The 72,089-nt window shown below is 34.9% G+C and overlaps 1 protein-coding gene across 4 annotated transcripts; it reads right to left on the reverse strand.

The window, feature by feature from the left end:
* Window positions 1-5,304: 5,304 nt before the first annotated feature.
* On the reverse strand, window positions 5,305-42,695 carry LOC106881080 (condensin-2 complex subunit H2). 4 transcript variants are annotated; one of them, XM_089353860.1, is made up of 19 exons: window positions 42,619-42,695; window positions 38,613-38,728; window positions 32,800-32,898; window positions 31,292-31,347; window positions 28,042-28,120; window positions 23,035-23,094; window positions 22,537-22,616; window positions 20,006-20,145; window positions 18,990-19,117; window positions 18,780-18,875; window positions 17,497-17,566; window positions 15,462-15,593; window positions 12,466-12,590; window positions 11,271-11,337; window positions 10,259-10,372; window positions 9,242-9,297; window positions 7,921-8,022; window positions 7,403-7,549; window positions 5,305-5,940 (listed from the first exon to the last, which is right to left on the reverse strand). In XM_089353860.1, exons 2-19 carry the CDS (start codon window positions 38,721-38,723, stop codon window positions 5,794-5,796), a joined length of 1,809 nt encoding a protein of 602 aa, XP_089209986.1. In that variant the 5' UTR covers window positions 38,724-38,728; window positions 42,619-42,695; the 3' UTR covers window positions 5,305-5,793. The 4 variants fall into 4 exon arrangements, with proteins under 4 accessions (XP_089209986.1, XP_014786785.1, XP_014786784.1 ...); XM_014931299.3 differs by having other exon boundaries at window positions 9,242-9,300; XM_014931298.3 differs by having other exon boundaries at window positions 18,774-18,875.
* Window positions 42,696-72,089: the final 29,394 nt, after the last annotated feature.

Genomic DNA, 72,089 nt, shown 5'->3' on the forward strand with positions numbered 1-72,089 from the left:
TTTTAAAGGGTGTTGCGAAGAGCCTGGTTGGACACCCAACCTTCTGAGTTCTTTTACAGGGTTTAGAAAAACTGCAAAAAGTGTATGAATCTGTTGAATAAAATCATAATTAACTGATCCTCCAGCTCTTTTTACTCTCTTTTACTTGTTTCAGTCATTTGATTGCGCCCATGCTGGAGCACTACCTTTAGTCGAGCAAATCGACCCCAGGACTTATTCTTTGTAAGCCTAGTACTTATTCTATCAGTCTTTTTTGTCGAACCGCTAAGTTACGGGGATATAAACACCATCGGTTGTCAAGTGATGTTGGAGGAACAAACATACATATATATATATATATATATATATATATGTATATCATCATCATCATCATCATCGTCGTTTAACGTCCGCTTTCCATGCTAGCATGGGTTGGACGATTTGACTGAGGACTGGTGAAACCAGATGGCTACACCAGGCTGCAATCTGATTTGGCAGAGTTTCTACAGCTGGATGCCCTTCCTAATGCCAACCACTCATAGAGTATAGTGGGTGCTTTTACGTGCCACCGGCACGAAGGCCTGTCAGGCGGTACTGGCAACGGCCACACTCAAAATGGTGTATTTTATGTGCCACCCACACAAGAGCCAGTCCAGGGGCACTGGCAACGATCTCACTCGAAAGTCCTTACACATGCCGTGGGCACAAGTGCCAGAAAGGCGACGCTGGGCACAGGTGCCATCACGATTTTGCTTTCGCTTGCCCCAAAAGCTGAGTTTCGTGTCCAATGAAGGAGACGACGTTGGCACGGGTGCCAGTCGTAGAATTTAACTCGATTTTGATTTCACTTGCTTCAACAGGTCTTCGCAAGTGGAGTTTAGTGTCCAATTTAACTTGATTTCAATTTCAAGTGCCAGTCGTCGAATCATCAATTTACATATTTAATATTTTCAGGGCAGCAAGATTGAACATTAAATTACTGGTGTGTTAAAAATGTTTCATTCTGTTGTTATAATGTACTATAGAACATAACTAAAGGCTTTTTAGCCAACATACTGTTTATATTTGTTGTAACATACAATGTTAGCTAAAAAAAAAATATATATATATATACATGTTCTGCAAAACATTATAGCAATGAAACAGAAACTATTACAACACCAGTAATTTCATACACTGGCTTCTTTGACAAAATTTTGATCAACTGTTCTAATATCACCAAATCAAGCCATTTACACTTCTGAATCACCTAAGACATAGTATAATGGCTATCTTATACCACTATGTTTTCTGTAAATCTCAGTTGTCAGAGTGTTACCTAATACAGCTTTCTGTTATCAACATTATTATGTTTCCTCTGAGTCATGAGCTTGTACATGCACACATTTTACAATAAGAGCTCAAAGAAAAAATATATACAAACACATACAATATTTGCAAGGTGAAACCTAATATGCTTAATTGAAGAAATTACAATTTTATGATGGACTCTCCTGTCGAAGTGTTCAGCTTTTGTCGAATGACCTGCACAAATGATTTGTTTATAGCCATCATATGTATGTGCTACTCACTCAATCCATCAAATCGGTGTTGCCTGTACAGGTGCACGGTGTACCACCTGTCAGAAGTGACTACAGAGCAACATGAGATGAAGTGTTTTTCTCAAGAACACAACGCACCACCTGGTCTAGGAAATGAAACTACAATCTTGTGATTATGAGTGCAACACCCTAACCACTAGGCTATGCCTCCTCACTACAATTTCATGCTAAAATATCAAATAATACACAAATTAAAAATGGTGTGCATTTTTTGTTTTATTGATCAATATGGTGTTTGAGTGATGGTAACTCATATATACTTTGCAAAGAAAGGCTAAATTTGAACACAAATAAATTCTGTACACAGCCACAGCAAAAGATAAGAGGGGACATGGTCACAAACCACATAAAACTACTTCTGTAACTATGAACTGCTACATGGCTTGTTGGACCTACCTGAAATAGCAATCAAATCTCCTCCAACATCCTACTGTCTTATGTAGTTTTAGATAGGCTATGTCTGAAAAAAAGAGACAGGTTGGTTACATCTGGAACACCTTTGATTATATAGTTGAGTTGGATCAGTGTTTACCAATGGGTAATAAAGCAACAACAACAACTACTATAGGGTCTTGAATGGGTTAAAGTTTTCTAAAATGCACTTCAGCTTACCTTTATTGAAGTCTTTATTGGCTTTATTGGTGATATCTGAAGAGATATTTGGTTTTGATGCAGGAAGTGGTTGGTCATGTCTGAAGGTAGGAACACAACTTGTATTCAGCAGTAAATTTGATTTCTCATAACTGTGCCACTTATAATCTGGATTGGCTTTCATAAAAGCATCCTTATACTGTTATATATATATATGTATATATATATACACATATATACGACAGGCTTCTTTCAGTTTCTGTCTACCAAATCCACTCACAAGGCTTTGATCAGCCCGAAGCTATAGTAGAAGACACTTGACCAAGGTGCCACGCAATGGGACTGAACCCAGAACCATGTGGTTGGTAAGTAAGCTACTTACCACACAGCCACTCCTACGCCTATTTTCTTTTACCCAAAACCAGGAACTTTTCAGCACCCCCTCGTATATAATATAGAATGTTTCTAAATTGTTCTGTTGACAATAAAAAATTAATGTTTTTCCTTGTGGCACACCAAAATACTTAGAGAAAAAAAAAGTCACTTCCATCTCATGTTCTTAGTGTTTATTGTTTCTGAGCATCTGTCACATATAAAGTCTTACTTTCTCTCTTAATCCTTTAGTGTTTAAACTGGCCATATCTGATCAAAATAATCTATCTGTTTTATCTTTAAACTGGCCAGATGTGGCTTCCTATTCTAAAAATAAACAATCACATCACTGAAATCTCAAAGCTACAAAGTAATGCATGATTAATTTATATCAATGTAAATAAACAAAAATTACATTTGACAGAGTAATCTGAGTGCTAAAAAGTTAACCTTCCTGTTGATAACATCCAGCCATTTCCAAGTAAGGCAATATATCCCCATAGCCAGACATGTTTTTCATAGAAATGAACAACATTACTTGCGTGATAATGATGCTTATTAACAATTATGTTGCCAAGATAAGGATACATACATACATATTTATATACAGGGTGTCTCAAAATTAAGGCAACCAAAGTTTTGGGCTTTAATAACTATCAATAAATGTGATAAGATATGAAAATTATACATCATTATAATAGCTAAGTGTGTCTTCTTTTTGTTTCAGACTAAACAAATTCAGATTTATAAATTACATAATGGCTATAGACCGAAATACAATCATAACCCTCCATACAGGAGGCAAAAGTAATACAGTTATAGCAAAAAAAGCTTAAAATTAACTGAACAATAGTCTGGAAAACTGTCAAAAAGTTTCAAGAGACTGGTTCCACTGCTGATCGACCTAGACATGGCTGAAAAAGAAATGTGCTGACCCCTCAGCTTTTCAAAAGCACCAAAGAAAAGATATGGTAAAATCCTCATTGTTCTGTCAGAAAACTAGCTGCCACAGCAAAAATAAGCTGAACATTGATGTATCGAGTGCTGAAAGAGGATCTTAGGATCCACTGTCATGAGCTCATGCAAGTTTATAAGGCCATGAGACTGGAGAGGAGTAGTCTTATACTGCGTCAGATTGCTGAAGGTATGCTGCCCAACCTGGTGATCACTGATGAAAAGAAACTTGATATAGAACAGACAGTAAACCACCAGAATGACCGACTTTAGAGTGTTTCTGGCTGAGGGTAGACTCGTGAATTGACGTCAAAATACAGTCAGTTATGGTTTGGGCAGCTGTGTCAGCCACTGGAGAGTCTCCTCTCGTTTTTGTGCCCTCAGGTGTTAAGATTAACACCTAGTGATACATTAGCGACATTCTGGAAGCTGACCATACCAGTGCAGTCATCTCTCTTGCACACCACGTCTGATGTTTTTTTATGTCCAACTTTTCTCTCAGGGTGCTTACACTCTGTCGTGTATGCACACCGACATTACACATCCAGCGGGGCATACTAGCTTCATTTCTTGCAAGCTTACACGTATCCTCAGTAGTCATGGCCCATGTTTCACTGCCATGTAGCATGGCTGTTCACACACATATGTCATACAGTTTACCTTTTACTCTGATGGAGAGGCTCTTTGTCACCAGCAGAGTAGGAGCTCTCTGAACTTTGCCCAGGCTATTCTTATTCTAGCAGTTACACTCTCAGAAATTGAAAAATAAGAATCAGACTGAAACAAGTAGTAGAATCGATATGACTGATGGTCATAGTCTGATGTCTGAAACCATTAAAAGAAAGACTGCACCAGACTTCAGTGTTTGTTTTAGAATGGTTTTTATGGCTGGATACCCTTCCAAACACCAACCACCCAGTAGAGTGGACTCAGTGCTTTTTACGTAGCACAAGCACAGGTGAGGTCAGTTTTGGTATGGTTTTTACAGCTGGATGCCTTTCCAAATGCTAACCACTTTACAGTGTGGACTGGATGTTTTTTACATGGCACCAGCACTGGCAGAGTCATCAAGTAATTTGCAAATCAAAGAACCATTGAGAAGGGAGGGGGCATTGGAGGAGGTAATCTTGTGCCAGATGATGAAAGGTTAGAGTGTGACATAGACAGAAACAGGTGTCTTGCTGTAGAAGAAATATATGGTTACCTGGTCAGAGCGAGAGAGAGAGAGAGAGAGAGAGTAATCAAAAATGAGAGCAGAAACAGGTGTGTTGTAGAGGAAATATATGGGTCAGAGAGAGAGAAGAAACAGGTGTCTTGCTGCAGAGAAAATATACAGTTACCAGGTGAGAGAGTGATCACAAATGAGAACAGAAACAGGGTGGGCTTGCTGCAGTTAACCAGTCAGAAAAAGTCATTAGAAGTTGTGAAACACTAGATTGCATTTCTCATTCAGTTTCTTTGCCATGTCTGGAGATGATATTGTGCTTTATAACTCAACCAGCATAAGCCTTCCCTCAAAAGAAATCAAATGTAATCTGTTTCAATTCTAATTAAATGAATGCTAGATACATAACAAGAAAACCAAGTGTTGCTCCATAGCAACTACATATAAGTTATATGCAAAATAGGAAGAAAAGATTCAATAAACTAACATTTATGTTTAAATCTCCATATGCTGTAATTTGTAATTATTCTCATGGACAAATAATCACCTCAACACATACAAGAATTTTATAAATTCTAAAAATAAAAATTTCAAGTTTTAGATATTTATCAGCTAAATTTGAAACAAAATATAAAGATTGAATTATTTCATTCTCATTTTATTTATAATTAATTTGTGCTGCAAGAATGCTTGTATTTGCATCAGAAGTCCAGTTTACAATATTGACTGCATACAAAATTACCTCTGCTTCTACAGCCTGTCATAATTAAAGGTTTATCTTGCAGGCAGCCACATTTTCGTTGTTAATATACAAAGGCTAAGGTCACTTATACACGAATTTCTAGACTTAAAAAAATGAACATTGTACAGAATTTTTACAGTAGAAACATTTCTTCTTGACAACCTGTGATATTGTTGACATTTCCTGCTAACAAATTGTCCATTATCTCAGCATTTTCGAATTCCATTGGAATAAAAAAAAAATTCCTTACCTGAAAAACAGGTAAGGGTTAGTGACAGGAAGTGCATCCAGTCATAAATGTCCTGCTGAGCTTCCTTCCGTGCGAAGCCATGCTAGCATGGAAAACGCATGTTAAACAAAACGATCCATCTTAACTAATAAAATAGGCTCTATTTATCTTTATGTACCAATGATGGAGCAACATATTGTTCTAATTCTTCAAAATGTTGGCTTCTCCGGATCAGTGTAACTTCGGCTTTATCCATGGCATCTTCTAGAACTCCAGTACAAGAAAGTTCCACATTTCCAGTGTTGGCCTTTATTTTAAATTAAAGAGACACACAAAAAAAGTTTCAGATAAAGTGGATAAGGAAATTTTAGAGTGAAGCATTTAAATAAAAGATAGCAAAAAGTACATGACAGCAGCTCAAATATCTTTTAAATATTTAATTATGTCCTTCTGAGTTCAAATCCACCAGGATCTTTGTCCCTCAACCCCATACAATATTTGGGCCTTGTATCTAAGTAAGAGAACACTATTTGGTCAGAAAATAGTTTGAGGAAACAGGTAGTGGTCTGAACATTTCAACTCTGCTTGCAGTTTCAAAAGCAGCTGTTCCCTTTCAATAAAATTCTTAAATTAGTATAGGTTTGTTGCCATAGGGAGACATAAGTACAAACATTTCAGCTTCAAAATTTAGTACTCTCAGTTCCCATAACATACAAACTCTACAATATTTGATCAACATGGTTGGTGTTTATCAGATGTTAAGCTTCTATGAAACCAAATCTGCAATCTGGTTTCAATTTCCCTTTACATATACTGTTAACATTCTTAGAAAAGGGAGTATTATTCATTGTCCAATTTTACATCAGTTTTGTTCATAGTCAAAAGAAATTAATATTTTAAATACCAGGTCTTATTTTTTTTCTTTTAATGTCCTCCAATATCATTGTCAAATTTGTTCATTAAATTGTAAGATCATGTTGTCTGTTGCATTGCTTGAGAGGTATTTAATTATAAATATAATCTAGTTTGGCAAATTTCCACCACATGTCCACAGTAGTGTACAGGGAATAGATCAGAAGAAACTGAGAAAGTAGCTGGTGAGAGTTTACTTTGAAGATGTGTTACCCTTGGATGGATACTGTTGTGTCATAATAACTCAAGAATCTTATAAATTGACCAATGATTTTAAGAAATGACATGATTGTGCATGTATATGTATTAGAGAGAAGTAATGTACAATAAACCAGTATTGTTAATGATGAATTGTACATCCTTTATGATTTAAAGCACCAAATCTGGCAACTATAGAAGCAGTTTTTTTTTTAATGTTTAAATCAACAAAACATACATATCTTTGTTGACAAATTACTTTAGTGGCAGGAAAATCTCCAACAAACCACTTAAGAAGTTATACTCTTAAGATTCATAATTTCACTCAGTCCACTCTGTAAGGTGGTTGGCATCAGGAAGAGCGTCCAGCCATAAAAACCATGCCAAAACAGACAGTGAAGCCTGGTGCAGTCGTCTGGCTTGCCAGCTCATGTCAAATTGTCCAACCCATGCCCACAAGGAAAACAGATGTTAAATGATGATCATAATATCAACATGGACATATCTAATACCATTAGTACTGTAAATACTAAAAATAATAACTTTCAAAACTAATTAATTCTAATTACTACCACCAAACAATAGTAAGTTACATCATTTCAGGTTTGAAGCTTAATAAATTTAGGTGAAATGTAATTACAGGTTTTATTCACACTCACCAGCATCAATGTTGATAAAAACAGACGTCCAATTTCGTATGTCGGCTTCCCACTCATCAATTTGGCTAATGGAAATTTATTTCCTAATTGGAGAGAATTGATTATCGTTGTACCATACTCATGAATGTCAAATGGTCCATGTTGTTCCTGAGAAAAAAGGGAAAAAAAAACCCAATAAAAATTTGAAAAGTTTAACTGTTACATAGTTTGAAGTTTTACTCCAATATTAGATTGAAGTTAATTATATCAACTAAATACTGAATCATGCAAAAGTAACAGAATACCAAACATTAAAATTTTATTCTTTTTGCTAAAAAAACCCTTCCGAAGAATTTTTCAAAATGCATTTCCAATCGTTTGTAGCATATGTTGAATAGACATTCTATTTAACATGTTAAACTGGAGTGATTTATTGAATTATATATTTTGACTAATTTACTGAGGCATGTAAAATAATAGCTGTTACAAAATGATCAAACACTGACAGAGATTTCTTCATAAATAAGATAAGAACTTACTTCTTCCTGGAGTTTTGGAATGATTTTTTCTTCCCATTCTGCAATTCGTTTTGATAGCTCGGTAACTTGTGCATATTTTTGAGCTCCAATATAAAAATCTTCCTGAAAATTATAACAAAGGGGAAAAATTAAGAAACAACAAACCAATATTTATTCATATTTTTCATCACCATCATTGTTTAATATCCATTTTCCATGCTGGTACAGGTGGGACAGGTCAAGAGGAGCCGACAAGCTATAGAAACTGCACTAAGCTCCAATATCTGCTTTGCAATGGTTTCTATGGTTGGATGCCCTTTCTAATGCCAACCACTTCACAGAGTATTGGGTGCTTTTTATGTGACACTGGTGCCAGGGACGTTAACAGAAAACTCACATGACAAGACCTCCCAACTGAGGTTTATGTAGTATTGATGGAAATGGCTTTATACCAGGTGATGAGAGGTTAAAATACAATAAAGAAGACAAAAACAGGTGTCTTTATTTAAAATTCTCTCTCTTGCCAACTAATCTCCTTTAAAGTGGAATTAGAATATCAATGATAATGAGAATAGTTTGTAAGAAAATAAATATAATGTGGAAGTTAAGTGCTCCTAGTCTAGTTGTTGTTGGCACTCCGTCGCTTACGACGTCGAGGGTTCCAGTTGATCCGATCAACGAAATAGCCTGCTCGTGAAATTAACGTGCAAGTGGCTGAGCACTCCACAGACACGTGTACCCTTAATGTAGTTCTCGGGGGATATTCAGCGTGACACAGTGTGACAAGGCTGACCCTTTGAATTACAGGCACAACAGAAACAGGAAGTAAGAATGAGAGAAAGTTGTGGTGAAAGAGTACAGCAGAGTTCGCCTCCATCCCCTGCCAGAGTCTCGTGGAGCTTTAGGTGTTTTCGCTCAATAAACACTCACAACGCCCGGTCTGGGAATCGAAACCGCGATCCTATGACTGCGAGTCCGTTGCCCTAACCACTGGGCCATTGCGCCTCCACCCTAGTCTAGTATTCAATAGCATTAAAATATAAGGCCAAACTATCATAGGTAACATTCTTAGAAGATCTAGAATCTAAAATAAATAGCTTGATGAGCTAAAGTATTTAGAATTAAATGAACTGAAAAATACTAAATAAAATGCCTTAAATAGTTATGAACCTGACATATATCTAGTCCTAAAAGCATGTCTTTGCCTATTTTGCAAGAAGGCAAGGATTACACCTGAATCAAATCCAGCATTTTTAATCACTTCTTGTCTTTCATCAATTAAACACATTTTTACAACCTTTTGGTTTAAATGTAAAATATAGCTGTTAAATTTAATACTTACAATGTGTTTCTGGACTAAATGCTCATAACTGCTCACAGGTTCACCACGCTTGGATTCTTCTTAAAGAAGAAAAAAAAAGAAAAGAGAAGAAAAATAGCAAGTTCGTTTGAGTAAAAGTGTTATTTTACTACTGCAATAAGTTAGAAAATTGTCCAAGAGTTCCACTGCAGACACATAAAATATTGCCCCATGTGATTCAAAGTTTCGAATTTATAGAGATGGGGAAACTTTGATGTTCAATAACTGAAGTGAAACAGGAATCAGAATGAAGAGCTTATTTCTTTTACATGATACAAAGAAATATGTTCCAAGAGAAAATTTCATGTCTTACCATTCCTAACCATTGGTGAAACAGTTGAGCACCCAACAAAGTGCTACAAATTTACCTTCTAACTTCTCTGTTTAATCCCAATCCCATTGAAACCAATTTTATCTAACATTTTTCCAGGCCAATTGGAAATAACCATTTCTTTTGTAACGGGTGTAGTAAGCTGATAGTGCGACAGTAAGTTTACAGTCAGCTAAATTAACAACTTTCTCTTATTTAGAACTGTTTCATTTATACAACACTAAACAAGGTACATAACTCTTTTTGTCTCAATTCAACTGTCACAATAGGTGCCTCTTTATAGTTAAGTAATTTGTGATAGAACATACAACTATAAACACATCCCTCAAACAAGAACCACACCACCCATTAAATATCTGTAGGAAAGCTATCAATATTACAACTAACCATTTCTCATCTATTGCTATTTGACAATTTCAAGGGTTTAGATTTACAGCTTAAATCAAGTTATTTAAACTCTCAGTGTAAAATACTTATCATTTGGTTCAAAATATTTCTCAGTTTAAATCTAACAAAGTTAAAATTTCACAGTTGCTTATTGAATAAATCAGATGAAAACTAAGATCAAACATGATTCAATTTAGTCAAAGGCCAACTTTAAATAATTATACAAAATAATCAAAGCAAAACTACAGTAAAGGTTTTATGTTCTTAAAGTAAAAACAAACCAGTAATAGGAGAATCATCTTCAATGTCAAATAAGTCATCTTGAAGATTCAAGACGGGCCCTACAATGTTGTCATCATTATCATCATCATCACCTCCACTTGCTGTATTCAAATCTGAAAAGAAAGAGAAATGTAAAAGCAATGGAACAAAACCTAGATTTCACTAAGTTAGTCCACAAAAATTACAACATATGTAAGAAAGATATGGTATTTCCATCTAATCAAGTCAAGGTATCAATATCATACATACTTATGTTGAATAAAGATAGTGAGTTCTGAGAGCACAGATCAAACACACAAGTACATTGATAACCTATTCAGACATGATTTTTTAAAAATAAATTGCAGTAGTGGAAAATCTCATATACAAAAATATGCACCTGAAGTTATGCTTTGTTGCTGCTTCCAAATGGCAAGATTCTGAACAATGTCAGAAAGTCAGGTGAGGATGTTTCTTATAATTTCAGAACCAACAGGATAGATGTTATTTCCCAGATGTCAAAACCAAAGCAGATTAAAAAAATATCTTTTTGTAATACCATCATTAACAATATTCCATTAATATTAAACCTTCAGTTCTTATTAGAGTTAAAATTTCAATTACATGTCCTGACTGCCAGACTTCTCACTCAAATAGCAGTTACCCTTTCTGAGCTGTTCACCCTCACTTCATACTCTGAGCAGTTTTAATGGTAATCTCAAGTCCAAAAAAAAGACAGCTCTGTAATTTCTTGCTGAACAACCTGCACAGATGATTTGTTTATAGTGATCAAATGTTTATGCTATGCTCACTCCTTCCATCAAATCAACGTTGCCTGTACAAGTGCACAGTGTTCTATATGTTACACGTCAAAGTGATTGTAAAGCAATGCGAGCTGATGTATTTTGATCAAGAATACAACACATCACCTGGTTTGAGATTGTAAGTGCGACACCCAAACCACTCGGCGATGCACCATTGCTACCAACATTATATCACAAGTAAAACTCATATTTATGAGAATCAAATTACCTGCACCAATTTCAAAGCCATCTTCCAGATTTTCGCCATCCAGTATTTTTTGCTCTAAAATTGTTTCCTAAAAAGAAGGATATATTTATATTAGAGAAAATAATGGAAAAGAAATCAGATGAAGATTAAATCAAAGGCCATACACAAAGTATTGTAAACTATTTCAGTCCCCAAACATTCTACTAAAATGTTTTCAATATAAAATTACACTTGGAACAAAAGATAATATAAAAGTAATGTATTATAGTAATTGGTAAAAAATTGGTAAAAACGGGCTATTGAACCATGTACTTTTCAGTATTTAGTTTGTGTTTTGATCTCTTGTTTTAACAGTTCAAAACTCATCTCTTTGTGGTCAGTGAAGCCAATTTTTATAAGATATCAGACTTAATTCAAAAGTCTTTACATGTCATCATAGGTGTAGGTGTAATTAATAATTTCAAATATGTAATACTGTCTCAATGAATGATATGACACAAGAACTACTATTGACAATTTGTATCAGAATGTATTCTTAGTTTACTAAGAATGTCAGACTTGGCACTCATCCAAAATCCCAGTGTAACAGGAATTTGTAAACCCCATTTTAAAACCTAGTCAAACTAAAAACAGATCATTCAGTTGGAGTAAAAATAAACCGTCAATGCAGAATTGGTCTGTTTAAAGATGTCTGTTTGCAGATAATGTGTTTAGATGTTTTAAATATTTTTTCCCAATTTCTTTACTATGATGCTCACTGCAACCAAACACTCTAGGAACAAAACTCAAAAGGTTAAGTTTACAACCAATGAGATACTATAAATTTCGAAGATTCTGATAAAGATTAATGGGAATAACTTGGAGACAATTGAAGATGAAAAATTCCAAGTGGCAAATAAAAATGATATATCTCGCAGGAAGGTGTATGATTCCCAGTCAGCTGACAGTAGTAGAAATATAATATCTGTATTAGATGGACAGGTTTCCAATTCCAGATAATATCAATTTCTAGAAACTTCTGCTTAGTACCTTTCAATAAATTTCATTTTATTTGAAACTTGCATTTTTGTGTTTATTTTTGTGGTACAGACTCTGGTTATCTCCCTGCATGCAGAGCTAAAAAGGTTAACTTCACAGTTGTCTCTTTTCCAGCCACATTCAATTTTAAGAAAATTATAGACATTTCATAGAAGTATAATGTAAAAAAAACACTGACCATAGCTTTAGTTTCAGTTTTCCTTCGAGCTTGACGTTCAGAAAGTTTCGTCCAACACATTCTTTCAAACTCTGGAAGACAAGAATCTCGCAGATTCTTCTGTAATTTATGTTTATAGGAAAATACTGAAAAATAAAAAAAAAGATTAAGAAAGTGACTACATGAAAAACTCCTTATTTACTTATTTCATTTGTAAAAACTACTTTTCAAATTTAAAATATTCTTTTTCCAGAAATTATAGATTAAATCACTTTGAATAAAAATTCTACTGTCTCTTAAAAATTACATATAAAAGTTATATTTCTTTCATAAAAAATAACTACCATAAAAACCCATGTAATTTGTGCACCTGTATAATTTATGCAGGTGATTTTCAGGATAAAAATTGTTATAAAAAGCTACTCATGTAAAATTTGCACCCAAAAGTTTTCAGAATTGCTAATATGGCAGGGAGAAAAGGTTTTCAATTTTGTTGTATTTAGCATAATTTCACTTACTTATGATTAGATTTTATTAAATTTTCATTAAATAAAAATAATTTCTGTTTAACAGGTATCACATTAAAAGCTATTAAATTACAAAGTGTTTGTGTTGTTTATAATGAACTTTATTTTACATTTCTTGCCTACAAGAGATAATGTCTGATTTTTATCATACTGTTGTATGTCTTTTCAAACCATGATCACAAGAAAAGTTGTTGAAAACAATTATCAACAAAACCAAAGCTGATAAATATGCACAGGTGTTGCAAATTAAGTTTAATAATCAATTAACATCAGCTTGGATGACACTTTACTCAACCGAGTAAAATATGGCCCAGACCATGATTACCAGCATGAACGTCAGACTTCAAAAAGTAGTTAACCATTTAATGGTTTTAGTAAATTTATACAGAAAAAGCAAGCATTATACTGTCCAGCATAAATAAAAGTCAACTTCATTATATTTAAGCTCTTATTTTTTCTGTAAAAACCTATTTTGACATTAATTGAGTCAACTTCCGGTACAAATGTTTACATTTTGTATGTCTTTTGCAACAAAAAAAAATTTCTAAACAAATTCAGAAACAATCTACTCATGTAATTTATGTACTCCTAAAGTTTATTTTTATTTTTGTGGAAAAAATGCATAAATTACATTTTGGAAGGTGCCACTGCATCATGCAAGAGACCCCAGATTGCATTTAGAAAAAAGGCCACTCAGCAAAATGTCACAAAGCCACTCATAAATACACTCAGCCTCAAAACACAAGCACATAAATCTCTCTCTCTCTCTTTCTTTCTTTCTTACCTTTTCTACTGCTATTATAATGAGTTCTGCTCTTCAGAGCTGGCCAGGCTCATACCACTTTCACTCAGGTATTTCTGACCCCCTCTTCCTCACACGATACTTTTTGTTCCAACCTGCCCAACCCCAACACCAATCACTATGCTTAGTCCTTCATTCCCCAAACGTCAACCCTCTGAAATTTGCTCCTTTCTCAGGCTGACTTGCAAAGGTTCAAGAAAAATTTTAATGACATCAGTCTCATTGGTTTGGGAGGAATTCTGAAGGCCATGGATACGGCACTGCTTCCAGACTTAGCAAGACAAAAAAAAACAAAAAAAAAACACTATCTGCTAAATGTCCACAAATGAAGAAATATCAAATATATCCTGTCAACAAAATAACCTTAATTACATCCAATAATTCTTACTTCTTCTTCTTAGGCCTCCATCGGTCATATCCTATGTATTCATGTTACTATTTACAACCAATACACAAAATTACTACATCAATTTTAAAGCAGCACTAAACAATGTTAATGCAAACATCTAATTCTTATCGTCTAAGTTATACTCTTTTACTTGTTTCAGTCATTTGACTGTGGCCATGCTGGAGCACTGCCTTTAGTCAAGCAAATCGACCCCAAGACTTATTCTTTGGAAGCCTAGTACTTGTTCTATCAGTCTCTTTTGCTGAACCGCTAAGTTACGGGGACATAAACACACCAGCATCGGTTGTCAAGCGATGTTGCGGGACAAACACAGACACAAACATACATATATATATATATATATATATATATATATATATATATATATATATATACATACACACACACACACACACATATATACGATGAGCTTCTTTTTCAGTTTCTGTCTACCAAATCCACTCACAAGGCTTTGGTCGGCCCGAGGCTATAGTAGAAGACACTTGCCCAAGGTGCCACGCAGTGGGATTGAACCCAGAACTATGTGGTTGGTAAGCAAGCTACTTACTTATCACACAGCCGAAACTAATTAAATAGTTTTTCACTCAATAACATTGTCAACATTATTAATTTTATTGATTATAAATCCTCACCTATAACTTGGCATAAATATTATGTTTAATGGATGTGTTCTTTTATTTTCTACTTGTTTCAGTCATTTGATTGTAGCCATGCTGGGGCATCATCTTGAAGGATTTAGCCAAACAAATCAACCAATGTGGTTATTTTTTTTTTGAAGTCTGATATTTATTCTATGGGCTTCTTTTGCTGAACAGCTTCTATCAAATTTACTTGCAAAGATTTGGTTGACTCAAGGCTACAGTAAAAGTCACTCAACATGCAGCAGGACTGAATCCAAAACTACAATGGTTGCAAAATGACTTTTGTTACCACACAATGATACCTGCTAATGAATACTTATTAAATTTTTGTTATGGAGGCTAAAGTGATTGCAATTAAATTAAATTCAACCTTCCGGTTTCAGTGAGAAAAAAATGGTTTCCATCATTTATGGGATGAAGTGTTGAAAAATCTATGATCCATTCCCATTCAGTGATACAATGATTTATATTGAGCAACAAATATAGCTTTACCTCTCTGGTCACACACTGGTAGTGGAGTATGAACATAGTGAACAACTGAACTTAACACCAAGCCCAGCGTTTTACAGAGCCAAGCTCTCACATAAGAAACATTTCTTACAAATTAAATATTGGTAATGAGAATAACTAAAACTTACAGGTGTTGGCAACAAAATCTTCAATTGGTTCTAAATTAATCTCAGGTTTTTCTTCTGTAATTGGCTCTTTTTTCCGTTTCTTACTTTTCTGTTTCTTGTCATCCACAATTTCAGGAATTCGGAAAGTTTTACCTGCAACCAAAGATGACATTCAAATCAACAGGAAGTTTGGTAACTTTTTCATACAGTTTGAAACTTGTTATGTCTGAAATAGTAAAGAAGGATGTGTTGTCTACTGTTCAGGCAGTATTAGTACTTTACAGGATAGAGCAGTGGTAATTGTTACAGCATTTGAGCCATTTCTGAGTTCAAATCCTGCTGAATTCAACACATCTTTCATACATTCAGAATCAATAAATCAATAAAACATGTACTTAGTAAAACATTGGGTCAACTTTGTCAAATATATCTGATCTTGTTACAAAGTTATCTCATTAAAATAAGAAATCTATAACATTAATGACTTATTGGGTAGTGAGGTTAGAAAAAATGGTAAAACATTGGACTAAATACTTTAAAGTATTAAATATAACCTGTCTCAGCAGATTATACTTAACTGCCACAAGGTCCAGTCTTGTTGCAGTTTGGTGGCATGTGTACCTCAATGACACAGAGCTATGCCAGTGGAGTGCAAACTTCTAGTAGAGCCTCCCATGCTGGACAGGTCAAAGGATAGAGGTCAGACTATTATAGACCAACACTCCTACCTAGGAAGAAGCAAAGTTACAGAGGCATCAATGATAATTCAAACTCAACAAGACTTGGGAGAAAAAGGCCTTTCTTCAGGGAAACAGACAACATGGTGCAGCAAAATCTGAATGGAAAATGCAAGGAGGCAAGGATCCAACTGAAGGGAAGTATATAACGACAACCCAGAATCAAGAACAATGGAGCAAAGTAGTTGATGGCCTATGCTTGATAGGGAGTGAAGGGTCTAAGTATTAGGCAAGTAGATTATACTTAAATAAATCCTATTATGTACATCAACACAGTAACTATTCTCCCACCTTTAGACAATTAGCTTTTTGTTCAATCAAGAATCAAAATATTGATAAAACCATTCAAGGTGGTGAGCTGGCAGAATTGTTAGCTAAGTGGCATTCTGTTCATCTTTATGTTCTGAGTTCAAATTCTGCTGAGGTCGACTTCTGTTTTTCATCCTTTTAGCAGGGTTGATAAAATAAGTACTACCCGCTCTCGCAAAATCTAAAACCAATACTGACATCACCATCTCTTCATTTTTACTGGTTGTTTTTTCTGTAAGCAACAACAAACAGAAGTGCAAGCTAAACATTAACCACATTGATGATAACAGTGTGAAAAAGGCCGAGATGAATACCATTTCTCCTCATGAAACTAAACAAAAAAAAAAAAAGGGTCAATAATTTAAGACTACATTGAAATATTGTTTTCTTTTCAGTTTTAATAACTCCTTTCAACCATACAATGATCTGTGATTTTACATGTATGGTTGACTAATCTGCTGGTTGTTTGACTAACAAACAAATCAATAAAAAATATGTTCAAATAATTAACTTCCTCTATATTTCCGATATTCATACTTAGTGCCATGGAAATTTATAATTATATATATATATATATATATATACCGGAGTAAGCACAAAACTGTCCGATGAACGGGAACGTGAAACTCAGACTAATGGTTTATTTGTTATATTTCTGCTGCTTTTAAATAAAGTATATATATATATATATATATATATATATATATATATATGCACACACACACATATATATATCTTATTCTTCATTAACTATTTATTAACTCACCTGTAAAATGTTCCAAACACAAAATACAATTTCCAGTATTGTTTTAGTTATAGTAACAAGAGAACATTACTCTTCTTGTGACACTTATAGAACACAACATATTAAGGAACATGGAATGATAGAAGAGGTGGGAAACAATGGTGATGATGAGCAACAATAACCAAACTGACAGTAACAGTGGTGATAGTTATCCCAGAATAGAAATCTGAGCAGTCAAATATTTGAAGATTAATAAAATACTCACCTTTCTTGAAAGGTTTTTCGGTTTTACTTTTCTGTTCATAAGGATCTTGACATAACCATGGATCAACACTCTAGCAAAGTAAAGTTTCACATTATAATGACAAACCAATTTATGACTGATATCATATCCTCTCCAGTCCATTTTTTACTTCTTTTTTTAATTGACAAAGTAAAAGGGTAAATTAACTTTAAAACTGAATGCTTTCTGATTTGGAGGAGCTGACAAATAACTTAGTACAACAAAAAATTATGTGAAAGCCTTTATGTGTATGCATATATAAGGGGAGAGAGAGAGAGAGAGAGAGAGAGAGAAAGAGAGAGAGAGAGAGAGAGAGAGAGAGAAAGAGAGAGAGAGAAAGAGAGAGAGAGAGAGAGAGAGAGAGAGAAAGAGAGAGAGAGAGAGAGAGAGAGAGAGAGAGAGAGATAGAGATAGAGAGAGAGAGAGAGAGAGCCAGTCAGTCAGTCAGCCAGGATTTATTTTGGCCCTTTTGCTTACAAAGAGCATATAACATGTCAAGACATCACAAATAGCCCAAACATGCTTATGCATTAGGCTGCAAGCAAATGACATCATCAGGAACTCATTGTTTACAAACCAGAAAATGCAAGAGAAATACAAACTCACAAATGCAAACACAGACATTAAGACATACAACAAGCTTCTCTCAGTTTCCGTTAACCAAATCCACTCACAAAGTTTTGGTCAGCCTGGGGCTATAGTAGTTGAGAAGAAATACATGTATACATATATATATATATATATATATATATATATATATATATATATATATATATATATATCATCATCATCAATTAGCATCCACTTTTCTACGATCATAAGGTCCAGAGAGAATTTGTTGGAGCAAATTTTCTATGGCTAGATATTCTTCTTGTCTCCAACTCTCTCCCTGTTGGCGGAGAAGGACAATGACAATGATGATAATGAATCTCATTTATGATCATGTATTGTCTAGGCAAGGGTACACACACACACACATATACATGCACATTTATATATATATATATACTTTATTATAAAAGCTGTGAATACATGCATGCATATGCAAGTATGTATGCATGGCATTTTAGTTTCTAAGAGAATAAATAAAAAGCTTTCACTTTGGGAGTTAACATACACCAAACTGACTGAACAAATTTATTTAAGATAACTTATCTAGTGAAGAATTGATAAATGCAAACAGCATAACCTCTTCCTGTATTACATAATGACAGACACACAGATAGAAATACATATAAAACTCATGTCATGCTACATACACATACTTTTTCTTTATCTTTGGCCATCCTCTCTTTTATTTTGTTTGCTCTTTCTTGTAACCGTTCTGAGCTCCGTTTTGCAGTATCTTCTTCTTCAACAGCCTATGCCAAAATAATGGTATTTTAGAAACAATTAAGTAAAACATCATCACTTTTCTGGAAATAATCAATACTTGGTTAATTACAGTAAAAATTAAAATAGTCTCATTACAATACCTTTGTTGAGACTTCAGGTGGAGGAATATCATCCATGGAGTCATCAATTTCAGGATTATCATAATTTTCAATGATGTTATCTGATTCAGTATTTTCTCTAATGACCGTTGTTGGTACGTGGGAAGATGCTAATGAAAAACATAGAGAGAAAATTGTTTTATAAATAAATAAATATATTGTACAGCTAGCCAGCCAGAATTTGGTAAGCCAGAAAGGAGATGTGCAGAAACCTCCAGTAAAAGACAATTATCATAATCGACGTGACTTGTGTTCAGTCGGAAGTCATTATGGTTTCCAAGAAGTACACCAGTCTTACTGGAATATCAATCAATAAAGAGCTTATTCTAGTTGAATAAAGTGTTGTCTAAATTACACTGGCATCTCATTTTAACAAATATATTTACCAAAATTACATAAAAATATCTTGAAATACTACCTACGCCTTTTATATAGATCGGGCAGGGCCATCTACCTGAAGGGGTTTGTGGTTTGTCTGCATTCCTACTTATTAAGACTTTGGTATTAGCTAGGTTGACTCTAAGGCCCTCCAATTTTAATCCTTGCTTCCACACCTGAAACTTCCAATATTCTGTGAAAACATGTCTGGCTATGGGGAAATATTACTTTGCTTGGAAACAGGTATGGTTTGACAACAAGAACAACCACCAGCCACAGAAAATCTATAAAATCTGTCCGACCTATGCAACCATGATAAAGTGGATGTTAAAGCAATGATGATAATACACAAGATGAACAAGCGTCTGGATGTATGCTGATAATTTAGAGTCAATTCAAGGGCTGTGAAATTTAGAAAGAGTTTAAAGCAGACAAACGTAGTTTGTAATGAAGTTCTAACTTAATAGCAGGCAGAAAACTACACACTTGTCATGTGAAAAACAGAAATAAGTGGAAGTTTGACATTACACAAACACTGCAGTCACTGTTTGCACCAAATATGTTGTATGATCTTATACAGATTAATATTGAGCAGTAACCAAAATATAAGTCATACTCACCAGTAGTTTCTTTGTTGGTAGAATTTGGTAAGCCAGAAAGGAAATGTGCAGAAGCCTCCAGTAAAAGACAACTGTCATAATTGACTTGACTTGTGTTCAGTCGGAAGTCGTTACGGTTTCCAAGAAGTTCACCAGTCTTACTGGAATATCAATCAATAAAGAGCTTATTCTACTTCATTTTTCTATCCGCATTGCAAGATTCTTTATGTGAATTCATGTGTTGAAACAAATTTTGTTTAGTCTACAGAGAGTCATTATGTCAATATTATGAACACACACATTGGTTCAATTCCACTCCTTTATTATTAGTCAACTGGTTAAATATCCAACTAACTAAATGATTGTTTGTTTAATTTGGTCAAACAGTAAGTCATTTGTTTTGTTTTTGTTTGTCAAAGTTCTTGCAACCTTTGGACTAAGTCAAAAGTCACTGATAAAGTTACAAGTAGCAATGAAAGAACTTTGATAAACAAAACAAAATAAATGACTTACCAAGTTAAACAAACAATCAATTAGTTGTATATTTAACCAACTGACTAATAAGAAACTAATAATAAAAGAGTGGGACTGAAATAGTGCCTGTGTTAATAATATTGGCATAATGACTCTCCGTAGACACAACAAAATCAATAAAGAGTTCTACGGAGTGAGGTGAATACATTTTGTTATAATTAATAACAAGACATTAATTTGCATGTTCAAATATTGTGGTATTTTCTAATTCTACACTATATACATGCCTCACTAATTCTATGTCTCAAATTCAACACCAACAAACTACAGTAAGACGCAAACCTGACTGCACAAATAAAAATAGACACTTGTGTACACACGCACCATATTCAATGAATTACACTGTGTAACAAAACTTTTAATTTTGTCTTTGATCAGTAAGTATAATTTCCTATTTGCTTCTATCTAGAAGAAACCAAAAGAAATGACTACTATTCCTTCAAACTTTGCTTTTGTCATCTGGACATCAATGTTTTGAAACTGACCTATTTTCCATTACATTTCAAACAGATTCAGTGCTGAGCTGCTGAAGCAGAAATATCGTTATAGCAAATATTTGTCTTAAATACCACAGATTTGCTTGTCAGTTGTTTGACTTTAACCACTTGAACATGTCCCTTAGTGGCTGACAATATGTGCATCTCTGATCATGAGCAAGAGTAGTTGGGGAGCATCATAACCATATGTTGAGAAGGATTTTTGAGGGTTTCAATAAAGCCCATACATTTGCTGGCTTCCGGTATGCAGAGTTCTCAACTGGTAGCACTTGCATGTGCAAGTTGTTTGCAAGACATCTAGGAAAAGTAAAGTTTGAAGGAAATATTAGCCACTTTTGCAAAGACATTTTTCTAAGTTATATGATTTTAAGAATCAGTGTGAAATTTTTAAAATGTAATTTTTATATCAAAGGAAAGTGTGATGGCTCTGCTTATTATTTAACAATCATTGGAATTGAAAAAAATGTGTTGTTCCCTGTTAAATTATACAAAATATATAAATTTTCAAAGGGGGTGTAGACTTTCGCAAGGCACTGTAACAATTGTACCCAAGGACAAAAATTGTGTTACACAATGTTATTTATACTCACACATCTTCTCCCATCTACTGTCTCTACCAATCACTTCCTTCCTGTGCCACTTTGCAGAGTATATTGAGTACTTCTTATGTGGCGCCAGAACATTTGTATTAAGTATGGAGGTACAGTTTATAGAATATATCTCTACATATACATTATTTTATTTAACATCAGTTTTTCCATGGCAGTATGGGTTAGACAGGAAATTATTTGCGATGGAGTTATGATGATGATGTAGCATACCATCTCTAGATCCGGGACTAATCCTTCCACCAATTCCTACATCTCAAGAATATTATCTCTCTGAAATTCCTTCCCTATCCATGTTTTCCTAGCAGCTACCAACTTGCATTTGTTCATTAGCAACACGCTGATCTCATAAGTCTTGTTATGTCTGCAAAAGCCATGTGCATAGAACCTTTCTTCCAGATCAAGCCAATTGATAATAATGGTTTCAAATATTGGCACAAGGCCAGCAACTTTAGGGGAGGGGTTAAGTCAATTATATCAACCCCAGTACTCAACTGGTACTTAGTTCCTTGAGCCCAAAAGGGTGAAAGGTAAAGTCAATCTCAGCAGAATTTGAACTCAGAATGTAAAGACATGAAATGCTGCCAAGCATTTTGTTTGGTGTGCTAATGGTTCTGCCAGCTCACTGCCTTAAACCAATTAACAATAATAATAATAATCCTTTCTACTAAAGGTACAAGGGCTGAAATTTAGTGGGAGGGGACTAATCAATTACATCGACTCCAGTATTTCACTGGTACTTAATTCATCAACCCTGAAAGGATGAATGGCAAAGTCAACCTCGGCAGAATTTGAACTCAGAATGTAAAGGTGGACAATATACCACTAAGCATTTTACCCAGCATGTTAACAATTCTGTCAGCTCACTGCTTTAACAATAATAATGGTAATAATAATAATAACAAAGACTAACCTAAGTAATGGATCATTTCCCTTTTCTTCTTCTCCTAATGGCACCATAGACATAGGCCGTCTAGGAATAGTTCCAATCTCCTGGTAAAAGAAGGCTAAATTATCAGTATTAGGCCATATACAATCACTTAAAACTATTGTTACAAAAGAAGTAATACAAACTTTAGACAGTATTGATATACACCCTCTGATTTAAAATAAAACAAAACAGTTCTCCGTTTCTTATACCATCCAGAGTTCCCATCCCACCCACAATTCATAATAAAGATAAAAGCTGCTCCAACAAAAACAAAAAAAATATCATAAGATGCCATTCCGGTAACAGGATTAACAATCTTCTAATTACATTAGTAAGTGTTAGATCAAATACATATTTTAGTTATCAATTATATTTTCTTTCAGACAGTTGATTTGACCTAAAATTTATTTCTATATGACAATAAAAATTTCTCAAGGAAAAGAAAATAAAAAAAAAATATTATACACTCTGGTAACAAACCTTATCGTTCTTTTCTTTCATCGTCACATTACTAGTTTCGATGTCATCAAGAGGCAACAGCTGAAGAAGAAGAATTTCAAAATACAATGTAGCAGTAGTTCTTACAATGGCACAAGGCTACAAATTTCTTGTGGGTGGAGTATCATTGACTGAAATGATTCCAATAAAAGACTCATCATATTTTCTGGCATATAAGTTGGCATCCTACCTTTTTTGGGGCTGTAAATTTTGGTCTGAAAAATTTGACTTGTATGCCGGAGAAATATGGTATCGAGCCTACAGGAGTTGAAAAGTAATGCTAACTATAGCAGGACTTGATTTCAGAACATGGAAGAATCAATAATTTTGCCAGACCAACTCCTCAATGTCAATAACAATATTAATGGTTGTTAGGGTGGCAAGATGGCAGAATCGGTAACATGCTGGGTAAAATGCTTAGCATTTCATTGAGTTGAAATTCCACCAAGGTCGATTTTGCCTTTCATCTTTTCGGGATCAATAAAATAAGTAACAGTTGAGCATTAGAGTCAATGTAATCAACTTTCTCACTCCCCTGTAACTGCTGGCAGTATGCCAAAATTTGAAACCAATATTTCAATCTACTATAAGGTAGTGAGCTGGCAGAATCGTTAGCATAGCAGGCAAAATGCTTAGCACCATTTCATTTGTCTTATGCATTGTTGTTTTAACATTCACTTTTCCTTGCTCGCAAGGGTCTGAGAGAATTTGGTGAGTAGATTTTCTACAGCCCTTCCAGTCACCAATTTTTTACTGTTTCCAAGTAAGGTAACATGTATATCATCAATCATCATCATCAACATTTAACGTCTGTTTTCCATGCTAGCATGGGTTGGATGGCCCGACAGAAACGGGCAAAGCCAGGGGCCACACAAGGTTCCATAGACTGTTTTGGCTCGGTTTCTATAGCTGGATGCCCTTCCCAATGCCAATCATTTTACAGAGTGTACTTTTTATGCGACACCATCGTGCACACCATTACTGTACACACACACACATACTTATCAGACATGATTAATAAGATAAAACTCATCTCTACAGCACATGATGTAATTTCTTTTAATCTTTAATTAGCAAAAGAAAAACTACAAAACAAATCTAGAATAAATATCTAAAAAAGACATTGTTGATAATGCTTCTCTCTCACTGATATATTAGACAGATAATTCATGTGAAAAGATCACAATATTGAATTGTAGTACAATGAAAACAAAGATGTACTAAAATTCAATATTGTGTTTAGTTATGAGAAACCTGTAATTGAAGAACTATATGGAAATATTGACTTTCACACAAGCAAAAGGAAGTACATGTAACCTTATCACCTTTTGTTTGATAATTGCCTTTCATTTTGAGTCTTTATGCAGTAGAAAGCAAGGTTTCTTTTATGCAATTAGCTTCACTGTATACATGTATAATACCCACTACCTTGAAAATGTTCTTTCTCATCTAAGTGTTACTAATTTTATTAGTCTTAAGAATAAAGAGGAAATGAGCTGAGATGTTCATCCTTTTCCATGTGCCTTAATAATGTATGGGAAGGAAACTGAATCTAAGTTACATACTAACCATGCCAACATAATTGCACCTATAGTATGGTACTTGCTTATAATATTGGTTTCAAATTTCCGCACAAGGCCAGCAATTTTAAGGGAGGTGTAAGTTGATTACATTGACCCCAGTGTTTAACTGGTACTTATTTTATCAACTGTGAGAGGATGAAAGGTAAAGTTGACCTTGACAGAATTTGAACTCAGAACATAAAGACAGACGACATGAAGCAAAGCACTTTGCCTGGCATACTAGTCAGAGATAGCTGTCCAGATGTTTAAAACATCTGTGTATTTCTTTCTGCATTTTTTCTTTTACTTGTTTCAGTCATTTAACTGTGGCCATCTTGGAGCACCGCCTTTAGTCAAACAAATTGACCCCAGGACTTATTCTTTGTAAGCCTAGTACTTATTCTACTGGTCTCTTTTGCCGAGTCGCTAAGTTACAGGGACATAAACACACCAACATAAGTTGCCAAGAGATGGTGGGGTCACAAATACATACATATATATATATATATATATATATATATATATATATATATATATATATATATACATACATATATATATATATATATATATATATATATATATATATATATATATATATATATATACAATGGGTTTCTTTCAGCTTCCATTCACCAGATCCACTCACAAGGCTTTGATCGGCCCAAGGTTATAGTAGAAGATACTTCCTACCCACCACAACAGAACTGAGATCCTAAAACCAAGGTGCCACATAAAATTCATTGGTGTAGGTGCTGGTACCATGTAAAAAATGCCCAGTAGGCTCTGTGGAGTGATTGGCATAAGGAAGGGCATCCAACCATAGAAACCAAGCTAAAACAGACTATCAAACCCGGTGCGACCCCTGGCCATGCCAGTTCCTGTCAAGCCATCCAACCCATGCTAGCATGGAAAACGGATGTTAAATGTTGCTGCTACTGATGATGATGATGAAAAGTGACAAGGAGAGAGAGAGAGAGAGACCTGAACACACATTTATAATAACTTATCTTTCAGTAATCTTCCTAGAAGGTTAGAAGCCAACTACCACCTAGATATTACTTGAAATTTCATTTATTTCATTCTGTGTAAGCAAATTCATTCATTGACAAACACACACAGAAGACAGGAGTGTAGGAGTAAGACAGAAACATAAGGAAGAGAGGAGGAGAAAGAGAGAGAACATATGCATACATAGATGTGAGAACGTACAATCAGATCTTAAAACATACACCCCGTAACTTATTTAACTGCAACCTTTAACGTAAAGGCTAGAAGTCAAGACAATGCCAAAAAGTATGTAGCACACAAAAATTGAATTGCAAAGAAAATCACATGGAATCACTGTAACCTTCATTGATAAACATGAAACACACTTGTATAGAGAAGATACAAAATGAAGAGACAGGGTAACCAACACCTGTTAATATATTCATATGCTGAGACAAACTTATCACATCATGGATGGAATATATTCTTTTACTTGTTTCAGTCATTTGACAGCAGCCATGCTGGAGCACTGCCTTAAAGGGTTTTAGTTGAAGAAATTGACCCCAGGACTTATTCTTTGTCTCTTTTGCCAAATGGCTAAGTTACGGGAATGTAAACACACCAACATTAATTTTCAAGCAATGGTGGTGGAGACAAACACAGACACGCACAAATATGTACATATATATATATATATATATATATACATACACGACGGGCTTCTTTCAGTTTCCATCTACCAAATCTACTCACAAGGCTTTGGTCAGCCCAAGGCTAGTAGAAGACATTTGCCTGAGATGCCATGCAGTGAGATTGAACCTGAAACCATGTGGTTGGGAAGCAAATGTCTTACCACACAGCCACACCTGTACATAACTATGTGTGTATGTCTTTGCATGTGTTTGTCCCCCACCCATGCTTAAGAACCAGTGTTGGTGTGTCTACGTCCTCATAACTTAGCAGTTTGACAAAAGAGACTGATGGAATAAGTACCAGGCTTTAAAAGAACAAAAAAGTCCTGGGATCAATTTGTTCAACTAAAACCCCTCAAGGCAGTGCCCCAGCATGACAGCAGTCAAATGAGTGAAACAAGTAAAAGGTATATTGTTATCATCATCATCATCGTTTAACGTCTGCTTTCCATGCTAGCATGAGTTGGACGATTTGACTGAGGACTGGCAAACCAGAAGGCTGCACCAGGCTCCAATCTGATCTGGCAGAGTTTCTACAGCTGGATGCCCTTCCTAACACCAACCACTCCGAGAGTGTAGTATAACAATGACAAATGCATTACATTCATCAGCCCACCTATGTGTGGAATCTACTCCTTGTTTCTTCTACTGCAACAACAATGGTCTCTGTTCCTCTGAACTAGTAGGCAGTATGAATATTTTGAATGTGATAGAATATTTTACTTGGGTATTTTCACAAAATATTGTGTAACAATGTTTGCTGTAACTGCAAGAGGACCTTTATAGGCGATGGACCAATGTTTACAACATGGGATAAGAATATGTTTGCCCTTAACCAGTTGAACATGTCCCTCAGTGCAGGACTAGTGGTGGGGGCATCACAGCCATGGTTTGAGAGCGATTCTTTAAGATTTGAAAAATTCTCTCCTGAAACATGAGTGTTGCATTCATCATCCTTAAACAACCTTTATTCAGGGACCTTTTGAACGGAATGGGCTGCTTGACTTGAAGAAAATTCTAACTGGACCCCACCTACAAGATCATATGTTATTTGATATGATATGAAATTGCCATGTCACATGCCGTGCACATGTGGTTGTGATGCATGTGCCTGGTGTATCCTTATCAGACAAGTAGACATATGGATGTATTGGGCTTCGTATATTTGCACCCCAGCATCACTTTGATGGCAAGTGCTGCTCTCCTACTCAATGATGATGATGATTTCTTAATTAACCACAAAGGGTTTACATTAAGAAAAACATTAAGGATGGCACAAGACAAAATATTATTATTATTACTGATGATGATGATGATCATCATCATTGTTTAACGTCCACTTTCCATGTTAGCATGGATTGGACAATTTGACTGAGGACTGGCGAACCAGATAGCTGCACCAGGCTCCAATCTGATCTGGCAGGGTTTCTACAGCTGGATGCCCTTCCTAACGCCAACCACTCCGAGAGTGTAATGGGTGTTTTTACGTGCCACCGGCACGAAGGCCAGTCAGGAGGTACTGGCAACGGCCACGCTCAAAATGGTGTATGATGATGATGATAACAATAATGTGCTTAAACTCATGCAATTCCTTGTGACTTACCTTACTAGCCTATAGGACCCAGACCTAGAATGTTTGCTGTTGCTCTTTATGATTAGCTCACAACCAATATAGGCCTTCTTGAGGTTATCGCAAATGATAGAAGGGGAAAGAGTAGAATCAAGTGAGATGAACTATGACATACCTCTTCGTCATCTCCACCAAATGTGACATCAGGATCATCGGCTGCATTGTTATCTTTGTTATTGCTCTGTTTATTCCGTCTAGAATTGAGAAGAAGAAGAAAGCAATAAAAACATAAGCTGATGAGTAAGCTGCAGCCCATATGCTAATCCTTTCTTCTGTTGAATAGCAATGGAGAAGACATTAAATACAGTTACTTAGGAAAATAGAGGAAATGAGCATCAGAATAAGGATAGCATCAACAGAAAGGTAACAATTCATATTTCGAAAATCAGAAATTTTATTATATTGTATTGGGTTGATGCATAATTAATTTAATTTACAACAAAAAAAAAAAGGTCATTAATTATGCACCAATCCAATAAATATAAGGTGATGAGCATGCTGGGCAAAATGCTTAAAGGTATTTCATCCATCTTTATGTTCTGAGTTCAAATTTTGCCAAGGTCTACTTTACCTTTCATCCTTTCGGAGTAGATAAAATAAGTGCCTGTTGAGTACTGGGGTTGATGTAATTGACTAACTGCCCCACTCAAAGTTGCTGGATCTGAAACTAATATATTCTAAATATTATCTATCGGACTTTCAAAGAGGTCAAATTGTTGGTGCTCGTATGGCAGGCGCTAGCGTAACAAAAACTGCCGAAATGTTTGGTGTATCAAGAAGTACTGTCTCAAGAAAACCAAAACTTTCAGATAGGGAGCGTCGGACTCTTACGCAAATTGTTAGAAAGGATCACAGAAGTACAGCTCCCAAAATTACTGCAGAGCTTAACACAGTAATGAGTTTGTGGAAACTCGTGAACCCAGTTTCCACAAAAACTGTTTGCCGGGAGCTGCAGAAAGCCAGATTTCACAGGAGGGTTGCAATCAGAAAACTACTACTTTCAAAAACAAATGTTGCAAAGCATTTAAAGTGGAGGAAAAATCTACAGAATTGGTCCCCAGAACAGTGGAAGAATGCTATTTTCTCGGATGAGTCATCCCTTACCTTATTTCTGACCACCAGCTGATCAAATTCATCCTATGTTTGCGGAGCTGTTTCTGGAGGGAAACACAATCTTTCAGGATGATAATGCACCAATTTACACAGCTAAAGTTGTTACTGAATGGCACGAAGAATATTCTAGCGAACTTGAACATCTTATCTGGCCAACACAGTCCCCAGATCTTAATATTATTGAACATTTATGGTGCATTTTAGAAAAACAAGTAAGGAGTTGATATCCTCCACCATCATCACAAGAACTGGAGACTGTTTTAGCTGAAGAATGGAGAAAAATTCCTCTGGAAACAATTCAAACTTTGTGTGAGTCCATACCTCATAGAATTTAAGCTGTAATTACTGCCAAAGGCAGTCCTTCCCCATATCAAAATAAAATTGTTAGAAATTTTAAGGTGTCTCCATTATTTTGCCCAACCCCTGTATATATGTTATAATTTAGAACAAACAGTAAAAGTACTTGGAGTTTCAAATGTTGGAGAAGAGAGTGAATAGCGCATCGGCTATTTATGGCAACAGACACTATGAAAAACCATCGAAAAACTGTTCCTGCATGGAGAAAGACTTGTGCCCACTAAATGGAGCCTGTATGACCAAAGCCATTATTTATGAAGCCACTGTAAATTCTACGAACACTAATAATACAGTTTCATCCAAGAGATATGTGAGTCTCATGGAGGGAAATTTCAAAGCAAGATTCAACAATTACACCTTAAGCTCCAGGCACTGGAATAAACGAAAAACTACCAAATTATCCAGTTATGTGTGGTTATTAAAAGAACAAGGTGTCAACTACAAAATTTACTGGAAGATCTTAGCCAAGTGTAAACATACCTAAGATAGTGGTAAGTGTGGTCTTTGTAATATGGAAAGATGGCTCATCCGGAAAAGGTCTTTTGACCCCACTACATGTTTAAATTCAAGAGCTGAACTTTTTGGATCATGTCTACATTTCACAAAATACCTGTTACAGTTTTGCCCCCCCACCCCAAGATCACAGTCAGAATCCACATTTCTACTATGTTCCTGCACAAGCTTTCCCATGATTAACTTCCAATAATTTTTAATACATATTTTTTCATTTTTTCCTTTTTAACTGTGTGAGTGTGTACATGTGTGTGTATATGTATGTGTATATATTATATGTATATGTGTGAATGTGTAATATGTATGTATATGAATGTAAGACTACCCGGTGCATATGTGCGACTTTCATGCACAAGCCCCCTTTATTTATACGGATATGCATATGCTTGTATATATGCAGGAGTGTGAATGTATGTCTGTATATATATATATATATATATATATATATATATATATATATATATATATATACATACAAATGTCTAAATATATATGTATTGTATTACGTGTATGCATGTAAGCACCTATGTGTATATGAGGTTGAGGTTGCGTACACATATACATGTGTGTGTGTATGGATACGTGTATGTATGAATACGTTTGTACGTATGTAGATGTGAACGCAGGAGGTTTATGTCTATGTATTGTGAGACTATGGTTGCATGTATTTTTTAACCTTTTTCTTTTTCTACCTATTAGAGTAACTTCCCTTTTATTCAACAGTTTTTCATAGCATCTGTTGCCATTAGTAGCTCATGAGAATGTATCGTAGTTCTTTGCTCTGATATTCGAAACTCCGAGTACTAAAATGACAACCTTTTACTGTTTGTTCTAAATTATAACATATATAAATAATCCTCTATTTTAATATCGAGGTGTCATTCTTTTGTAGTTACTTATTATTATTATTATATATATGTATATAAATGTGTGTGTGCATGTATGTGTGTGTTAGTATCTCCCTGTTTTGACACTGTGTAACAATTATAAATGAATATCAGTCATACAAGCAGTGTCCTTCGTTTCCAATTTTCCATGAAGAGTATGTCTGACCAAGTGGAAATGTTGGTTTCAAATTTTGTTACAAAGCCAGCAATTTCAGAGCAGAGGCTAAGTCGATAACATCAACCCCAGTTCTCAACTGGTACTTATTTTATTGACTCTGAAAGGATGACAGGCAAAGTCAACCCTGGCAGCATTTGAACCCAGAAGGAATTACCACAGATCTGCCTCAATGAATTGTATGACCCATGCAAGCATGGAAAAGATGGCATTAAAAGAATGATAACGACAACGATGTTGAAAATAAGTAAATAACTTAAAAGACAAGAAACAGAAAAGTTAAATTTTAAAACAGATTTTGCAAGTTAAGTATTACTTACCTTTTGTTAACCAAAAGATCCAAGACTTCATAAACTAATGCATATAAATATTCAACCTGAGACAGGAAAAATAACAAAATATGTTAATAAAACATGAAAGGAATCTTAAACCAAGGTATTACTTTAAATTAATTATATTTAAGTTAGAATTGCTCACATTAATCTGCTGGACTTTGGCTACATAAAATATATCATAGCCATAGACAGTGTGTCAAGCTAAGTGAAATCATAATTATGGCCAATGTCAAGCTAGGTGAAATCGTAGTCATGACAAGTAATGGTGACTCGTAAATGGTATCTGTGCCAGTGACGCATAAAAGGTACCCATGCCAGTGACATGTAAAAGGCACCCAGTGCACTCTGTGGAGTGATTGGCATTAGGAAGGGCATTCTGCCATAGATACCAAGCCAAAACAGATTGGAGCCTGACAAACCATCTTACCCATGCTAGTATGGAAAAGACATTAAATGCTAGAAGAATTGTGTCCCACCCACATGTAACAACACTTCACCTGCTCTACCTGAAGAAACTAAACTATAACTCCTCTTCTATCTGCAAAATTTCTCTTCCTCACATTTCCTCTTCATAAATTATGATTGTTTGCCAATCCTTTTTCTTACCTTCACTGCCCTGCTCACTGTATCACTGCTCCCCCTCACACCCAACACCCACACACTATTTTTCTATCTTATTTCAATGCTTAGATCTTTGTTACTCGTGAGTATACCCTAGCACTACATCATCTCTCTTTTGCTGTTTCCTACTCTCTCTCTCTCTCTCACTTTCTCTTGTTTTTTTTCTCTGACTAGGTAACCAACTATCTCTTTAACATCAGCATACTTATTTCTGGCCACTTTCTTGTACCTCTCTCTCATTCTCTATCTATTTTCTCTCTCTCACTGGGTAACCATGTACCTCCTCTATAGCAAGACACCCATTTCTGCCACTCTATTTCTCTGTTACACTAACCTTTCATCATCTGATACTGGATCACCTCCTCTAATGCCCTCTCAGTTGTGGCAAGACACCTACTCCTGTCTCTCTGTCACACTTTAACCTTTCATCCTCTGAAGTTCCCCTCCTCAAATACCCTGCCCACCTCATAATTCCTTGTCTTATGAGCTACTTGGTTACTCTGACAGTGTTGGTGCCACGTTAAAAGCATCCAGTCGACACTGTAACATGGTTGGCGTTTGGAAGGGCATCCAGCTGTAAAAATCATGCCAAAACTAACCTTGCCTGTGCTAGTGCCATGTGAAAAGTATTCTGCAGAGTGGTTGGTGTTAGGAAGGGCAGCCAACTGTAAAATCCTTGCCAAAACAGACAATAGCCTAGGGTAGATATTTTTCTACTTGGCCGGCTCCTACCCATGCATGCATGGAAGATGGATGTCAAAGGATGATGATGGTGAGTGTATCATAAAAACAGTTTCATTACATATTTTATTGCTTTCGCTTTTACTCTAACTACAGATTTTATAGTGAAACAACCATAAATCTTCCCTCACCTTTCTACTATAGACACACGTTGAACCTTGTATGAGAAGTGCAGCTTCGGCAAAGTTCATCGTTCGCCCACCGTCAAAGGTTATAGCTACATTTTCCAACTGAAAAAGAATGAAATACAAACTGTTATATTTTCTTTGAAAAACAAACAAATAAAAAACATTTAAAAATTAATAATGATACATCATATTGGTATTTAGCCATAAATTTACAAGTGATAAGTATAAACTAATGTATAGGCTCAGTACATTATTTAATCAATTCATGAGGGATAAAAACAAATAACTTGGGGAGCATTTAAACTAAAATTTAAAAAGAACAAGATTGAACACAGCATTTCAGCCCAGTGTTCTACAAATTGTTACTCTTATAATAAAATAGAGGAATGACTGGTGTAAACTATAAAGAAATTGATGTGAATGAAATCTTTAAAAACAAATAAATCAGAATTATATTGAAGTTATGAAATTTAACCATGATAGAAATTATCTCCCATGCGTTTTATTTCCCAAGTTTATTTGTAAATAAGCAACAATTATTTGGAAATTTTGTGCCCTCCATACCTTTCTGAAGGATATTAATATGCATTTCTCCTGTGCAGATACACAATAAAATCCCTGCAGAAGATATGAACTCAGAGTACAAGTCATTTTAAGCAAGTGTCTTTGTTTATAGTTCAAGTTTGTTAGATGGAAACTGTAGAAGTCTATCTACCTATCTATACATATAAATACACACACACCTACTTACCAGGTGCAATATATAAATTTACCCCTAATACAAATTGAAACATTTTTACTTGCAAAAATAGTTGCAAATGTCATATAATGCTTCCTAACGTTCCTTTGTTTTATTGCTTACCCTTAAGTAAGTATGGCAGCTCAAACAAAACATGAACAAAGTCTAACATTGAAAATGGATGGTATAAAGAATTAAGGGTTACAGTGAAAAGCAAATGGTGGCCATTTTGAATGGTAAATCATCCTCATCATCATCATCGTTTAATGTCCCCTTCCATGCTAGCATGGGTTGGACGATTTGACTGAGGACTGGCAAACCAGAAGGCTGCACCAGGCTCCAATCTGATCTGGCAGAGTTTCTACAGCTGGATGCCCTTCCTAACGCCAACCACTCCAAGAGTGTGTGCTTTTACGTGCCACCGGCACGAGGGCCAGTCAGGCGGTACTGGCAACGGCCACGCTCAAAATGGTGTTTTTTACGTGCCCCCTGCACAGGAATATATAAAATATTGTCAATAATCAACCTGTAAACTTACATCAAAACCTTAAACTTTATTTTATGATAAAATGAATAATAGGTAAATATATATGCTGCACCCAGTATATATATATACAACGGACTCTCCCATCATTAGATGACGTATGAGGGTTCAACAATTTCTTACGGAACAACCACACAGACGATTTGTTTATAGTGATCAAATGTTTTTGTGTAGACATAAGCTTACTCCTTCCATCAAATCGACATTACCTGTACAGGTGCAACTAGGTGCCACATGTCAGATGTCGAAATAATCGCAGAGCAACATGAAATGAAGTACTTTGCTCAAGAACACAATGCAAAGCCCGGTCTGGGAATCGAACCCACAATCTTGCAATCACGAGTGCAACACCCTAACCACTAAGCCATCCAGAAATGCAAGGGAGAAGGAGAATCTGCCTTATGTAGATCCAACTGAGGGACCAGCTATCTGAATCAACAGAGGCTTGGTAGATAAAGCAATTGAGAATATGAAGACAGGGAAAGCCCACCAGAAATCACCATTGAGATGCTTAAAATATCTGATGGAGTGGAATATAGCCTAGTCAAACATATAGTTAAGCAGGTTGTCCATAAGGGAGTTGTACCTACTGACTGGTGTAGCAGCATTATAGTCAGCTGCTGCAAAGGTGATGACTTAAACAGAAATAATAACAGAAGCATCTAATTGATGAAGCAGAAGATGAAAGTCATAGAAAGGGCCATAGCTTAATTAATTAGGAAGAGAGTAAGTGTAGATGAGATGCAGTTTAGATTTGTGCCAAGTAGAAGTACAAATGGTGTTATTCTTGGTTAGACAACTTCAGGAGAAGTATTTAGCCAAAAATAAACCTCTGCACTTGGCTTTTGTCAACATGGAGGAATTCTTTAACAAGGTCCTCTGCTTTCTTAATCTGGTGGTCAATGCAGAAGCTAGGAATAGATGAGCGGTTAGTGGGAGCTGTATAGGCCATGCAGATGGATGCTGCCAGTAAAGTAAAGGTTGGTAACAAGTATAGCAATGAGTTCAGTGCACAGGTAGGAGTTCACCAAGGATCAGTTCTCAGCTCCCTCTTCTTCATCTTAGTCCTCCAGACCTTAACAGAGGAATTTCAAGACCAGCAGCCTCTGGGAGTTCCTCTACACTGATGACCTTGTTCTTACAGCTGAATCACTACCTGGCTAGAGAAGAAATTTCAGGTGTGGAAGCAACGCCTGGAATCTAAGGGCCTTAGAGCTAATTTAGCAAAAACCAAAGTCTTAGTAAGTAGGAAAACAGATAAATCATAAGACCCTTCAGGCAGATCACCTTACTTTAAGATGTAAGAAGGCTGTTGGTGGAAACTCCATATGTTGTATCCAGTGCAAGTTTTGGACACATAAGAGGTGTAGTGGTATCATAGGAAGGTTAACAGAAATAGTTTTTATCTGTGGCAAATGTGCGGATACAATAAGCACTGAAAATGCATAGACTCCCTCAAATGCTTGTGGAGATCATTAGAAGTAGTAGACAGCTTCTGTTACCTAGGCATCCAAGTTTGCAGTGGAGGAGGAAGTTCTAAAAGTGTAGTTGTTAGAATAAGAATGGGCTGGGTAAGTCCAGAGAGCTTCTAAGGGCCTCTCCCTCAGATTGTATGATGCCTGTGTACATACAGCCATGCTACATGGCAGTGAAACATGGGCTTTGACTAGAGGACTTGTGAAGACTAGCATGCTCCACTGGATGGGTAATGTCAGTGTGCATGCATGACAGAGTATGAATGATTTAAGAGAAAAACATCCGATGTTGCATGCAAGACAGAAGACTGCGCTGATTTGGTCATGTAATGCATATGGATGAATGAAGACAGTTGCATAAAGAAATGCTGAGCTCTAATTATGGAGGGAACCTGTGGAAGAGGTATACGCAGGAAGACATGAGACAAAGTGGTGTGAAAGGGTCTTTGGATGTGGGGCCTCACTGAGGAAATGACAAGAGACCAGTAGTTGTGGCAATTTGCTGTACTTGAGAAGATGTGCTAAGCTAAGTAAAATTGCCATCATCCATACATACAGGCTTGTCCTTTACAGGTGCTGGTGCCACATAAATACACTCATGCCAGTGCTGCATAAATGCATCTGTGCCAGTAGCATGTAAAAAGCACCCAGCACATTCTGTAAAGTGGTTGCATTAGGAAGGGCCTCCAGCCATAGAAACCATGTCACAAGAGACAATTGGAATCTGGACAGTTCTTTGGCTGGTCAGTGCTATGTCAAACTGTCCAACTCATGCCAGCATAGAAGCTATAAGGTGTTACACAGGCACTTAACTATGAGTCCACTGCATCTTATAGCAGAAACAGCAGTAAGCTAATGAAGTTCATAAGATAATTGTTTACTCCTTAGTCATCTCATTTTCTGATGTAAATATATACGTATGTGTGTGTGTATTTGTGTCTTCTTGTCTTGACAATGTGTAAGTGAGGATCACTATTAAACAAGCAATGTCGTCTGCTTCAAGTTTTCTGTGAAAACACGTCTGGCTATGAGAAATATTACCATGCTTGAAAGCAGGTGGGGGCTGGTGACACGAAAGGCATTTGATCACGGAAATTCATCCTCAACAATTTCTGTTTGCTTATGCAAGCCTTGGAAAGTGGATGTTAACACAATGATGATGACAACGATGATAATGATGATGGTACACACATACACAAATCACTTGATGCTTGCATTATGAAGTGCAATACAATATGGTAGTAAGACTTGGAGTTTGATTGTGGGAAATTTGTGAAAGTTACATAAAAATGAAGTAAGCATGCTCTGCTGAATGTGGAACATTTAGTGTTCATGAACAACAGAATACAAACAAGCTGAGAAAAAACTGATCTAAGAAGCATCAGATATAATGTGCAAAAGAGAAGACTGTACCTGTGCTGGCACCACATAATAGCACTTGTGCCAGTGCCACATGAAAAGCACCCAGCACATTCTATAAAGTGGTTGGAAAGACATCCAGCCATAGAAACCAAGCCAAATCAGACTGGAACCTGGTGCAGCTCTCCTACTTGCCAGCTCAAACCGTCCAGTGAAGGCCAGCATGGAAAACAGACGTTAAAGGATGATGATGATGATGATGACGACAGACATAGATGGAGGTTATCAATGGTGTAAAATGGATGGAACTTGCAGAAGAGGTGGTCATGGGAAGAAGTAGTAAAGACTGATTTCAAATGGCTGAATTGCATGAAGGGGATGAAAGACTATGACAAGTGGTGTGCTTTAGAAGACCCCTGCCCCCCATACAGAAACAATGATGATGATGGTGATTGAGATTGAGATGTATAATATCTACATATGGGCTTTCTTGCTCTCCCAACAAATAATCATTTGTCATATTCTCTCTCTTCTGTCTGCTTGACATCTCTCTTTCTCTCTCACCACCACTTCACTTCTATTACTACTTGTCACTCTTTCTCAGCACTTTGTTCTATCCCTTTGACATGTTCTCTCTCTCTCTCTCTCTCCCTCTATTCTATCTCCTTGACATCTCACTCTCTCTTTCTCTCTCACCATCACCCACCTCTATTACTACTTCTCCCTGTCTCTCTCTCTCTTCCATTATGCTCTTCCCCATCACTTTGTCTTCACAAATTCAGACTCACACACACATTTGTTGGAAACACTTAATACACTTAAATCTCAATCATGTTGTTTCAGTGACTTAACCATCAACCGACATCTAGCTACATATCACAATTTTCTGTCTTCCATCACTTCTCACTTCTATCATTCTGGCTTTCACTAATACTCTATCCTATATCACCTTCTCTCTCTTGTTCTTTTACCATACAACAGGATAGAAAAGTAAGGAATAGTTAAGCTAAGACAACACAAGAAAGAGGAGGCCCTCTTTAGTCTTACAAGGGAAGGTAAGGGAGTTTCTTGGGTGCCAATGAATGATTAAATGGAGACAATGTAGAATAGAAATCGAACAGAGATGATGTAGGTTGTTTTGCCAAGGAACAAGACAACTCTTTAATGCTGGAGCTATGATAAAATGCACCTAGCAGACTCTGTAAAGTGGTTGGTGATAGGGAAGATATCCTGCTGTGGAAACTATGCCAAAAATGCTGTTCTAGCAAGCTATGGTCCTTGCTTCATCAAGGATGGTTGTAACTCCAGATAAAATCTAACTTGGACTGTAATAACCTATTCAGCCCATGTCAGCATAGAAAAGTGGACATAAAAATGTTAGTGGTATGCATGTGCATATCTTTCACAGATGTATAGTGACGAGAAAACTAAAACACTGCTCTTTGGATTATGATATTTGTTCTGCCCTGAGTTATAGGCACTTCCCTTGCCCTTGGAAACTTGAAACCAGTTATGCTATTGTTCATAATAGTTGATATAAAATAAATAAATACTGAATTACTAGTCCAGTTTATTTACTCATTGGACTATTTTATAATCTTCACCCCGATAACTTATCTGTGTATGTAGACAAACCAATGTGAAACTAGAAAACAAGTATGATACAATATAATCTTTTGATAAATCAATATTTGCCCACCTCTTCTAAGTAGTCCTCAAGATGACTAGCAATATCAACATCCCAATTTTTAGTCAGATCACGGATGGGTTGCAACATAAAGTTGAAGCGGCCATCATCTTCCAGCACCATTGTTACTGTAAAGAAGAAAAATGATTATACATTTTAAACAATATTATCAAATTTCAAAAAAGAGTAAAACAGAAATAATATATTTAACTTTTCAAGATGGCAGTAGAGAGAAATTTAAGAGTTACAGTAGTTATACAAATGTGAAGCAGGGTGATTAATAAATATTGTAGTGGTTTAACCTTTTAGCATTTAAACAAGCCATATCCAGCACAAATAATCCACTTTATGCTCAAATGGAGACCAGATCTGGCCTCTAACACCTACCCTACAATGTCATCCCAAAAATAAACAATCACATCATTGGAATCTCAGTTATGAGATAATGCATGATTATTTCAAAACAAGCCAGCATGGAAAACGGATGTTAAAGGATGATGACGATGATGAATGTGAATAAATAAGCATTACATTTCAGAGAGTAATCTGAATACTAAAGGGTTAAAAGCAACTATATGATGCCATGCTACATCCTTTGCAAAGACAAGTCATAATGGCTTTGACCATGTAGCTGCAAGCATATAGCAATAGCAAGGCACAACTATAATATCTAATAGGGAAGAACGCTGAAGGCATTAACTGTGAAAAATGTTTCAACCCTCTTGATTGAAATCCACCTGAGACCACCCCAAGTTACTATATAAACTTCCTGTTTTAAAATGATCTAAATTAAAAACCTTCCTTCTAAATTTCATGTTAATTTATGTTCCAGATACCAGCTTAATGATGAGAGTTATTTTAATAAATTCTTCATTATTTAAAAAATTAATTGCAACATAGGTAGTTTATTTTGAAAAAATATGGTAACAAAAGGGTAAAAACAGTTATAATGAACATCGAAAAATGAACATAACACAGATATTGGTTGACTTGGTTTAGAACTAGCTACAAGTAAAAATAAATACAATATTTAAGGCAGCTATAAAGTGATCAGTGTAATTCTGTCCAAGTTATGAAGAAGGATAACTTGTTGTTACTAGTAATGGAGGTACTGAAAAAGATCACAGGCACTCCCCTACCTTTTAATTATTCATTATAAATTTTTTAGAAATGTATGTCCAATTTAAATATCAAAGGTTGAAAGAACTTTCAAGAAATGACAGGAGTCTTTGCTACCTCTTCTATGACACTAATAAATTTCCATCTGTAATATTTTATTGTTTGACATAATTTCGAATCTTAAATACTTCGACAGAGCAAGCTCTGAATGCACATCAGAGCAGACAAAGGGAGATATGCAAAGAAGTAATCTGAGCAAGATGGAAGGAGATGAGTGTCAAAGATGCAAATGAGGCAGCAAATGTATATCAATCTACAGATATACACACACAAAGCTTGCATCACTACCTCCATCTTAAAACACGTTTTATGCATGGAAATTGGGGCTTCTTGAGTACTGCATACCGTCAATCAACATGGTCCTTCAGAAGATGTAACAGCTTATCTTTAGTAATATAATGTCCTTCTTTATCAACTACTTGCCAACCTAGACGTAGTGGTATGTCTCCTTTCATTTATCTCTTCCTCCATATGCACCATATGCCTGCAGCACCAGCTGTCTTTTCTTTTGCATGCTACTTTCTGAGACAACAATAAGTGAAATAAGTTTAGAGCTGCAATTTCAATCTACTTGTAAAATCATCATCCTTTAACATCCATTTTCCATTTGGTATGGTTTGACGGTTTGAACCACCAGGTTTCAGTCTGATTTGGCTTGGTTTCTAAGGCTGGATGTCATTCCTAATGCCAACCACTTTATAGTGTACTGGGTGCTTTTAATGTGGCACCAGTACAAGCGCTTTTATGTCATGCTAGCACATAAAAGGTCAATCCTCTTCATCAGGGGGAGTGGCCTTAACACCTCTGTTGTGGAGGATGGGTCTTCTTGAATACAGTAACGTGCTAGATATCTCAATCCTTGGCACCTTGCTGAACTCAAAAGTTCTGTCCTCTTTGCAAAACTCTGTACATATATCATTTTGTCAAAGCAAATATTTGCACTTTCATTTACAGCTACTGTGATAATTCTTATTTGATAAAGATCTAATATTTTTCTTAGCCTACATATCAATCTCACTCTTTTGAAACCTTTAAAATGATAAACCACAACTCAGATCTTAGTCCTTTAGCATTCAGATTACTCTGTCAAATGTAATGCTTATTTATTCACGTTGTTTTGAATTTATCATCTATTGTCTTGTAACTTTGATATTTCGATGGTGTGATAGTTTATTTTAAGAATGACATTGTAGGGTAAGTGTGAGAGGCTGGATCTGGCTGATTTAACCATAAAACAAGTAGAACATTTGAGCCTGATATGTCCAATTTAAATATCAAAGGGTGAAGGAACTTTCAAGAAATGACAGGAGTCTTTGCTACCTCTTCTATAACACTAATAAATTTCCGTCTGTAATATTTTATTGTTGGACATAATTTTGAATCTTGATGCTCTGAATGCATATAGGAGCAGACAAAGGGAGATATGCAAAGAAGTAATCTGAGCAAACCTGAGGGCACTGCACCTCGAAGAAAACATGATATAGGACTGTAACATGTAGTCTATGGTACTGCAAACTTATCTAACTTATGCCAGCATCGAAAAATGAACATAACACAGATATTGGTTGACTTGGTTTAGAACTAGCTATGCAAACCAATCTTGTATTAAACCTTTTGCAGCCTCTACATCTGCACCATTATGGTAGTTATTGATATATAATGCATCGCACTGTCAATAAATCATTCTTTTATTTAGTAGTCAGAGGATGACCGATACCCTAATGCTTTGGAGCCCTTAACTGTTTGTATGCAGTGGACAATCAAGACAATGTATATTACATGTCATATATCTCCAAGACGCTGCTATGCTGGAGGGTGTTAAAAACATCTTCCAACAATTCTTTCATTTCCAGTTTCATCTTACTTCTTCATCAAACTTATTGCAAACACCTCATTTTTGCATTTGGAGGGTACACTTAATTTATAAGACATAAAATGGGAATAATATTTGTATAGTGTCCTTGTTTATTTCCACTAATACCACGATGGCACTTTTCTATTTCATCTGGAGCAATTTTTTTTAATGTGCACCATTCAGAGGTGAGAATGTAATAATGGTTCTAAGTTAAAAACTTTTCCTACTTGTGATGATTAAGAATATGACAGGATGGTGTTTGCTTTGAAGTGAAACAAATGTCTACGAGACAATGCTCTGTGTAAATACACAAAAGCCAACAGTGGATGTGAAGTCGATATCTGGAAGTTAATAAACCAGTGCTGTATCCACTTGACCGTCTAGGTTGGCAAGTGGTAAATAAATAAGGACAATATATTACTAAAGATAAGCTTAGCTAGCTCAACAATCAAGTAGATCATGAAAATGACACTGAATGAAACTTGAAATACACCAACTGAGATCATAACAGTTTGCGTGCAAGTTAATAAAGACAAAGTGGACTTCTGCAATAGCTGAAAGTCCGTCGGAGGGAATATAAGAAATATATAAACTGGAAAGTTGCTTTTTCGAGTTACTTCCTTTATTTTATTTATTGCTAAACACAAGGTCTTACACTACAAACATTTAAAATAATAATTGATAGGGAAAACAAGGAAATCAAAGTTTAAAAAATAATGAATCGTATTAACAACATAGTCAGTAAATATTAGCAATTATGTTTCACGATTATTATTGTTATGCTTTGCAAAATTATATTAAGTTTTTCCTTAATTCTCAACATCGTGATATAAACAACCTCTCTTTCATTTATTACGAAAAACAATATGAAATGAATGTCACACGAAAGACTGAAAATTAACAAAAATTACATTTTCAATAAGGCAAATGAAATACAGCAAGATCAAGAGTAGTTTTGCTCAAGTTTTAAATATAAACAAATACCTTTTAATATAATTGTCACCTCATTCGGGACATTTACTTTTCATACAATCCGCGCTGTAATATACTAATGTCTACATGTAAACTAAATGCTGATTGGTCTAATTTAGAAATGACGTCATAACTCTGCTAAAACTAACCAATTGTTATCGTTGTAACTAATACTCGCGATACTTTTCCTCACGCTCGTTACTTTCGGCAACAGACTTTTTCTAGACTCCCTCCTAAGTTTTTGTCAATTTCAGCATCTTTCAAATGAATGACCACTGTAACGGGTTGACATCGTTCCGTTTACTATACAGGTAATTCGTCAACGACTAAGAGTATGGCAAATTTAGAAGCACTAAAATATGTTTGATATCCGTATTATTTGATATAAAAGTTCTAGGGAAACTGATGGCCTGCTTTTTGAATAAACGGAAGTTTTTTTTTTTTCATCGAAGTTAAATTTGCTTGACAAGGGATTTGGTTTGTGTAGAAATGGAAACAATTATATGATGGCAGAGATATGATTGTTATTCACAACACATAATCACCATTATATTAACTTTTGCTTTACTCAGACATCATTTTTGATACGAACTATTGGCAACAGGTTTCTTTTTAAGCGTTTTAGGAATTCTTTTGGAAAACTTTAAGGGATTCTGTGCTCCGAAATTTGGGACATTTAATATACCTTGTAATTCTCTGATATATCCATTTCTATCCATACCTTTCTCAGAATTGCGTATATTATTTTCTAATGGCATTCTTACACAACGTTGTTTCCTCATACTTCTAAAAAAATTTTTTTTTTTTTAATGAAATTATCAGTCAAAACCTTGTGAATGGATTTGGTAGAAGGATAGTGAAAGAAGCCTGTTGTGTGTGTGTGTGTGTGTGTATAAATATATATATATATATATACATATATATATATATATATATACATATATATATATATATATATATATATATATATATATATATATATGTATGTGTGTGGGTGTGTACAATTGTGTCTATTTGTCCCCCGCCACCACTTGACAACCGGTGTTGGTGTGTTTACGTTCCCATAACAGTGATTCGGCAAAAAAAGACCGATTGAATAAGTACCAGGCTTTAAAAATAAGTACTGTGGTTAATTCATTTTATTAACAGTTCTTCAAGGTGGTGCCCCAGCATGGTTACAGTCTAAAGACTGAAATAAGTAAAAGATAAATACGTTTCAGATCGTGTAGATTCCGACTATATCGGAATTTGTGAAGAACTTTTGTCATGGATGGAGAGAGGAGTTTCGGAAAATTCACATGAGTCATTACTTTAAAAAAAAAATGGATATTTGTAGAAAATTTCATTAAAAAATATCCGTTTTCTGAAAGTTATGAAGAAACAAAATCGGTGGGTAGGGACACACTTGTGTAGGTATGCTGTCAAGTAAAAATATTTTTAAAAATTCCATGCATCACCTGATCATCGAATAAAACATTTATATACTTTTCATCGTCATTCAACGTCCGTTTTCCATGCTGGCATGGGTTGGACGGTTTGACTGAAAACTGGAAAGCTGGGAGCTGCACCAGGTTCCGATCTGATTTGGCATAGTTTTAATTTCAAGGAAGGGAAATAACTCATATAGGTCAAGTGTGAATTTAGCTAAGCTAGGTAATGTCTCCAAAAATTCTGAATTGAAATTTGCATTAGAGTTGAAGAAAGAAACCAAAAATCTAATGGTAATTAATTGACTCATAAAAGTTAGGGGAAAGAGACGTAATTTCAATAAATTGAAAATTAATTTCTCAAAGTTAATTTACAACCTAAGGGCAAATCTGATCCTTGTTTTCAATCAACAGACAACAATGGACTTATTTGATTCTGTTAGACCTCATCAGCATAGTAAAGTATAACCAAGCATATCAATAAGTTTACATGTAGAAAAAGTGTTAGAAATATTTTGGGGGATTTAGCAATGAGATCTTTCATAGTTGACATTATGTCTAAATTATTGAAACTTCAATCCCTTGAACAGCAGTTGTCAAGATAATGTTTCCATATTATAGCGAGTTTATAAACATTTACAGAATTAATGCTAAAAATATATTAAACAGGAATTGTTTGGGTCAGGTTTGAACTGACTGAGCAGACCAATTTGTATCTTTTTCTATTTTTACAGGTTTGAAAAGCTTGTACCAGATTTATTCATTGATTTGCACACTGGACTTGCTTTCAATCAGAAACTAGTCCCACAGCTTGGCACCTTGGGCAAGTGTCTTCTTGGATATCAAAGCCTTATGAGTGGATTTCATAGATGCAAACTGAAAGAAGCCAGTAATAATATATGTGTATCTTTGTGTTTGTCACCCCACCACTGCTTGACAGCTGGTGTTGGTATCTTCATGTCCTCATAACTTAGCGGTTCAGTAAAAAGACCAATAGAATAAGTATTAGACTTAGAATAAATCCTGGGGTCAATTTGTTCAACAAAAAAAAAAAACCTTCAAGGTGGTTCCCCAGCATAGCCACAGTTAAATGACTGAAACAAGTAAAATGTAAATATATGTGTGTAAATAATATATACGTATTTTTAAGCTCAAGTGCCAATGCTTGAAACTCTCAGCCCTTCAGTCACTCTACAGATTATTGATAATAAAAAAATATATATACATGTTTTGAGTTCTATTTTCCTGTTTGCATCACCAAATCCACACACACACACACATGTACGTATATATACGTACACACATATACATATATATATACACACACATACATATTTATACATATATACATACATGTGTGTGTGTATTTAATTTCATTAAAATCTATTTCTTCAGTTTCAGTCATGTGAACTTTTTCTTTTGTTCTTCACTTTTGGTCTTTCATTTGTAAGTGCCTTAAAAATCATAGCTTAAATTTTTAAGAAGTATTCTTAATTTTTTAAAATGGATAATGAGTCATGGAAAATGCACTATTAGTTTCAACAAGATATATTTTCACTTTTTGGTAGAAAAAATGGCATCTACCCACAGGTGTTTACAATATAGACTGATAGGCATACTCCAAGTGGAAGAATTGATGAAATGATGCTGTACTTTTTATTTACAGATATCAAAACATAATTTACAAGTCAGTCAAATGCAAAATAGTTGATCAAAAAAATTAGACAACAATAAAAAATTGAATAAAGTTAATTAAGATTTGATGATATCAATATTACGGAGATGTACTTGCATAGCAAGTTACCTGATCTGAGATCGTGTGCTGGAACGAAAACAAATGCAGCGTGGTAGGTGTTTATAAGCCATTTAAAATAACACACAAAAGCCGTCAGATTCACTTCAACATTTAAATTTAATTTGACCTGTGCAGCACAGAATTTTGTCAGTGAACAGGTCGCGGTCTCAAAGTGACGAAAATATTTTGACAAATTAAATTTAAATGTTGAAGTGAATCTGACGGCTTTTGTGTATTATTTTAAATGGCTTATAAACACCTACCATGCTGCAATTAATATCAATATTATTTCTTATCTTTTACGTGTTTCAGTCATTGGACTGTGGCCATACTGGAGTACTTCCTTGAATGATTTAGTTGAAGAAATTGATCCCAGTACTTATTTTTAATAATAATAATAACAAATTTATTCTTTTACTTGTTTCAGTCATTTGATTGTGGCCATGCTGGAGCACCGCCTTTAGTCGAACAAATCGACCCCAGTACTTATTCTTTGTAAGCCCAGTAATTATTCTCTCAGTCTTTATTCCCAAACTGCTAAGTTATGGAGATGTAAACACACCAGCATTGGTTGTCGAGCGATGGGGGGGGGGGGGGACAAACACACACACACACACACACATATATACGATGGGCTTCTTTCAGTTTCCATCTATCAAATCCTCTCACAAGGCTTTGGTTGGCCTGAGGCTATAGTAGAAGACACTTGCCCAAGGTGCCACACAGTGGGACTGAACCTGGAACCATGTGGTTGAGAAGCAAACCACTCCTGTGCCTGTATTGTGTACAAATGAGAAATAAGTCACTCTCTTTTACCAAACCACTAATTTAGGTTGATGTTAAACAAAACAACACTGATTGTCAAGTGGTGGTGGTGGGGATCAAACACAAAGATGCATACACACACATACACAGATACATACATATATATTTATATGTATATATACATACATATAGATAGATAGATAGATAGATAGATAGATATACACAACTGGCTTTCAGTTTCCATCTACCAAATCCATTCACAAGGCATTGGTTGGTCTGGGACTATAGTAGAAGACACTTCACCAAGGAACCATGCAAGGGATTGAACTTGGAACCATGTGGTTGGGTAACAAACTTCTTACCATATTGCCACACCATGTATATTGTGAACGAAAATAAAGTAAATGAAGAAATATAATGTAGATCATCTATTTAGTCAAAATAGAAATTACGCTGAAATACGTATTTCTTTTGAAATTGCTGAGAGGCTAAAATGGCCAATGAATTTTTGTTACCTAGATTACTAGAGGTGAGAGGAATGTTAGAATCATAATTAATATAGGTGCAGGCATGGCTTTGTGGTTGGAAGCTTGCTTCCCAACCACATGGTTCAAATTACAGTCCCACTGTGTGACACCTCGGTCAAGTGTCTTCTACCACAGTCTTAGGCCAACCAAAGCCTTGTGAATGGGTTTAGTAGATGGAAACTGAAAGAAGATCATTGTATATATATGTATGTGTGTGTCTTTCTGTTTGTATTTGTCCCCACTGATGCTTGACAACTGGTGTTGGTTTGTTTACATCCTTGTAACTTAGCAGTTTGGCAAAAGATATCAATAAAATAAGCACTAGGTTTAGAAGAAAATAAGTACTGGGGTCGGTTAGTTCAACTAAAACTCCTTAAGGTAGTGCCCCAGCATGGCCACAGTCTAATGAGTGAAACAAGTAAAAGATAAAAGGTAAGTATAGTCATTGTGAAAATGAAGTTAATATGGTTTTCAGTGGAACTATATTACTAACACCTCATGTCCCATCAAGTATTAGCAGTAAGTCTGATGCTATCTGAGAGGCAGTTTGGGTAATTATAAGCAACTATGACTTCGATGCATATTAAACCAGCTACAAGAGTCCTTCCTGCTCCTTTTCCGTACACTGCTTGTGCTACTCCAAGGTCTGTTTGCAGTGCATGAAACAGCCAACATTGAACTAGCATGTGAAGTTTCATATCACATAGTATCATGAGTGTGTGTGTGCATTCTTTTATTCTTTTACTTGTTTCAGTCATTTGACTGTGGCCATGCTGGAGCACCTCCTTGAGGGATTTTAGTCATACAAATTGACCCCTCAAGACTTATTTTTTATATATGAATACTGGCACTCCATCAGTTCCAGCTTATCCAATCATTTCTTTATTGCCCACAAAAGGCTAAACACAGTGGACAAACAAGGACAGACAAAAGGATGAAGCTGATTACATCGACCCCAGTGCGTAACTGGTACTTAATTTGTTGATCCCGAAAGGATGAAAGGCAAAGTCGACCTCGGCGGAATTTGAACTCAGAACGTAGTAACGGCAGACAAAATACTGCTAAGCACTTCGCCCAGCGTGCTAACATTTCTGCCAGCTAGCCGCTGATCCAATCTATGGAACAGCCTACTTATGAAGTTATATGCAAGTAGATGAATACTCCACAGACACTTGTACCCTTAGCATAGTTCTCAAGGAGATTCGGTGTGATATAGGGTGTGACAAGGCAGTCCCTTTGAAATGCAGGTACTACACATTTTTGCTAGCTGAGGCAAATGGAGCAATGTAGAATAAAATGTCTTGCTCAATGGCACAGTATGCCACTGGGAATCAAACACACATCCTTGCAACCATGAGCCAAATACCTTAACCAATAAGCCACTCACCTTCACCTATGTGTGTGTGTGTGAGAGAGAGAGAGAGAGAAAGATACTGTATCCTTGCTTTGACATCATGTGATGGTTGTAAAGTGTCATTGCTGTGCAAACAATGTCCTTTGTTTCCAATGTTCTTTGAAAACCTGTCTGGTTATGGGGAAATGTCTTACTTGGAAACAAGTGAAGGTTAGTAACAGGACATCTGACTGTAGAAAATCCACCTCAACAAATTCTATCCACCCCATGCAAGCATGGAAAAGTGGACATTAAAATGAAGATGATGATGATGTAACAGTTTTCAATTTCCCCTCAATGTGCCAATTATTTTGAACTTTCCTTGCCAAATGAGGTTTTTTTTTTTTTAGCCAACTTCATTAATAACTTTGGTGTCATTTTCCTATAAGCAAAGGTTTTTTTTTTTTTTTTAACCTTCACTATTTGTCTTTCAGCATATGATTACTAGGACTACATTAACAAACATGTCCTCCTTTCTTAGATGATAGAATCTGACTTAGAATATGACTCATATTTTCAGCCCACAGCTCACCAAAAGCATTTGAGTCATGACAAAGTTATTGTTTTTCTCACATATAATGTACTCAGGATTATATTACGCAATGTGTCCATCCCCTCTAATATGATAAAGTGTGAGATGAAGGAAATTTGGATTCTATTTTTTGCAGGCTAAACAAATATGTAAAAGCTTCCTTGATAATTGATGAAGGTAGTGGAGATAGTTGAAACCACTGAGCTAAATATTTTACAGTGCTTTGTTTAGTCCTTAAAAGTTCTGAGTTTAAATCATAAGTTGTCTTCCTTGTTTTCAGAATCATATGGTTCAACAATGATTAATTATAATTATCACAATCTCTACATTAAAATGCATGAAATTTCCGAGTTATTTTCTTAAGTTTTAATATTGGTTTCAAATTTTGACACAAGGCCAGTAATTTTGGAGAAGCAGGTAAGTCAATTACATAAATCCCATTTCTCAACTGATGCTTATTTTATCCACCTCAAAAGGATGAAAGGCAAAGTCAACTTCAGCAGAATTTGAACTCAGAACATAAAGGCAGATGAAATGCTGCTATGCATTTTCCCCAGTGTGCTAATGATTCTGCTGGTATGCCACCTTCCTACGTTTTGATATTGGTATGTTATACCAGCATATGTAGTATATAATTCTTTGTGTCCACTGACCTGGCTGACATGAGGCAATTATAATTTGCTAAGGAAGCTGAAACATTCTTGGAGGACATACTGTCTGCAAAAGAGCAGGCTACTCTTCTTCTCACTACACTATCTGCTAGAAACAGCAGCTAAATCTCCACTTATATATATCCTACTATCTTAAAATAGGAAAGAAATTTAGTATAATGCAATCCTAGCTACACTATGTCTGTATAAATATGCGATGACTATGGCTTAAACATATTTTATCATAGGTCTGTTTTATCTGAGCTAAACAACAACAATAACCATGAAAATCTGCTGGCTAACTTGCCTGACAATGAGTTCCAACAGACACTAAAAAACTAGAATAAAATAAACTCTTGGCTAGTCATAGCTGCCAGTTGATTTTGATTCCTACATTTACTTATTTCACTACACTAGTTTGACATTAATAAGATCGACTTGACTTTTTATACATCTTGATAGAATGAATTTTCATTAATGATATTTAATCAAATAAAGCTTATTCTGTTATTGGTCGCAGTTGTTGGACTGTAATCTTGCAAGCCCACTACCTTCAAGGTTTTACATCATATTGACCTCAGTACTTATTACAGTCTGCTACTACTTTTATTGATCTCTGTTTTATTGCACTGTTAAGTTACAATTTTTGCACAAAGTGACTTTCTACCAATTTTCAGTAGTAAACATAAACATGCAAATGCACGCACACACACACACACCATTGTCATCATCATCACTTAATGTTCATTTTCCACTCTGGCATGGGTTGGACAATTTTTCAGGAGCTAGCAAGGCCAGGAGTCATACCAAGCATCACTGTCTGTTTTGGTATGGCTTCTACAGCTGGATGCCCTTCCTAATGCCAACCACTTTACAAAGTGTACTGGGTACTTTTATGTGGCACCAGCACTGATAAGGTCACCAGGTACCTTGCAAGACAAGAGAGAGACAAAAGGCCAAAAAACCTTTCAACTGGGAGTGGAGTTGTTGCTCTGTACCAGTTTAGAGATTAAAGTATAGAGGGACAGAAATAGTTGTCTTACTGTAGATACATGGATACTCCAGTTAGAAAGAAAAGGAGGATGAATTAGGGAGTAAAATTGAGAGTATGATAATGAAAGAGATGATGGTAAAGATGTGTCAGGAAATGCCATCGAGGGAAATTGGGAGTGGTCAAAATGGGTGAAGTGATACAGAGGTTTGGCTTAGGTGACTGAATAGGGTAGAAGTGACTATAGTAAATGATGGAGAGGCTCAGAGTTGGGGTTTGTGGTAGATATGAGAGTCATAGCAGATAAGCGAGGTGTTAAAGATGGAGAACAGCATAGGGGGAAGAAGGTGCTCCCAAGGCATTGGTCAATCCAAAACTATAGTAGAAGACAGCTATGGTGTTACACAGTGGGATTGAACTTGGAACTGCATGGCTGCATAACAAACTTTTTAACTACACAGCCACGTCTGCATCTTTATGTCATCACATTTTACATAATGTTATATTGACTTATAAACCAATATTCATTCAGCACAAAGAGCTGAGCTGGCAGAATCTTAGCATACCAGGCAAGATGCTTTGTGGCATTTCATCAAATAAAGCTTATTCTGTTATTGGTCGCAGTTGTTGGACTGTAATCTTGCAAGCCCACTACCTTCAAGGTTTTACATCATATTGACCTCAGTACTTATTTGTGGCATTTCATCCATCTTTACGTTCTGAGTTCAAATTCTGCCAAGACCGACTTTGTTTTTCATCCTTTTGGGGTCGATAAAATAAGTACCAGTTGAGAACTGAGGTTGATGTAATTGACTTAAGTCCCACTCTAAACTTGATGGCCTTGTGCCAAAACTTGAAATTAATTTTCATTCAGCATAAAAAAAAAACTTGTATTCAGGGGAAACAACTCTATTGATATAGTTTTGGCAGGTACAGTGAAACGTGATCAGTGGCGATGTCAAGACAAGATGGGAGCATGTCATGGGTTATTAACTATATTAGCCAGTTACTAATATTGTTTTATTCTAACTACATATTATTTTTTATTAGGTTTGCTTAATGCTTTACGTATTAAATATGTTAACACTAACTCACATATTGGAAGACATCCACAAGATTATCCACCAGCTTTCCAACAATCTTGGGTACCTTTTTTGAATTTCATGTGTAATACTGGCGGAATTAATTAAGAGAGAGCTAGAAATACTCGGGTTTCCCCCCTTTAGCTACACACAGAATTACCGATAGCGGCATATATATATATATATATATATATATATATATATATATATATAATATTATTAGGGACAAAATCCAAATTGGTTATTTTCCCTAAAACTATATATATATATATCCATGTAAACATTTTCTTCAAACTACCCCTTTTAAATAAAACACTTAATAATTTTAATACACAGTGCCATTCCTCTAATACTTTATATCTAATATTCTATATTTTACTAGCATAAGTTTTGACACTGAATAACTATAAGCTAGCAAAACAAACACTACCCTTCTGGTCCGGTCCATTTTATTCCTATTCACGAAATCCTTCTTCTGCCTTCTGACAACAATGAATCTTCTATCCAGCTCCTATATTATGTTTAACCATATACAGTAGATTCCCCCGATAGATAGATATATGTTTATATTTTTATACGTTTATACTCTTTTATTTTCCTTATGTTGTCCTTTAGGATCCTCTTCCTGTAGTCTTATTTCAGTTATTGCACTTACTCACTTATTTACTTGTTTTTAATTCTATTTTGCTCTTTAATTTGCCCATACTGGCAATGGTTTATATATTTATTTGATTTGTTTTTACCTTATCTGTTAACCATCAATGAACTGGAACCACGTCATGGTTTTCAAAAAAATAGCTGACCAATTAGGTTGTAGGACTGACCATGACCCCCACCCCACTACACATAGGGATTCAGAAACTTGTTGATCGGCAAAAAAATAACAAACACTAACACCACCCTTTAGTCACCACCTGGTTCCTTACTCTCATTAGTACACTTATATACCAAATTTTCCCATGGTGGGTTCACCCTCATAGGCTGCCTATGCCATACCATCTGCAATGTTGCACCTACTAGCTGGCACTCTACATATGAACTTTCACCTCTGTAACATGGACCATACCTTCAAATCCACCACTGTATTTCTATGTAAACATAATGTGAATTTCTATGTAAACATAATGCAAACTACTCCCTAAATTCGCCCTTCTTAATAACTCCTCTCAAGAATGACTATGCTCACCTATCCACCATTGGATGAAGTAACATGGATCCTGGATTACATCATGGGAAGTGTATAGCTTGTTTCTCCTTCCTACACCTAATTCATTTTAGTAAATTGTACTTCTCTCACAGCCTCATGTTTGCACCTATTCTTTTTCTGCCCTTTACAATAATGACAAATATTCTGTACCTATTGTTAACTGTTTATTATATGTATTAGCACTCTTAACCACTTAGACCTTCTGAAGAAGCCTAGAGGCACACTCATTATCCAAACTTTATCTGCCCATCCCTACAGAACGCTGAAGAGATAGAGATGGCATGGAAAATTTTGTTGCCTCTTGGAAGAAGCGGCCTTAGGGAACTGATTTTTGCTCTTTTCTGTAATATTAATACATGTGTGTGTAACACATAGTTATTACATGTGTATGTTTTCTTCTAATACTTCCTAATGCTTTGGAATAAACAGACACACTGAAATGTCTATCGGATGATGCATGTTGTTTTGTATCCTTTCCATTTTCTTATCTGCCATATATATATATATATATATATATATATATATATATATATTTGGCGTTGTTATTTGACATTATTGAAAAGCTGGTCACTTTGTACCAAGAACGGTGGCCTTTGACCTCCTAAGGCAATAAAAACTGGAGACAAAATTCTTTTTGCACCAAAAACAAGGCAAGCATGTCTACATACACACACGCACGCATGTGCGTGCACACACACACACACACACACACACAAACAGAAGTTTGTGTGTGTGTATGAGTATGTATCTATCTATCGATGTACATATATAGGGATACAGATATTGTTTGCTCACTGTCACCAAGCATCTCAATTCTTCAGTTGTAACTAGTTTGTGATTGAGGTATTTTATTTCGCAGGTACTATTTTCCCTTTGAAACTGTGATTTCAGAGAAAGGTAAAAAATTCTTCATATTTTGCATCTTTGGTATTTTTACTTTACAGTTTGAATTGTAGAATTGTCTATCTAACTGAAATATTGCAACAGCTAACAGTGAAATATAGAATTTAAAAAAAGCTTTTTATCAAGTCTTTGAGAACATTCATGTCTATTTTTCAAAAATATATAATTTGAAATAGTTTGCTTTTGTTTTGGACTGAAAATTTTTTTGTATTTTAATGTTCTTGAATAAAGTTCTTCACATACAAAAGCTGAGACAACTATATTTCACAGTTGTTATTTTGAAATGCTTATCTTTCGATATTTGTGAGTCCATTGAATAAATATTCAACTCTATTAAATGTTGGCTTTCCTAAACATGAAATAATATGATAGTTCCAGCCTTAAATAAATTGAACTTGTTGCACTTTTAAAGATGTTCTTTGGGATAGCGGGAAATATTGAACTTCAGATAGAATAAAGTAAAATATAGCTCTGAATAAAAGGTGCATAGATTATGAATTTTGATTGAAGAGATGGGGTCTTGAAGCAAAAAGTCGCAGGAGGCCTCAAAAAGTCATGTGACAGCCTTGCTTGTCTTCAAGGCATTGTGGAGACTATTGAACAAACTTGGCTGTTATATTGAACAGTCCAATTACATAAAAAGAATTTTTATTGGCTGGCTGCTACTGCTGATGATGACGATGACACTTTGACAATAGCAGTGGCAATGATGACATTGATGATGCTGTAGTTTTGGATATAGAATACGAAGGTTTTCAAAAGAAAAGTTTATGGTTTTGCTAAGAAGTTCATATTTATTTGTGATAAATTTATTTGACTTAAATATCATTTTATATGTTTATAAAACTTTTTATCAAAGTTATTATGTGGTGTGCAAGAGGGACGTTTGCACTGGTATGGTCATCTACTACGGATGAATGAGGAGAGATGTGTGAAGAAGTGCCACTCCCAAACAGTTGAAGGAATCTGGAGTAGAGGTAGACCCAAGAAGACATGGGATGAGGTGGTCAAGCATGACCTTCAAACGTTGGGCCTCACAGAGGCAATGACGAAAGATCGAGACCTCTGGAGATATGCTGTGACTGCGAAGACCTGGCAAATAAAGTGAGTTCAGAGCTGTATCCTGCACCAGTTTCACACAACCAGCCCCAACCCATTCGACAGTACCTTGGATCGTAGGGTGACTTGCTGTGCTTGAGGAGATTTATTAAATCAAGTGCATCAACATCAAAATGAAAATCAAATGGAAATTGTAGTTGTGATACCTATGCTGGTGGCACGTAAAAAGCACCATCTGAACATGGCCGATGCCAGCGCCGCTTTGCCTGGCTTCCATACCGGTGGCATGTAAAAAGCATCGGCCAATCATGGCTGTTGCCAGCCTCCTCTGGCACAGGGGTGCCAGTGGTACGTAAAAAGCACCCACTACACTCACGGAGTAGTTGGTGTTAGGAAGAGCATCCAGCTGCAGAAACACTGCCAGATCAGACTGGAGCCTTGTGCAGCCTCCTGGCTTCCCAGACCCCAGTCGAACTGTCCAACCGATCCTAGCATAGAAAACAGACATTAAACTATGATGATGATAATGATGACGATGATTATGATAGATGCTCTTTATTAAATACATAAATTATTTATTCATAAATTATTTATTCTTATGCTTGTTCCTCTCCTACAATAATAATAGCATGATATCAATTGATAAATTTATCTTAGGTTAACAACCTAAATCTCAGGTTCTCTCTGTCTTTTTGAGTGACTAATTTTATCTGTTCTGAAAACAAAAAATCAGGTGTATGACTTTGGTAGAGCCAACAGGTGAATGATCTCTATTGTCAAATAACTGAAAAAAATGTAAACGGAGAGAAATAAAATGATGGACAAGATATTAGTAATCACTTTTGTGACTATAATAATGCTAAAGGTTAACAGCTGGTTAAATTTTATTTCGAAAAAAATTATTTCCATGAGTGACTTTGCTTTTATTCAGTATTCTGAGAAAGAAAGGCAGTACCTATAATCTCAAACCAGTCAGGACTAGGGAAGCAGAAACACTAATTCAGTGAGGTTAACATAGTTTAGGCTGAAACTGTTGAAGGTTAGTCATTGAAGGATAAATATGTATGGAGTGGGAATTTCAGATAAATACAGTTTTAGAGAAGAAGAATAGGTCAAAGTGTTTAAGAAGATATCTGGGAGTTGGAACACTGCCAGGGTGATGCAAAGAGGGAAAGTGTCTGGTTGGAAGTATGTATTATTGTATCAGTAAAATATTACAAATGACTTAAAGATATAGCTTTAGGTTGACAAATATTTTGATAGATGGAAACTGTGTGTGATATGTTATATGTATAATTAATAACCTTGATTGGGTTTCATGGTTTGATATCAAACTGAACTACTTATTAAAAAATTGACTTAGTGACAAGAGAAAATAAATCAATGTGTTATAAAATAATCCCTAATATCTCAACTCAAACAGACCGGTGATACAGAGATGTGTGCCTTACAGAAGAAACAAACCATCTCTCTAATATAAGTTTGATTTTATTGTTACGTTGTGCAATGATGCAGGGGATGTCTAAGTAGTTGTACCACCTAGAATTCCCCTCCTTGACTTATTGTCACTATTATAGTTTGATGCCACGCCACTGTTGGAACCCTCTTCTCTAACCATTTTGTGAATGATGGTGCTTTTTCCCATTCTCATGGCTAAGAGTCAAGGGCTTCAGATACAACCACCACTCTTTGCTATACACTACCATTGCATGATGCAGTCATACATTTCACCAAGGTTCTCCTTGCTCCGTTCTTGATGCTATTATTCCATCTTTAACTTTGTCACCTGTGAGCCTGTTTTTCATCCCCTCAGTCCCTGAAGCTGTGGGTGAAAACGTACATGAGATTAAATATATAAAATTAATTAATATGTGGTTTCCTTACTTCTGTTTGAAACTTTTTTTTCTAATATTTTGATATTGAGTTGAATGTTGTCTGTTCATTTTATTTAATCACATGATAGTTCCCTTAAACACTATTCTTGTTTTCTGCTATTTAAAAAAGAAAAATATTTATTAAAACAACTTCCACATTTATCAAAAAATAAACAAGTGAACACAGAAAAAGAAAGAATAAAAGAGGAACAAAAACTGTTACTATAAATTGTTTCAATAACAATTTATTCTGACTCAATAATTCTGTCATTTGACACTGTCACAAATTATATCACTTACGGGCCTGTGAGTGTGTGTGTGTGTGTGTGTGTGTGTGAGAGTGAGAGATAGAAAGAGAGAGAGAGAGGTGGGGTGAGCTGCCATGAACATTTAGCATATTTTGTTTTGAATTTTTTTCATTTGAAAATATATTTTGAATTTTAAATTTTTACAGCAAAATCTTGCTCTTTCATTTCTATCAAAACACATGGAACCCCAACCAGCGAAACCTCCCCTGCCACCTCATTCTATTTCTTTTATGCTTACACTTTCTCTCAATCACTTCTCCATTTGTCGTTTCTTATATATGTGTGTTTGTGTGCATGGCTCTGTGTGTGTGTGTGCGTATGGCTGTGTAATTAAGAAGTTTGCTTCACAACCATGTAGTTTCCGACTGGGTCCCACAGAATGGCACCTTGGGTAAGTGTCTTCTTACCCACAGGGCTGACCAATTCTTTGTAAGTGAATTTGTGAATTTGGTTTACAGAAACTATATAAAGGCTATCATGTATGTGTGAATATATATATATATATATATATATATATATATATATATATATATCACATCAACATGGGAAACAAACAATAAATAAATGAATGATGATGATTATATACACACACACACACACTCTCTATATATATATGTGTGCATACATGTGCAAGTAAGTTTGTTTACATTTATTTGAAGGATTGTAGACATTGGTGTCATCTGTTGAGAACTTCCTGTGAATAAAGCTTTCAAAGACATGTGAAATAGGTTATTCTTTTCTTGGAAGAACAGCAAAACGTTAGAGTCAGCAAAAGTAAGCAGGGAAAAGCAGATACTAAAATGAAAAAAAAAAGAAAAAAGAATGCACACACACACATAGATTATTTTAAAATATGTTACATGGACAATAATATTTGGAAAAGTAATGTGTATTGCATTTAATTTCATATATATTTCATGTATATTGTTTATATATACCTACATATTTATAAACAAAAACACTCAGAGTAGCCAGTGGCATGTATTCAGACAACATTGACAAATACAGGTATAACAAATTCCATACAACATATATTTGTGTTTTATTAAAATTATCTTCACTACTATAGGTGCAGGAGTTGCTGAGTGGTAAGTAGCTTGCTTACCAACCACATGCTTCTGGGTTCATTCCCACTGCATGGCACCTTGGGCAAGTGTCTTCTACTATAGCCTCGGGCCGACCAAAGCCTTGTGAGTGGATTTGGTAGATGGAAACTGAAAGAAGCCCGTCATATATATGTATATATATATGTGTGTGTGTGTGTGTTTGTGTATCTGTGTTTGTCCCCCCAGCAACCGATGGTGATGTGTTTACGTCCCCATAACTTAGCGGTTCGGCAAAGGAGACCAATAGAATAAGTACTAGGCTTCCAAAGAATAAGTCCTGGGGTCGATTTGCTCGACTAAAGGCGGTGCTCCAGCTTGGCTGCAGTCAAATGATTGAAACAAGTGAAAGAGTACTAGAGAATGTATCATAATTACCAAATAACAATTAAGACTAGGTCCAATTGAGGAAGGGAGATAATCTCAAAGTTCAAGAATTCTCTGAAGTTGATACCATTAAGGAAACATACAAGCTTATTGTAGCCGGTCTTAATTGCCCTTTGGTTATTATGATCCAGCTTGCAGAGATAAAGATAATTTTAATAAATCAAGTATTTATGTTGTGTGGTATTTGATATACCTGTATTTGTCTATGTGGTTCAAATACATACCACTGGCTACTCTTGAATTACTTCTCTTAGCTCATTTTTGTTTAAATTATGCAAATTACCTCGGCTGTAAATGTGTTCTACTCTTTTTTGTCTACTTGGCTACTGGAATTAATGTTGGACAAATGTGCTAATGGCATCAGTTGAGCCAGAAACACATGTCCATGGCTCCTCTTATCACCAAGCAATAATCTTGTCCTTTTCCTTAATGGCATGTGAACTTTGAAGAATTTCTGGAGAATTTGTGAGATTATCTCCTCTTTTCAAGTGGAGCTGGTTTTAATTGCTATTTGGAAATTAGGATATATCTTCTTGAGGCAGAGATAATTTTAATAAATGAAGAATTTATGTCACATAGTTTCCTTATATATCAGTTGAATAAAGTTACAACATGGTCTGGTTTTCACATTTTTTATTATTGTATTTAAAAAATTTTTTTACAATGTTGAAGTGTGTTATGCATTAAAAAAATATTTTATGTTCATAAAGTTCAATTAGTGCTTTCGTATGTTCGTAGTATTCATCAGACTTCAAGATGTATTTCACTGGCAGTTGAGTTCTTGACAGCTGTAGTAAAATGACTGACTTCTTCCTTTCTGTACCTTTTAGAAGGCTCTGACAAAGTGAATTTTCAAATATGGTTTTGACTAATCAGCATGCAGCTTAAACATCATGGTTTATTAAAATGTTCAGACTTGTTCTGAAAGGAAATAACAACAATAATATTACAACCAGTTAATGATGTGGATTAAAAGATATCTTTAACATATTAATATAAACAAATTACTGAAGACTCCCACTGAATGAATAAAAACGATCGAAACCAACTAAGTTTGCTCACTCATAAAACTATTACATGTAAACCACAAGCTAACTGGTTAAAATAAAGGCTGAATCTATGTCAGTAATATTGGTGCACCTGGCTAACTATGACGTTTAAGCTGCATGCTGATTGGTCAAAACCATATTGGAAACATTCAGTTCGTCAGAGCCTTCTAAAAGGTATAGAAAAGAAGAAGTCAGTCATTTTACTACAGTTGTCAAGAACTCAACTGTTAGTCAATACATTTTGAAATCTGATGATTACTACGAATGTATAAAAGCACTAATTGAACTTTATGAACATTACAAAATATTTTTTTAATGTTTAACACACTTCAACGTTGTAAAAAAAATTTTTTCAATACAATAATAAAAAATGTGTAAACCAGACCATGTAAATTTATTCAACTGCTATATTATTTTATACACATTTACACAAATTTGGAAAATATAAGTGCGTGTATATATATATATATATATATACATGTGTGTGTGTGTGTGTGTATATATATATATATATATATATATATATATATATATATAAATTGTAAATCCAAAAAATAACAACAAAACTACAAAGGATTCTGCGGTACACGTGTTTCAAGCTTTATATGTGTATAATTTACAATATAAAGCTATCCTCAGCCGCAAAATTATTTCTCTCCCAGGAAATTATACCACATCGGCGTTAAAGTAGGAAGAAAGGTGTGATGTAAGAGGTGAAGATCCTTTAGGTATTCTGTATAGTACTATACCTCGTATAATTCTCCACCCACACATAATCTCTCCGGTCCTCCGAAAACCGTCCATACCTTGCCACGATTCAGTGTGTAGTGTTAAGTTGGTGGTTAAGAACAATACAATAAAAAGACATGCACAGATATTCATGTAAAAAAGTAAGAATAAACTTAAAATAAAAATAAAACCTAAAATAAAATAAAATAAAAAATAAAAAAAATAAAAAATAAAGGGAGTCAAATCGGTGGGGCGGGTAATCTAGGAAGTAATAAGAGAAAGTCTGGATAGTCAAGTAAGCTACATCTAAGCTATTTAGATGGGTTGGTGAAGGGTGGTGAGGAACAATCTAAATGTAGAAGAAGAAGATAAAGTGATAAATAGAATAGATACAGAGATCTTAAAGGTCGTAAGGGATAGATATGTATGAGCTGTGTCTGTCTATATCAGTGGTGGGTCGTAAATAAGAAGTGTCATATATATATATATATATATCTGAAATTGATAAATTAAAATTTTCAGTGAAAATTTGTAGTTTCATTTTAATTAAAATACCAGCAACTCCAAACAGAGCAAAACCTCTTCCCACAGCTCATCTACATTTAGCATCTTTAACAGTCACTCATTTCCACTACATTCATCAGTTTACTTTCTCTCTACCAGCATGATCATGTTGTGAAACACCCTGGATTTAATTATAAGAGACTATTGTCCCTTAAAAATAAGATAAATGGATGAATGAAAAAGTAATCTCTCATTTTTGATTCATTGTGTGTTTATTGTTTAAAGTGTGTATCAGACATGATAGTCCAAGCTAAAACAATAGAGAAATATCAAGAAGTTCTGTTTCTAGTAATAGTGTGTTCACTGGAATGCAATAATATTCCTGTGAAAGTGCTGAGTGAGCTAGTGTTAGTGTAGACACTATGCTTTACAGTTCATCATTTTGACAGTTGTAAATGCAGAGCCCCTACTGAATACAAGAATTTGCCTAACATTATGCTTTGCAGCTCACATCACTTAGCTCTTGACTTCCTCTGTCATTCTCTATTTTTCTCTTCAGACCTATTCTCTTTAAATATGTTCTAGAACAAATCTCATTGAATAGATCTGTCATAACTTCCTTACTCAAAAATCTGGCAGCTGTTTACATGTAATTTTATTGGCCAGATATTTGCTGATGTTATTACTCAATCTGCCAAAATTCCATCTATTGTTTACCAGAAATGTTTAAATTGAAAAACAAACCTGAGGTTTAAATCAAAGTGTAGACCTATTATACACCTCTGAGAAAGGCACATAACTCTGCTTGCCATAGTTTGACTAACAACAGTCTTCACTTGTATTCCAGAACTGAGTTGTTAGTTATAAAGTATCCAACTGTTAAGACAATTCTTCTAAGAATATGCAAATATCTTACTGTGGAAAACATCATTACAGCTGTGATAACATGAAAAGCAAATGTAAACATCATAAAAAAGAGATAAAATGTACTCAATGGTGATTATAACTCCCTAATACAGTATTTCTGTCTGTAAATAAAATACTATAAGGCCTGGTTAATAAAAGAAGATAGTATAATCTCTTCCATAAACTTTTGATATATCAACAGCTGTACTTCATTTGACAAAATAGAAATAGACATGTTAAGATGCTAAACCAGTTACTAGTAAATGTTCATTATTTCTCATTTTCTTTGTTATATCATAATTTTTACAATTAGCTGTAAATGCATTGAGTAGTATAAATATATTTGAATGTTTCCATATGTTTAAAACGCTGTTGTTGAGCTGAATACTTCTGCTAATTTGTCATTGGTGATCAATAAGGAAAATAAAACTCTTTAGATTGTGCTTTTGTTATTGACATTTTGAAAACTGAGCTTTGTGATCTTCTTTGAAAAGGTTCTGTTATGAAAACAAACCAAACAAGTGTGAAGTCATAGGAAATTGATTACTGAATTACAAGAAATTCAAGAGAACCACTTCAGTTGTAGATAGAGGAAGTAATTGACATATAGCAATATCTCAGCAAGAAGGTAAGTGTTTATCCATTCCAAAAATATGTTTGTGTAAATGTATATGTTGTTATTGAGAACAATAACAGCAAGGCTGTATCTTATTATAAAGTATTGCATTAATTCTCTTATCAACATGGAAAATTGTTGCTACATAATGCAACTAAGCAATTTCTAACCTGTCTCCTTTGATCTCTTGTTTAAATTTCTATCTCCCTACCACTTCCTGAGAAAAAGTTCTGCTCAAATCATAGATTTTTCTTTTTTCTCATGCATAACATTTATTCTTCTCTTTAAGTTATTCCTATTGCTTTTTACTGATACTATAGGGTGTGGCAGAAAGGTTGCTCCAATTTCAAAGGTTAATAAAAAACAAACACATGAAAATACAAGAAAAAACTTTGTATTTCTGTGAAGTACATTAAATGCTGTTGTTATTCAAGTGGTTTTTAAAATTGTATCACTTAAGTGGTGACTGCCAATGTCGATGCAGTTTTGAAGTCTCTCTTGAAAGTTAACCATAGCCCTTTGAACCAGGTCTTGTGGAATCGTATTGATTTCCTGAGTTATTGCTGCCTTTAAATCTTCTACAGTTGCTGGCTGGTATAGATACACTCATGATTTGAGGTGCTCCCACAGAAAAAAATCACACGGGGTTAAATCTGGGGAACGAGGGTTGTTGTCTGACCGTTATTGAAAGTTTTGTTTATTAACCATCCCTGATAAATGGAAGTGAGCTTCATCACTGCAGACCAGAACAGCTGTTGGGAAGATGGTCTGGAGAATGCCTCAACACAAATTTGTGTGGATTTCATAATACCTCTCACTTAACGCTTGTACAACCATTATCTTGTAGGGATGCATGTGGAAAGACTTGTGTAAGATTCTGTGGACACTTTGATCGGACATATATAAGGTTTAGCACTTTTACGTGTGGAACATCTGGGAGACTGCTGCATTGAAGCTACCACAGCTATGACATTTTCAGGCCTTTTAGCGGTCCTAGGATGACCAGGACTTTTCCTGTTTAAAGCCAATGATGTTTGTCTAACATTGGTAACCCACCCTCGAATTGTTTTGCCATCTGGTACAGGATTATGATGACGAAGTGCAAAGTGTCATCAGAATGAACATTGCATCATTATGATGGATTCACCGTTCATAACAAACTCTTCAACAACAAATACACAATGCTCTCCACTCTAGGCCATGGTAGGAACTACCTGAAACAGAAAAAAAGTGGCATTTAATGAACTTCATAGAAATACAAAGTTTTTTCATGCATCTTCATGTGTTTGTTTTATATTAACTTTTGAAATCAGGGCACCCTTTCTGCTGCACCCTGTAGTTTCCATGGATAATACTGTTTTACTTGGTAAATGAAATGACGAGTTACTGAACTGACCACTCATCAGTAATTAAAATTGTATGTCAAGCTTTGTATGGAACAATGTATATCCATCCCTTGTGACATCCAATATAAATTCTGAAAACATTGATTTATTAGCAGTTTATTTATTTACATTACAAACAATTAGTCTTTTCTCCAAGATATGTTCTGTGAAAGGAAAGTTGTGATTTTAATTATTGAAAAACTTTCAGTTAAATTTATTAAATATTCTAGGTAAACTTTTTGCTAATTACCAGCTTCCTGCTGTCTTTTGGCATATATTGAAGTTTTCCCTACCTCTAACAGTTAAGAATTGCCTCAATGATTACTTTTTCTCAAACTTTCTTTCTTCTCAATAAAAATAGCTCATTTTCTACAACCTACAATTAGAACATACTTCCTTTTTGCATTCTCAAGGCTTTATCATAAACTATCAACAATTCCTAACCTTAACAGCTTCCAAAAAGCCTATATGTCCTCCAACAGAATGTGAAACTAGCATGCAATAATTCAAAATTCCTTGACATATAATTTATAACTAGAAACCTTACAGTATCGAGACACCAGATCAACCAATTCTAAGGAAACTATCTGAAAAACATAAGAACATACCTTGAATAGAAAACAGGTAAAACATTTGGGCTAGATATGGCTGGTTTAAATGCTAAAGGGTTAAAGGAGAGGACTCGGTAAAATTTCTTTGTTCTGTCTTTCATTTTCTACTTCTTTCTGTCATTAGACTGAAGCCATGACCAAGCACCATCTTGAAGGGTTCAGTCAAACAAATAATTGACCCCAGTACTTATTTTATTAAGCTAGGTATTTACTCTATCAGTTATTTTGCCAAACCACTAAGTTACAGGAATGTAAACAAACCAACACTGCTTGTCAATCAGTAGTGGAGGACAAACACAAACACACACACACACATGATGGGCTTCTTTCAGTTTCTGTCTACCAAATCCATTCACAAGGCTTTGGTCACCCAGGGACTATAATAAAATACACTTACCCAAGGTGCCACGCTGTGGGATTGAACCTGGAAGCATGTCATTGGGAAGCAAACTTCTTACCACATAGCCACATCTGTGCCTAATGGTTGGAAATAATTTTTTGATCCCACAAAAGCAAAAGGCAAAATTGATTCTGTCACGATTTGAGTCTTATTTATCACTGTTTCAGTCTTATTTATCACTGTTAGTATAAAATTAAGAATTTACTTCTTTACTGGATATTTCTCTGCTAACAGTTTATGACTAAAATATTGTTCTGCTGTTGGAGCTCATTTTTAAAAAGACATTTAGAAAACAATAGTTTATTCATTTATTTTATGATTTTAACAACTTGAGTATAACCATGAAATGTAACATTCACATGTTCAAAGATTTCTTTTAGCTTGACAGTTTTTAACTATAATCAGATTTTAATAGCCATTATAAACCGATTTATTAATAGAAGTCTATATACTTGAGTGAGAATAATTCACATTGAACACAGAAATATTTCCAGTTTTTAGTTTGAAGTTGGCTAGCTGCTTATCTATTGTTTTCATGAGAATAATATCAATTAATGAGCAGCAAGATTGTGCCTTACCTGCACTCAAAGAAGAGACAGGTGGAAATAACTGCAGAGAACAAACTTAAAACTACAGGTATTCAGTGTTTTGTTTTTTAAAGGCTGCAACATTTTGGAATGAAGTTACTGTATTGGCTGTCATTTGTTGTAAATATTATCAAAACAAATTTATCACATCCGTAGCTATACGGTAACAGATGAACTCAACATCTTGAGTTAGACCTTTCACTTAAAACCATAGTTTCTGGGAAAATATTTGAATGTCACTAGTATATCCATGTCGTCAAAAATGCAGACAGTTTTATAAATGATAGAAAATGGAAAATCAACACAATGGGAAAAACCATTAATAAATGTCAGCAATCTAGTAAATAAATGTACATACAATGAGTTGAAGCACTTGAAGAATCAGATACAGTTGGAATGTATTGGTTGAAAATATCGCCCATATAATGTGTGTATGTATAAACACATGCATATAAATACATATATATACACACACACACACATACGTATATATATATATATGTGTGTGTGTGTGTGTGTATATAAATATATATATATATATGTGTGTGTGTGTGTGTGTGTGTATATATATAAATGGCATCCAGCTGTAGAAACTCTACCAAATCGGATTGGAGCCTAGTGTAGCCTTCGGGCTCCACCAGTCCTCAGTCAAATCGTCCAATCAATGCTAGCATGGAAAGCGGATGTTAAACGATGATGATATATATATCCGCACATATACATACATACATACATACATACATGCATGCATGCATGCATGCATACATACATACATACAAACATACATACATACATACATATATATATATATATATATATATTTATATATATATATATATATATATATATATATATATCTGTACATACATACGTGCATACATAGATACATTCATACATATGCAGGTCTTCTTTCAGTTTCCATCCATCAAGACACACACACACAAAAACATTTATATTGAAATATTCTGATTTGTTACATAAAACATAACTTGAATACACTTTCTTTTTTATTTTGTTCTCCAAAGAAATTACAAATAATACTTGCACATTATTTGTAATCTTCATAGCATAAACTTTCAAATAAATAACTTGATTTATCAATATTATGGATTTACAACTGAGAGATCTAGAAATAGAAGATAGTCTTCCTACCAACATCTTGGTAATCAGAGAAAGAACATGTTAAGCAGGACATTGCTAGAAACAAAAAGAATGAAATATCCAGTGATCTCCTTCTCTGGATACCTGTGTATGAACATACAAGTATTGGCAGAGCAAGGTGAGTATACATCGATCAACTTATTGAAAACAGCAGATATCAAGTTAAAGCGATATGAAAACTACTATACAAGATTGAGACATTTGGTGTGGAAGAGTTGTATTGGTCTGAGCAAGTCACCCAACTGGATATATATATATATATATATATATATATATATATATATATATATATATATATATATATATATATATATATATATGTCCTTTTATTTATTTGTTTCAGTCATTTGATTGTGGGCATGGTGTAGAACTGCCTTTAGTCGAACAAATCGATCCCAGGACTTATTCTTTGTAAGCCTAGTACTTATTCTATTGGTCTCTTTTGCTGAATTGGTAGGTTATGGGGACATAAACAGACCAACATTGGTTGTCAAGCGATGGTGGGGTAACAAACACAGACACACAAACATATAGACATATACGTATATACACACATACACACACATATAAATGTATATATATATACGATAAGGTTCTTTCAGTTTCCCTCTATCAAAATCCACTCACAAGGTTTTGGTCAGCCTGAGGCTATAGTAGAAGACACTCACCCAAGGTGCCACACAGTGGGACTGAACCCGGAACCATGTAGTTGGTAAGCAAGCTACTAACAACACAGCCACTCCTGTGCCTATGTATATATATACACACACACACACACACATAATACATACATATATATATATATATATATATATATATATATATATATATATATATGTATATGTATATGTATATATATGGGAGAATATACAAAAAATAACAACAGACGAGGACAGGTGGTGTAAATAACAAAAGTATATATTAGTATGACGCTCGGGAATACGGAAAGTCTTTGACGTTTCGAGCTACGCTCTTCAACAGAAAGAATACGGAGACAAGGAGAAAAACACGGAGAAAAAAAATTGAATAGTGTTCAGTCAATGGTCAATCATAATATATATATATAGTATGTATATATGTATATATGTATATATGTGTGTATATATATATATATCACATAATACATACATATATATATATGTATATATATACATATATATAGGCGCAGGAGTGGCTGTGTGGTAAGTAGCTTGCTTACCAACCACATGCGTGGCACCTTGGGCAAGTGTCTTCTACTATAGCCTCAGGCCGACCAAAGCCTTGTGAGTGGATTTGGTAGACGGAAACTGAAAGAAGGCTGTCATATATATGTATATATATATCTGTGTGTGTCTGTGTTTGTCCCACCAACATCGCTTGACAACTGATGCTGGTGTGTTTATGTCCCCGTAACTTAGCGATTCGGCAAAAGAGACCGATAGAATAAGTACTAGGCTTACAAAGAATAAGTCCTGGGGTTGATTTGCTCGACTAAAGGCTATAGTAGTAGACACTTGCCCAAGGTGCCACAAAGTGGGACTGAACCCGGAACCATGTGGTTGGTAAGCAAGTTACTTACCACACAGCCATCCCTGTGCCTATTGAAAAGGAAAAAAGTGGGGACAGAGGGCATTTACTGGGTTGACAGAGATTCACTCACCAGCACACTACAAACTATGCTCGGTCTCAGATATGCTGTCTCTTCTGTCTGACTGCTACCATAGCTCCACCACTTTGTTGTACATATATATATAAATATATACATGCATACATACATACACACACACACACATATATATATATATATATATATATATATATATATATATATATATATATATACACACATATATATATATATAAAATATATATATGTATATATTTATTTTATATACATAATATATATGTGTATCTATACTATAAAAGGCAGATGTTCTCTGTGTGTGTGTGTATGTTTAAAATTCATACATTTACACAATTCCAAATTTCTTCGATTAAACAATCGCAATTAATATTCTAAATACAATAAGTTAGGTCACTGTGTCATTTTTTCACTCCAAAAAAATTCCTAATAGCGAATAAAATCCTTAAAACTACACAAGTAAACATTTTCTCCCTAATAAAATCTAATTTCCTCTTTCTAATACAAATCCTTTCAACTCCTACTTTCTCTTAATGAGCCTTTACGAAAAATCCAACAACAAATACAAAAATAAAGGAAGGAGAAAAAGAAAACTATTTCAGTATCAAATCACATTTCGATACTGTAATGACAGATACTAAAAGTACATACAAAATTACTTTGCCCCTCTAAAATTAACTATTTCTATTCCTCTTACACATCGTTTCAATTGCTACTTTCTCTTATGAACGTTTATGAATGATCCAAGAAAAAAGACAAAGAAATGAAGGAGAGTGAGAGTCAAATAAACAGACACACTGCCAATCATACGTAAATACACACATATATATGTACCTATGGTTACCAATGACCTCATTCTAATTGGTGGGAATTATAAGTTTACTTTCCATTTCTAACACCGTCATTTACCAGCGAGACATCTTTCTCAAATACGATCAACAAACATTTATTCCCTACAAACTGTGAGTTTTTTTTTGAAAATCTTTTCGTAAATCTTGAGATTAACACCCGCATCATTACCTACCTAACCCTAACACTAGTGAAAATCGTACGGGTGTTAATCTGAAAATTTAACAATCTTTTTTAAAACACTTTTACTTACTAACATCTTTTTTATTTAGTGTGTGTGTTGCCCATATATATATACACTTAAGACTTAGTTGTGGGTTGGGAGTTTGATCGGCAGAGGTCATTATTATTATTATTTTAAATTTTTCCCACAACGGCGGCTTCGGGCAGGTGCAGAATAGTCGATTATATTGACCCCTGTGTTCAACTGGTACTTATTTTTTAGACCCCGAAAGGATGAAAGGCAAAGTCAACTTCGGCGGAATTTGAACTCACACACTCATACATACAAATATCTGTCATTCTCTTCCAAATACGATCGACAGTCAAACATTTATTCCTTACAAACTGAATTTTTTTAATATCTTTCTTCAAACGCATTTACTTACTACCATATATAGACACAGAATACACATTAATACACACATACATACAAATACCTGTCATTTTTTTTTTAGTGTGTGTGTGTGTGTGTTGCCCATCTTAATATATAATGCTGAAGTTCTGTACTTACTAACATTTTTTTATTTAGTGTGTATGTGTGCGTGTGTTGCCCATATATATATGCACTTAAGACTTAGTTGTGGGTTGGGAGTTTGATCTGCAGAGGTCATTATTATTATTATTCAGATTAACACCCGCACGATTTTCACTAGGGTGTTAGGGTTACGGTTTTAGGGTTACGATGAGGGTTAGTCTTACGGTTACGGTTTTAGGGTTAGGGTTACGTAATCGTGCGGGTGCTAATCTGAAAAATCACCGAAATGTGAAAACTACCGACCCTCCCATCTGTTATAACTTTTGTTGTTCTGTTTAATATGTACATAGATTATGCCTCCGTTTAAAAAGACAGCAACAGACTGCAGCAATTCACCACATTCCAGAAGTTACTTTGAACATAATGCAAAACGGTGCATCATCATCTACTGCCCAATCTGATAGAATTCTGGCAGAACTGTGTAGCAACAGATTGCCAGCAATTGCTTCATCAGAAATTGCCGTCCTACCTCCTGCGAAAAGGAATTACCCTGCTATGTGTAATCAAGGCAGCGCAAAAAGTTGTTTTGCACAAGCATTTGTATAGCCAATTAGACGGATGAAATTTATGTACGATTAATAATGTTACGCAAAACAGCCTTCAGACTTCCCCTACTAATTTCGTCTTTTGAATTATGAACATATTTACATCATAAGGGTTTTTTCATTGTAAGGCTTTCTTTTTTAGTTGATTTTCACCTAGCAAAACTTATCGTAGGTGGCGTAATAAGTCACACCCGGACAACGTCGGGTTATACTGCTAGTATATATATAAAATATATACATCTGTAAAAATATGTGACGCTTAAAATTAAGATAAATTCCTCTATTTACATAATATCGAAGTCTCTTTCTTTTGTTGTCCTTTCTATCAATAAAATATATATATTATATAGTCTATTGACTAATTCTTTCTTCTCGCTAGACCACTGGTAGTAAATAAAATTTCTAAAATTTTTTGCTACCCTATGATTTATTAATAATGATATATGTGTGTGTGTATATATATATATATATACATATATATATATATATACATACTTATATATAGACATACATATATATGTATGTATATATATATGCATAATTATATATATACTTATATATGTATATATATATGCATACTTATATATATACTTATATATGTATATATACATACATATATATATATTTACATACATATATATATGTATATATATACATATATATATGCATACATACATACATATATTTATATACATATATATATATACATTTATATATGCATATATATGTATATATACACACACACACATATTTATATACATATATATATATATGCATATATATGTATATACACACATATATATATACATATATATGTATATATACAAACATATATATGTATATATACAAACATAAATATATATATACATACACATACATACATACATATATATACACATACATAGATATATCTATGCATATATATATACATACATATGTACAACATATATGTGTGTGTGTTTGTTTGTGTGTGTTTGTCTGTGTGTGTTTGTGTGTGTGTGTGTGTGTGTATATATATATTTATATCCTCAGTCAAATCGTCCAACCCATGCTAGCATGGAAAGCGGACGTTAAACGATGATGATGATGATGATGATACACATACATACATATATATAAGGGACCTTGTGGAAAAGGAGACTCAGGGAGACATGGAGTGAGATACTTTGGTTGATTTGAGGACTTCGGACTCTGCAGAGCGGATGTCAAATGACCAGGATGCCAAGTGATGTGTAGTACTGGCTCATCTCAGCAAACCTGAGATTCTGTCCATGTTGCATAAGAAGCCTTTCCAACCTTTCTTCTCTCTACCACTGATCTTGTATCACTTGCCTAATTGCAATATTCTACTATTGTAAGTAAATGAGAATAGAACTACAAATTTTATCATCATCTTTTCAGTGAAATGAGTTATCTTTCTCACAACCTAGAACCACTTCACTTGACATCCATCCTTTATTGTTAACATTGTCCCTCTCTACTCACATTTTACATTGATCACCACAAGGTGTTACATTGTGTGGCTAATTTTGCAAGGAGGGCTTCTTCCAATTTGATAACAGTTACTTGTCAAGATGCCTACATCTTTTAAAAATCTATGATTTCAAGTTCAGGAGGTCAATGTTGTTCTTTGATTTCCTGGTGTAAACTCACCCCCACCCCTACCAGGATTCATAGTCATGCAAGCTTCATAGCCATCTCACTAGTGCTGGTGAGTGGCATGAAAAAAGTATGTAGTACACACTGTAAAATGTTTGGTG

The sequence above is a fragment of the Octopus bimaculoides genome, chromosome 6 (genome assembly GCF_046866305.1).
Source record: "Octopus bimaculoides isolate indiv1 chromosome 6, ASM4686630v1, whole genome shotgun sequence".
NCBI classification, from domain to species: Eukaryota; Metazoa; Mollusca; class Cephalopoda; order Octopoda; family Octopodidae; genus Octopus; species Octopus bimaculoides.

Coding starts and splice junctions, on each gene's coding strand:
- LOC106881080 (XM_014931297.3), bottom strand. CDS start 38,723: ATGGTGCTGGAAGATGATGGCCGCTTCAACTTTATGTTGCAACCCATC. Junction 28,121..31,291: donor GATCTTTTGGTTAACAAAAG/GTAAGTAATACT, acceptor TCTCAATTCTAG/ACGGAATAAACAGAGCAATA. Junction 19,118..20,005: donor TACCAACAAAGAAACTACTG/GTGAGTATGACT, acceptor GTTTTTCATTAG/CATCTTCCCACGTACCAACA.